Source organism: Hyperolius riggenbachi, chromosome 9 (assembly GCF_040937935.1).
Source record: "Hyperolius riggenbachi isolate aHypRig1 chromosome 9, aHypRig1.pri, whole genome shotgun sequence".
In the NCBI taxonomy this organism is placed as follows: domain Eukaryota; kingdom Metazoa; phylum Chordata; class Amphibia; order Anura; family Hyperoliidae; genus Hyperolius; species Hyperolius riggenbachi.
In genome coordinates this window covers 265680764-265752852 of record NC_090654.1, presented here as the reverse complement: position 1 = coordinate 265752852, position 72089 = coordinate 265680764, and the positions used below count along the sequence as shown (strand labels likewise).

At 47.3% G+C, this 72089-nt stretch overlaps 2 protein-coding genes across 2 annotated transcripts; one reads left to right on the top strand and one right to left on the bottom strand.

Annotated features, from left to right (window-relative positions):
• Positions 1-11578: 11578 nt before the first annotated feature.
• FOS (Fos proto-oncogene, AP-1 transcription factor subunit) lies at positions 11579-14716 on the bottom strand. Its single transcript, XM_068254510.1, has 4 exons — positions 14526-14716; positions 13349-13573; positions 13127-13234; positions 11579-13016 (listed from the first exon to the last, which is right to left on the bottom strand). The coding sequence occupies exons 1-4, from the start codon at positions 14655-14657 to the stop codon at positions 12387-12389; spliced, it is 1095 nt and encodes a 364-aa protein (XP_068110611.1). The 5' UTR covers positions 14658-14716; the 3' UTR covers positions 11579-12386.
• A 44994-nt stretch (positions 14717-59710) lies between these two features.
• Positions 59711-71377, top strand: TMED10 (transmembrane p24 trafficking protein 10). The gene is made up of 5 exons (XM_068254509.1): positions 59711-59929; positions 67352-67472; positions 67542-67615; positions 70183-70309; positions 70994-71377. Exons 1-5 carry the CDS (start codon positions 59747-59749, stop codon positions 71113-71115), a joined length of 627 nt encoding a protein of 208 aa, XP_068110610.1. The 5' UTR covers positions 59711-59746; the 3' UTR covers positions 71116-71377.
• Positions 71378-72089: the final 712 nt, after the last annotated feature.

The window sequence follows — 72089 nt, the reverse complement described above, 5'->3', positions numbered from 1 at the left end:
GAGCCCCCGCCCCCCGTATAAAAGGCAGGCAGCGTCAGCCATTTCACTCACTCGTGTGGCTGCAGTAATTAGAGAAGGGAGAGCTTGCTGCAGAGAGACATAGGGAAAGCTTAGGCTCTTGTTAGGCTTGTTAGCTTGCTCCTTGCTTATACTTATTGCTAAAAAGCACCCCTCAACAGCTCTTTTGAGAGCTAATGTTGTTCTTGTGATCTATTTGTGTGTGTGTGTGTGTGTGTGTGTGTGTGTGTGTGTGTGTGTGTGTGTGTGTGTGTGTGTGTGTGTGTGTGTGTGTGTGTGTGTGTGTGTGTGTGTGTGTGTGTGTGTGTGTGTGTGTGTGACACTTGCATATACAGCCCTGTCACTCAGTCGCAGCTGGCCCTTGGCCCCTTGGTAATTCCTACTGTGCCACTGCCAGGCCCAGCACTTACAGTGACTACCTGTTCATGGCACCTGTGTGTGTGACAGCTGCACATTTGTAATACCAATCCCTGCATACCTGATCAGTGCACCTACCTACGTGAGCACACGCAGTGTTATAGTATATACCAGTCACTGCACCTGTTCACGGTACCTGTGTGTGTGACAGCTGCACATTTGTAATACCAGTCACTGCATACCTGTTCACTGCACTGTGTGACCGCACGCTGTTTTATATACCAGTCCGTGCATACCTGTTAACTGCACCTGTGTAACCGCACATTGTTGTACCAGCAGTCACTGCAACCTGTTCACTGCACCTGTGTAACCACACATTGTATTAGTCAAGTCACTGCATACCTTTTACTTCATCCCCCCAATATGGACAAAACAAGAGGCAGGCCACCTGGCAGGTCTGTACGAGGTCGCGCTGTTGTGATTTTGTGCTGCCCTCGACCAAAGTACAGTGTTCAGAAGAAGGCAAGTGCCATCAACCCCCAATATTGTCAGGACGTAGTTGGCTATTTAACACAGCACACCTGATCTTCCTCAGCTTCCGCACGGAAGCGTGACATATCTTCCTCCTCCTGCTCTGATTCTGACACCCCACTTAACACTCCGTCGGCAGCCATGACCAAAGTACAATCATCCCAGGGATCAACAGTGTGGATATTTTTGTGTCTGCCTCAGATGAGAGCAATGCCATCTGTACTCTCTGCCACCGAAAATTGAGCCGTGGAAAGACCAAGACCCGCGTAGGGACAACTACCTTATGAAGGCACATAATGACAAAGCACAAACTGCACTGGGATGACCACCTAAGAAAAAGCAGCACACAAAAGCAAAGCCACACACCGCAGTGGAAGATACTAGGCTGCAATTATTTCTCAAAAAAGGCGATACCCAAACTGTACCGTGATGTTGAAAGGCAAGTGGTGACATCTCTGGCACACAGCGTTGGGTCAAGGGTCCATCTGACCACGGATGCCTGGTCTGCAAAGCACGGTCAGGCCTGCCCGAAGACTAAGTCAGTTCCCACACACAGCATCTCCGCCTGCACGCCGTGTGACTGCCTGCTCCAAGACAAAGTCAGTCCCCACACACAGCATCTCTGCCTGCACGCCGTGTGACTGCCTGCCCGAAGACTAAGTCAGTCCCCACACACAGCATCTCTGCCTGCACGCCGTGTGACTGCCTACCCCAAGACTAAGTCAGTCCCCACACACAGCATCTCTGCCTGCACGCCGTGTGACTGCCTACCCCAAGACTAAGTCAGTCCCCACACACAGCATCTCTGCCTGCACGCCGTGTGACTGCCTACCCCAAGACTAAGTCAGTCCCCACACACAGCATCTCTGCCTACACGCCGTGTGACTGCCTGCCCCAAGACTAAGTCAGTCCCCACACACAGCATCTCTGCCTGCACGCCGTGTGACTGCCTACCCCAAGACTAAGTCAGTCCCCACACACAGCATCTCTGCCTGCAGGCCGCTTGACTGCCTTCTCCGCCACCAACAACAGGGTCAAGGACTCCAGGTGGATTCCTGAATTTTTAAGTTTTAAGTGCTGGCGATTTTTAAAATTGCCATAAAAGCGCTTGTGCAATGTTGCTCTATGTGATGTGAGTGTTTTCCTATGAGCAATGAGCTTTAATTCCGAGCGCAAATGCGGGCCCTGCACCACTTCCTGAACGTTTGCGCTTAAATGCAAGGTATAGAGAAATCGCAATCTCAAATCGCCCGACAAAAGCGCTTAAAGGGGACCTCCATACTAAGCATATAAAAAGTCTTTATTGGAAAAATATTAAAATGTATACAAAATATACAACAGCTACAGTTGCTAAGAGAGAGAGGGGAACAAGCATGTGCAAGAAAGTCGACAGCTGTTTCGCACTCCTCAAACGAGCGCTTCCTCAGGACAAATGAGCCCCCCATAAATCACCCCTTAAATACCTTATTTGCGGGTGGACCAGCAGAGGAAGCAGGACGCCAGATGGAGCGCACGCACCACCGCCGCAAACAGCACATCCGGGACGCCAGCTGCGTTCCACAAACCGGAAGGCGCGGACCGGAAGTGATCATCAGATCTCATGGGCGAGCGCCACCGGCGTTACATTCTCAAAGACGTAGCAGGCAGGCTAACCAATAGAGCCCACCCCTGGAAGGCATGTAGCCACACCCAACACCCTAACGAGTGCAGGGATGCGGCTATGAACAGGGACACGCCTCCCTGTATTCAAAACAAAGGAAAGAATTAGCGTCCCTGACAACCTATAGAACAGCTACAAAAGCTGACAGCATTATCTGTCTCTTACTACAATGAACAGGACAGCAAAACCAGGGGTCCAATGTACCACCCTTCCAGAAGAAAAATATCCATATATATGGGGGGCACCCAAACGGACAAAAATTATTGTCCAAATGATAGGGGAGTCCCTTACACACTACCTGGCCCAGAGAGACGATCCAACTTGCAGGTGGAACTACAAACGATCTCCTCCTCCTCAGCATCACCCCTGAAAGATATAAAAGAGGACAAAATAGAGAGAAAATACATTTTAAATATTAAAAAACATCAAAAAGTTTAAATAGAAAAAACAACAACATGGTCTACAAAAACACAGATAAATCTGTGTTCATTGAGTCCCAAAGGACCCACCGCCTCAAAGAAAGAGATCCAAAAGCTTTACCTCTGTTGTAATTTCTTCAACCAGTCCCCACCTCTAGAATCCTTTTGAACTACTTCCAGCCCAAAAAATCTTAACTTTGATGAATCACCTAAATGGACAGTATTCATATGTTTCATGACCCTTGGACTCCCCTTAGCTCGCGGGTTGCCCAGAGATCTGCAATGTTCCTGATATCTGTCCTGCATCATGCGTGTTGATAATCCAACATAAATGAATTGGCAAGGGCAGATAAGTGCATACACAATTCCTTTTGTTTTACAATTAATGAACTGTCTAAACTTTACTGTTTTACCAAACCTATGGAATTCTTTGCCAGTAATCAAAAAATTACAACAAGAATTACACCTACAATTGCCAGGGGGTCTATTTCTACCTAACCAATTTAGAGTGTTGTGGCTAGTAAATTCACTATGGGACAATTGATTCTTGAGGTTCGGAACCTCTTTGTAGGAAATGCATGGGGGTTGATTTATCTGACAGGAGTTTATCCTCCTGCAAAATCCACCAGTTATTTTCAATTTTGTCAAACATGGGAGAATAGGTGAAATGCATAAAAAAATCTATCCTGTTGTTTTTTCACCTTAGGAGTCAATAAAGACTCCTTATTTTTGTTAGCGGCTTTCTGAAAAGCCTTCATAATCACCTCATCTCTATAACCTCTAGCAAGTAACCTACCTCTAAGTTGTTCAGCCTGATCTACAAAATCTTCCATAGTAGTTGCATTCCTCCTGAGACAGAGGAACTGGCTAAAAGGGAGCGATCTAATTGTTGAAGGGCGATGATAGCTGGATGAGTGTAGGATCAAATTAACCGCCTATAGGTTTCCTAAAGGTTTTGGTAATTAAAGACCCCCTACTAACATCAATGTTTAAATCCAAAAATTCTACCATCTCTTCTCCCCAAGTATAGGTAAAAGCCATGTTGACATCATTATCATTAATTTTAGCTACAAATTCTTCAAAGGACACCTGATCTCCATCCCACACCACCAAAATATCGTCTATAAAGCGGATCCAGAGTTTGATCCTTCCCAGGAACGCGTTCCCCATCGCAAAGATGTAGTTGGCCTCCCAGTTGCCCATGAAGAGGCTGGCATAGGTGGGGGCCACCGGGCTCCCCATTGCCGTGCCGACCTCCTGACGGTACCACTGGCGGTCAAACAGGATCGCATTCCTGGTCAGGACAAACTCCAGACCCGCCAACAAGAACCTCTGTTCCTCATCTGGATACTGTAAAGCTGGCAGAAATTTAGCTACAGCTCGTAATTCATCATCATGACAGATTCTGCTGTACAAAGACACAACATCTATGGTGGCCAGATGAAAAGACTGCCACTCAAAAGCATTAAGAATATTTAATACTTTAACTGTATCACCCACATATGCTGGCAAATATCTCAAAAGGGGTCTAAATTTAAAGTCCAAAAATTGAGAAAGGGACTCCATTAAGGAGCCAATAGCCGAAACTATTGGCATCCCAGGGGGCTTTTTTGCAGATTTGTGGATTTTTGGAATGATATACCAAACCGGACTCCTCGGGTACTGTTTTTGGGCTTGGAGCACTCCGGAGAGGCCCAGTGAAGTAGCCCTGTGCACCTGTTCTTCTATATATATCCGGGACCTCCATACTAAATACAAAAATTCCGGCAGCCTGCAAGAAAAAGAAAGTTATATTTACCTGAGAAGCCTTGTCCCATAATGCCGTCCCGAAGTCCCCACATCACTCGACTTCCGGCGCCTGGCCCCACCTCCTCTCTCTCCCCGGAGAAAACCGTCAAGCTATGAAAGTTATATTTATATTTACACGTTATATTTACCCGTGAAACCTATTTTTTTCCGGGGAGTATGAGGAGGCAGGCAGCCGGGTTTTTGTATTTAGAATGGACGTCCTCTTTAACAAATCGCTCTGAAAGTGCAGGGAAAATTGCTCACAAAAGCGCTTAGTGATTGCACTGGGGATTTACAATGTGAACAAGGCCTGACTCAGATCAGATCTCATGTTCCCATCCTTTATCTATGGGGGTACCTAAAGGCTCTGTCCTTGTCCCCTCCTCTTTTCCACCTACATGCACTGTCTTGGCAATTTAATCAACTCATTTGGGTTTCAATACCACTTATATGCAGACGATATACAACTGTACCCAGACCTTAAAGAGAACCAGAGACGAAGCACCCTCATTTATTTTACCATATATATCAAGTGGGAAAATGACAGTAAACACCTACTCTGCTCTGTTTTATTTTTCACTGCTCAGTCTTCTTGTTATCAGCTCTGATAAAATCTCAGACTGAGCATTCAGTCTAGCTTTGCCCTGTAATGATTATAGCTGAGTCAGTCTTCCGAGATGTCTTTTCAAGCCCAAGCCTGCCCCCTTGTGGCTCTGATTTCCTGCTATGTGTCCTTGTAGCAGGAAAGCAGAGCCACGAGGGGGCAGGCTTGGGCTTGAAAAGACATCATAGAAGACTGAATCAGCTATAATCTTTATGGGGCAAAGCTAGGCTGAATGCTCAGTCAGGGATTCTTATCAGAGCTGATAACAGGCAGACTGAGCAATGAAGAATGAAACAAAGAGCAGAGTAGGTGTTTACTGTCATGTTCCCACTGATATACTGTATATGGTAAAATACATGAGGGTGCTTTGTCTGGTTCTCTGGTTCTCTTTAAGTCAGTTCCTCTTTTGACCTCTGGCCAAGTTGTACTCCTACTAAATAACCTAAACCACTCTGATCCCCCCTCCCCATTTTCTTAAGATTGTAACCTCGCAAGGGCAGGGCTCTCTCACCCTTTTGTGTCTTGCAATTTGTTACACATTTTTCCATATTAATTTTGTCACTGTAATTATCAATTCTGTATTTTGTACCACCTCTGTATTTTGTATATTGGTGAATACCATTGTCTGCACAATTTTGTACCCAGTGTTTGTTTTTTACTTTGTACACCACCACAGAATATGTTGGCGCTTCATAAATCATTAATAATAATTCAAACACTGCAGCAGCTAAATAGATCAGCAGGGCTGCCAGGCAACTGGTATTGTTTATAAGTAAATAAATATGGCAGTCTTCATATTCTTCTCACTTCAGTTGTCCTTTAAACATACCCTTCTGAAATGCTGGGAACAATAGCTCTGAAAGGAGACAATATTGGAATAGATCCATCTCAAGAGTGGTTCTTGCTTATACCGCCACAAAGCACGATGTGGCACAGAAACACTAGCAGCCCAATAAAGTGTAATATTGTCAATCCCCGTCTGCTAATTATGCTATATATATATATAGATAGATAGATGGATGGATGGATGGATGGATGGATGGATGGATAGATATACTGTATCTCATCGTATTCCAAATAACAGTGGTTCCAGTAGCTGGACTGACCAGCAGAGGGCACTGTCTTCCAAGTTTTGTGGAGCTATACCAGCCTTTCTCAACCTTTTTACACTGAAGGAACCCTGCAAATAACTTTTGGATCTCAAGGAACCCCTGCAAACAATTTTTTGATCTCGAGGAACCCCTGCATTTATTTTGCAGGAGGAATGGTCTTTAAAAGTACGTGAGGCTGTTTATTTCACTACCCCCTTTACACTGCTACTCATTATACTGTCTCCTGAGCCTCCAATTTAGTGCTTTTTGTTACAGTACCACTTATTATAGTGTGCTCTATTATAGTTCCCCCACGATGGGGGGAAATGCCAAAGAACCCCAGCAGAGTACTCAAGGAATCCTGGGGTTCCAGGGAACTCTGGTTGAGAAAGCCTGAGCTATACAGAGAAGTAGAAACCAGATTTTTATTTTCACGGTATATATTATATATTAGCAGGGCAGTTTCTAGGCTAAATTGCACTCAGGGCGAGGGTGTAAGAATCGCGTATAGGTGCCCACAGTATAGGTTAGCCAGGTCTTATTGCCCCCAGTATAGTTAGCAAGCTATAAGTCCCTCCCCCAGTATAGTCAGCCAGGCATAGTTGCCTCCCAGTATAGGTTAGGTAGGTGCCTCCAGTATAGGGTGGCCCGTATAGTTACCACCAGTATAGGTTAGTTAGGTAGGCTCCCCCAGTATAAGTTAGATAAGTAGGTTCCCCCAGTATAGGTTAGATAGGTAGGTGCCTCCGATATAACCAGTATAGTTGCCCCCAGTATAGGTTAGATAGGTAGGTGCCCCCAGTGGTTATATAGGTAGGTGCCCCCAGTATAGGTTAGATAGGCTTATGCCTATGACGGCCGATCGCTGTCATTGGCTAGCGGGGGGGAGGGGTGGGTGGATAATTATAAAATAAGTTAAACAAATTTATTGTAAAAAAATAAACACGCCGGCAGGGATCAGACCCCACCAACAGAAAGCTCTGGTGATGGACAGAAAAGGGGAGGATCACTTGTGTGCTAGGTGTCCTAGGTTCTCAACGTGTGGTACACATACCCCAGGGGGTACTTCTAATGGTTCCAGGGGTACTCAGGCTTGATATACTTAAGCAAACACAACAAATTTAGAGTTTTAGAAAAAGATAAATCTTGTTTAAACAACACCAAATTAGTGTTTTAGCTAATTAAAAGCATTAGTAAATGCCTGTAAATTGTTTAGAACCAATTATGTATTAGGATGATATACATATTTGTCAAAGGGTACTTGTAATAATGTTTAGTAAGTTAGGTGGTACTTGGTGAGTACAGGGTTTAAAAAGGGGTACATACCAAAAAAAGGTTAAGGAACACCGGCTGCAGAGGTCTTAAAGCTGCAGTGGCCTAATTAGTAAAAAATGACCTGGTCACTAGGGGGGTTTAAGCCCGTGGTTCTTAAGTGGTTAAAATATGCAGAACATTTCCTGATTTTTTTTTCCCTCTCAGTTTTCGCATTCCCTGAGGACTGGATACTGAATGTGCATACATGGTTGGTGCTCGGTGGTGTTACACATGGCCACCAGGGGGAGTACTGGCACCATTCATTCATCTTTACTATAATAATGTAATGCGCTTTCTGCTGAATGACAGTCTAGGAAAGGGCTTACTTTTTACACTGCCTGAAAACCACAAGCTGTCTTTTTAAACCATAAAGGTATAGCAGTATAGCCCCCTCCACTGTAAGAATACGAGAATAATGTCGGCTGGCACCCATCTGTTTATTATGTGCAAGGTCGCTTCTACACACAGTGGGGCCCTTCCAACCTGCAACCAGCTGGAAGCGGCATTAGGTTGCCCCTTCGTTCCTGAATCCCTGCCTCCAGATGGTATTGGGTGCTCTCCTAGACACTCCTCAGGTCTCTATTCATAGTAGTCCCCAGGGCCCCTGCAGAGTACTTACCTGTCCAGCCAGCGCTCTGCTCCACAGGTTTGTGTGCTCCCGTCTATATCCTTGTGGGCACTTCCTCTCTATGACGCAGCGACATGCTGTGTAAATATGTACTGTACATGCTGTCAGGTCATGGGGCCCACTATTGACTTTGGGGGATGAGACCAGGGAAGGGGCAATTGCCCAGTAAACTTATGGTAGCGCGGGCCCTAACTACATATTTTACGAAAGTCAGACTTTGTTTTGATTCAAAATAATTTTTCAAATAATAAAAATACATGAAAAGGGCACGGTGAAAAATTGTGGGACTAATCTTGTGGCATGGGTTTATTCCTGCTCAATTAGACTTCCTGAGGTAGAAATAGATGTAGTTACTTAAATTGGCCCTTGAGAGGGAACGGTAAGATGGGCAGTAAGCCATGCAATCTGCTGGACGAGGATGTAAGTGGGCAGGAGGCCACATGAGCTGGACAAGGATGTAAGTGTGCAGGGAGCCACATCACCTCTGGACGAGGATGTAAGTGTGCAGGGAGCCACGTCACCTGTGGAGGAGGAGGATACAAGTGTGCAGGGAGCCACGTCACCTGTGGACGAGAATGTAAGTGGGCAGGGAGCCACGTCACCTGTGGACAAGGATGTAAATGGGCAGGGGGCCACATGACGTGCTGGGAAAGGATGTAAGTGGGTAGGGAGCCCCGTGATCTGCTGGACGAGGATGTAATTTGACAGGGAGCCGTGTGATCTGCTGGACAAGGCTGTTAGTGGTCAGGGAGCCTTGTGGTCTGCTGGGCAGGATGGAGACAGACATGGAACACAGCAAGATTATCCACAAGGCAACTCAGGCATGTGCCTGGGGCCTATTCGGTGTCAAGAGGCCCAGCTGCCACTATATTTTCCTCACTCCCATCTCAACTTACCAAAGATACTATCGGGATGCCAAAGCTACTACCTTGGCTAGGGCATCATTTTAACATCATCCTTCTTTGGCACAGAGCCATGCACCTGCTGTGTGGGGATGGAGGTGAGTATAGAGCAACATCACCTATTAGGTGGGGATGGAGCCCCATCATTTCCATGTTGGGGATGGAGCCTTGGCATCTGGGAGAGGGTTAAATTGCTGGAAACACCCGTCTGGGTCCTTCAATGCTAATCCATACCATCAAGGATTTGCAAGCCCAATTGGACATGGGCTTTTATCTTTGGACTGTTACCCACAGAACTTTCTTTTTGTATTTACAATTCCCAAAGCACATGGTAATTTCATAGACGGCTCAGACAATATCCAGTTATCATTAACACTTTTCTTCCCGTTATTGTACTATATAAATCGATTTAATGTCATACATTTTATTTATGTGTGATCTTTTATGCATTTATTTTATCATAGTTACATAGTTATTTTGGTTGAAAAAAAAAAGACATACGTCCATCGAGTTCAACCAGTATCATAAAATAAGCAAATAAAAAACGTTTGTCCAAGTGCTTGTTCTGAATTTCCTCTGCAAAGAATCCTGCCTTTCAGAGAGAGAATGTTACTTTAACTGTTTCTATCATCCGAACATTTGTATAGCGCTTTTTTCCTATCGGACTCAAAGTGCTCAAGAGCTGCAGCTACTGAGACGCACTCAAAAGACCAACCTGCAGTGTTAGGGAGCCTTGCCTTGAACTCCTTGCTGAATAGGTACAGACCCTAGCCAGGATACGAACCCTGGTCTCCAGAACTAGCTAGAGTTAGAATTGCGTATTCGCAAGGTAATGCGAATTGGTGGCAGCTTACCTGATCTCAACCTGAGATAAAAGATTGTATAAATTGTGCATACTATCAAAATTGTGTGTGGACTTACCTCCTCCTATGACACTACAGCCTGATTTGAGCCTTGGCTTCCCTTCAGTTTCCTTCCCCATCCATCTCCATATTGATTTCCAAGGCTTTTCTGAAGGTTTTTTTAAACATTATATTTTTACGGGAACAAGTCGTTAGCCTATTGCCCAACCCCCAGACATGGAGGATATACTATTTAGTCTGGAACATCCCCTTTGACCTGTCCGGCTAGGGAGACCTTACCAGTAGCTAGGCTACTGCCGGTACAGCTCTCAGGGTCACTTGTTCACGCAAGCCCAACCACTGCAACAAAGTAAGGATACATTCGGTGGGGGTGTGGACTCACCAACCAATCCAAAAGGTTACTTTGCCTGCAGTGTTGAATGCCATCAGAACTGCCTCAGTGTCTTAGGGCTGAGTTTGGTTAATTGCCCTGCTGTGTTTGGGTAATTACACTGGCAGTACTGTAACATTTTCTAGGCAAGTTCTTTCCTTCCACATTTTTGGTTTTGATACAGCCAATTACACCTACCCACAACCCACCTGTTTCAACATCCATTTATCCAGGTAGCCTTAATACATAATTCTCATTTTCTAAAGCCCCCATCATCTTAGGGGGCATTCTTAAAGTAAGACCCTGAAGACATTGCACACTTAAAATAGACCTGAACCCTTGCACAGGACAGAAAGAAAACAGAGAAATGCACCCTGTATTTATCAATTCCCCCTCCATGTGTGTCTAATCAAAAGTTGTAATTTGATCCCTCCTCTGTCACCTGACTGCCATGGCAGATAAGCTCATTTGAAAGCACAGGATGTTAACAATATATCTGCTTCCATGAATCAGGAAGTAGAAACACTAGAGTTTCTTAGGATTTGTATCAGCTGTAACAAAGCAATGTTTTTTTCCTTCGAGGTTATTATGCTGTTGCATATCTTTTAGAGCAGAGAGGATGTTCTGAGTTCATGTCTACTTTATTAAAGCTGTAATTCATCCTCCCAAATGTTCCCTGGTTAGTAATCATGAATGGAGACTAGACCATTATACCTACAGCGTCATTGCTGATTAAGCTATGTACTCTGTACAGAGCTGTATATAAGATAGATCATAGACTGTGGACCCTCTGAGGGACAGATAGTGGTGTAACTGGCACTATGTACAGCACTGTATAATGTGTAATATAGAATATAGAGCCTAGACTGTGGTAGGACATTAGATGTGACTCCCCTGAGAGACAGTTAGTGGTGCGACTGGCTCTACTGTATGTACTCTGTACAGAGATGTGTAATAGAATAGACACCATAGACTGTGGTAGGATAGTTAGATTTCATGCTATATTGAACAATCAGGACACAGACACTCAGTGTTGCATTCAATGCAAATACAATTTATTCTCCATGTCTCGGACAAGAAGCGAAAACAAAAAAAATTCTACACGTTATTTCAGGTCCTTTGTCCACAAAAATCAAAGTAGAAAATAAAAATATAAATATTCTCAAAATAAATTAACAAAACCATCTACAAGAAATAAACCGTTTTCATGGAAAACTTGAAAAGACAGTGAGACTGAATTACAATCAACGGAAGTACTGCACGTTCACCATGTGTCTGGCTTCAAGGGGTTTAATATATATATCATATATACTCTAGATTAGAAAACAAAATCTTGACTGCCATAGTGCTGCTCCAGCCTAAATACCCGAGCAGCGCAGCAGCAGCCAGCACCGTAAGCAGCTGCTCATTCATTGGGGAGCAGAGTCCAAACCAGGAGATGAGACACAAGACAGGTTAAACAGCATCACTGGTGCAGTAGTGACCATACAACATGCTACATATTACAGGAGCCACAAAAGTCCATGCCAGTGCTACATGTCAGGAAGAGGTATTGGCCTTCTGAGGCAGCTGGAAGAATTGGCAAACATCTGCCAGCCAAAGCCAGGGGGGAGTGGCAGCTGTGGGCACTGGGGAAGGTTTGTCGTTGGCAACCTTTGCACTAGCAGTGACAGTGTGCTCAGTCTGCTCTTTTCACAAATACAACTTTGGCCAGAGATGGATGGACAACACATGCACAGTGTACACTCATAGCAGCAAGGAGGCAGTCTTGACAAAGATGAGGAGGTCACCACATCCCTTATTGCCTGGTCATGTGTGGAGATGGTCCCCCCATTCAGCCATTACAAAGCCAGAAGGGTTGGAGAGTTGAGAGAGTCTGAGGATTGCTCATTGCTGTTGCTTCCCCTCCGATGTGCGGCACCACAGTTGGGGAAGGGCTCAGACTCTGGGTATGTGAAGACAAAAGAGGTGGTGTAGGTGGTGCATGTTGGGGTACAGGTGACCACAGGGGTGCACAGAGGCTCCATGTCCACAGACAACGTGTTGTAGAGAGGTTCCCAGTCAGCTGTATACAGTGTGCTGGAAAGGTCCACATCGGGAACGGAGCGAGCTGCGTCAGAAGAACCAGCCGCAGGAGAGCTGAACAGAAAATCATCCAAAGGTTCGGATTTCAGTTCCAAAGGGATCTGTAGCTGGGAGATTTCCTTCTCGGGGATGGAAGACTGTGGTAAGACTGCAGAGAAGAGAGGCTCCATAGTAATCTCTTGAGAGCTGGAAGAGTTGGTAACCTCAGCAATCAAACCCAAGTCCAAGGAAGAGGTCAGATCCTGAAATGTTCCTTCTAAGTCATGTGGAATCTTGCAGGCTGGTTTATGAGCAGCGAGGATAAACTCCAGTTTCTCTTTCTCTTTCAAGAGGGCAGCAATTTCAGCCTGCAGGACAGATTTCTCATCCTCCAAATCATCGGTCTCCTGAAAAAGAAAGCAAAGTTTGATTAGGAGATGTCGGAATGAAGTGACAGCTCTACACGTGAAAGACAAGTTTGTGCAGCAAAATAAAAGACACGGGAGAGGATACTTACTGCTTGGAGGGTGTCTGTCAATTCGCGACGACGATTACGGCATTTGGCCGCAGCCATCTTGTTTCTCTCACGTCTAACTCTCCTTTTCTCTTCTTCCTCAGGAGATAGCTGTAGAAAATAAGGACAGACAGTCAGAATAGTCTCGCCTAAGGGGGGGTGGGACATTAGAAGCAATGCTCCAAAGTCAGTACACAAGAAGAGAGCAAGTCGTAAGCCAATTACCTGTTCAATTCTTCCTCTCCTGCCCTGGCTTGGTCCTCGTCCAGAGGAGCTTTTCACCACCCCAGTGCGGCTGTAGGTTGGAGCTGCCCCGTATGGATGAACTCTGGACTGGGAGGGAGCCACAGATGAGATAAGGGTAGGTTGTACAAGCCACTGCAGGTCAGGGGACGTGGAGATGGCTGTCACAGTAGGGACAAAACTGCTGCTAGAGTCAGTGCTGAACTCCTAAAATAAAAAAAGATTAAGATATGGTTAGCAGAGAATAACGCAGATTCCATCATAACCCCCCAACCCCCTCCACACGGTGAATGACGCCTGCCCCCTCCCAGCACACACACTGAATGGGCAGATCCATAGGGAGCAGCATTTCCAATCTCAGCACAGCAGACAGAGGAGGATAAAAATAGCCCCGACGTCACTGAGTGACGCAGGAGCAGCTCTGGAGTCTCCTGAATGAACTCTGCAACTGTTTTATCAATGAATCCGCTTTACACATACAGAGAGGATGGGGAGGGGGCTACTCAGCCCAGCCCCTGCACTATGCAGCAAGCCTACAACTAGACAGCCAGATGCACAGTGCACCCCAATACAGACACACCATGTACCCCAATTCTAACACTGGACTGGGGTGAACTGATTTGGGGTTGCACAGAAACATTGCTCTGTCCATTCATATTAGATCTTGTACCCCAATCCTGACACAGCAACCCCAGTCAACACCTTGCCCCCCTATCCAGACAGCCTGTGCAGCACAATCCAACAGTGTTCTGACCACCCCATCGGGAGACCTTGCACCCCAATCCTGACACTTAGCAACCCCAGTCCCAGACTAAGCTCTGTGCACCTTAAAAACCAGACACACTGGGCTGATCTAGAGTGATCTGTCCTAACCGATCTATAGACATCGCACCCCAATTCAGATGGAGAGCTATGTACATCAATCCAAACACCTTGTCCTCTGCACCCCAATCAATAGACATTGCCCCACCACCACCATCTATAGACATTGCAACACAATCAGACCTCTGCACCCCAATCTGCAGACATTGATCTGTGCACCCAAATACAAGCACATCCCAATTTAGATAAATCTCTGCACCCCTAATCAACATTACTCCCCAATACAGACACATTGCCCTGTGCTCCCCCATATACAGATATAGCGGCAGCCACATACCTGTGGGGTGAGTGGGGATCCCATGCTGGAGAAGGAGGCAGCAGGGGACGGGTAGTAAGTCAGGCTGTCCCCGGCAGGAGAGGCGCTGCTGCAGCGGGAAGAGGCCGCCTCGTAGTCGGTAAAGCTGTACATGTCTCTCGTATCTGAAGATCTCTCTATATCGGTGGAGATTGGAGCTGTCACTGCTCAGAGCTCGGCTTCCCTGCCTTATATACCCCAGCCCGGCTATGCCTACCACTACGTAACAGGGGGCGTACCATGTGTGCACGGGGGGGAGCAGACATTCCCTGTCGCCCATCCGCCTTTTCCCCCTCGCTGGGCTGTGCACCCCCCTCACTCACAACTCCCCCACACCGCAATCCACCCCTCACCTGTCTCCCCAGACACCCCCATACCTACCCCCCACACCCGCCGCTCCCCCCGCAACACACCGCACATGGTATCGCCTCGCGGGAATCCAATGACGCAGATATCCTTATATGGGAAACATCCTGTCCGGGGGAGGGGCTGCCGGGAAGAGCCCTGAGAGCAGCTCACTGACAGGAGAGGGGAGGGGGAGAAGCTCCATAACAACACTGCACAACACTGTACTGTACAACCTATACACAGGGTATGGGGAGCAGCTCCATAACAACACTACACAATCCATACACACTGTACACAGGGGATGGGGAGAAGCTCCATAACAACACTGTACAATCTATACACACTGTACACAGGACACGGGGAGCAGCTCCATAACAACTCTATACACAGGAGAGGAGTGGAGGAGCAGCTTCATAACAGGACTGTACAACACTATACACACACTGTGCACAGGGGAGGAAGGGGGGAGTAGCTCCATAACAACACTACACAATCTATACACACTGTACACAGGGGAGGGAGTAGCTCCATAACAACACTACACAATCCATACACACTGTACACAGGACACTGGGAGCAGCTCCATAGCAACACTACACAATCCATACACACTGTACACGGAGAGGGGGGGCTCCATAACAACACTACACAATCTATATACAGGACACGGGGAGCAGCTCCATAACTACACTACACAATCTATACACACTGTACACAGGGGAGGGAGAGGGAAGCAGCTCTGTAACACTACACAATCTATACACACTGTACACAGGGGAGGGAGGGGGAGCAGCTCCATAACAACACTATACAATCTATACACACTGTACACAGGGGAGGGAGGGGAATCAGCTCCATAACAACACTATACAATCTATACACACTAGAGATGGGAAGTTCGGATCTTTTCAATGATCCGGATGATTCGAATCGGATCATTGAAGAGATCCGGATCTTTGATCCGAATCTCGGATCATTTTACTACCGGAAGCATTTGGGGGTGAAATGACTAGCAGGACAGGTCTGTGGACAAGAGAAGGGGAGGGAGTGGACACACAGAGAAGGGGAGAAGATGGACAGAGGGCAGGGAGTGGACAGAGAAGGGAGGAGGGACGAGCAGAGAGCAGAAATGTTTGCACGTAATACCCACATGCTGAAGTCATATGCTTTACATATATTTCACCTATATGCTCATCTGTACATTCTGAAAGAAAAGGTCGCACAGTGAAAGAAAGCATTCCCAGAAGATAAGTGCAGCTGTGCCGCGTGCAGGAGGATTATATTGCCTTTCAATCACAGTGCCTGCAAAGTTACTGAGCTGTGCTGAGCCAAAAGCTTCCAATGTGTTCACTGTGCAGCACTACGGAACAGACAGCCTATAATGGGCAGCACGTTATAGCCAGTATGTGTGCTCTACACATATCTGGCAGTGGCACCCATGTCCCCTCTCTCTCATCTACCTGTGGCTGCAAGGCTGGCTCCCCTCCAACTCAGCGATCCATCCCTACTCTGCTTCCAAGACCCCGCTGCCCGCTGAGAGGGGGCGTGTCGCTCCTTGCCCCGCCCCTTTTGCGATCCGAATCGTTCATTTTGATGATTCGGATGATCGACTCATAAAATAGATTCGGATCAAAGATCCGAATCGTTCATGATCCGGACAACACTAATACACACTGTACACAGGGGAGGGAGGGGGAGCAGCTCCATAACAACACTATACAATCTATACACACTGTACACAGGGGAGGGAGGGGGAGCAGCTCCATAACAACACTACACAATCTATACACACTGTACACAGGACATGGGGAGCAGCTCCGTAACAACACTATACAATCCATACACACTGTACACAGGGGATGAGGAACAGCTCCATAACAACACTACACAATATATACACACTGTACACAGGGGATGGGGAGAAGCTCCATAACAACACTATACACAGGGGAGTGGAGGAGCAGCTCCATAACACGACTGTACAACACTATATACATTGTACACAGGGGAGGGAGGGGGAGCAGCTCCATAACAACACTACACAATCCATACACACTGTACACAGGACATGGGGAGCAGCTCCGTAACAACACTACACAATCCATACACACTGTACACAGGGTATGGGAAGCAGCTCCATAACAACATTACACAAGCTATACACACTGTACACAGGGGATGGGGAGCAGCTCCATAACACTATACAATCTTTACACACTGTACATAGGGGAGGGAGGGGGAGCAGCTTCATAACAACACTACACAGCCTGTACTCACTGTACACATGGTGGGGGGGGGAGATGTATAATATGCACAGTGACTTATCTAGGCACTCTGTACCTTGGGAGCATATGGTGACTATACACACTCAGCTATGTAATGTGCAGTGATATACATACACCATTATGAGCATATACAATAAATTGCACAAAACAAAGATTCTGCTGACATAACAGCCCAAGCACCTCTATTTCAATAAACTGAATTGCAGCATAGATTGGTTGTTACACTCCTGTCCTCTCCAGGGAGACAGAGCGGGGAATGCATGGAAGTCAGGCGAGGATTCTGGCCAGCCCACACTTTGTTTTGGTTTGTTATTCTCTTCCAGGACATTGTGAGGCCACAGCCGGGATTCCTAGTCTGGGCTTGTAGCAGGGATTCCCTCCGCCTGTCTGACATCACCACTGTGCTCAGACAAGGCGTGTGCACCCTGCCCTAGTGTCTTCTGAGTTCTCACATATCTGCCTGTGTCTCCCAAACAACAACTGACACCTGACAAACCATACACACCGTACAGCTACAGCCACTGACACCAATGCCTGACACTGACAGTCTGACACCTGACAAACACTATCACTGTACAGTACATCAACTAATAATAACACCTGACAAAGCCTATCACCGTACACTACAGTCACTAACACCTGACAAAGCGTAACATCTGTAAGAGTCGCCCTTTCCTGACCTCTGCCACCACCAAACTCCTCATTCATGCCCTCATAATTTCCCGCCTTGACAACTGTAACGCCCTTCTGTCTGGTCTCCCTATGACCCGAATTGCCCCGCTGCAGTCCATCATGAATGCTGCAGCCAGAATTATCCACTCCTCCCATCGCTCCATCACGGCGGCTCCCCTCCACTGGCTTCCTATCCAGTCCAGAATCAGATTCAAGATACCCTATCTTGCCTCCAATCTGTCCACAAAATCTGTCCAACCTACACTTCCAGTCTTACCCAGGAGGTACACACCTTTACCCAGAGGTACACACCTAGCCGCTCACTCCGCTCCTCCAATGAATTTCGCCTGACTGCCCCCCGCATAACCTAATCCCATGCACGATTCCAGGACTTCTCAAGAGCTGCACCAACACTATGGAACTCACTACCTCCCCCATTAGGGTTACCCACTCCTTCAACATCTTCAAAAAGGTCCTCAAAACTCACCTTTTCACTCTGGCCTACCAACCCCCCCCCCCCCCCCCCCCCCCCATATATAGACATTGCAACACAATCAAACATTTTCCTCTGCACCCCAATCTGCAGACAATGATCTGTGCACCCAAATACAGGCACACCCCAATTTAGGTAAATCTCTGCACCCCCAATCAATCAACATTACTCCAATACAGACACATTGCCCATTTTATACGTCAGGAAGGCGAGTGCCCGTCCTCTTCTTCCCCTCAAACCACCGCTGCCAATAGTTATCGCGTGATCAGGAGCCAATCGCAATGGCTGCTGATTACTGAGGGGAGATGTCAGCTGTCATATGACAGCTTAATCTCCCCTCTCGGATGCGCACGATCACGTTGGGAGCGGAAATGTCAGGTGGCGTAAATCCTACACCGCATCAGGCTCAGGCAGCCACAAGTGCGGCATAGGATTTACTTGCGCCAGTCCTCAGAAGGTTAATATCAAAGTGACCATGGTAATGTTTAACAATCATCCCTCGGCCCCTCAATTTCTATAAACTGAATTTTACATTCCGTTCCTCCACAGGGAATGCACACTTTGCTTTGGATTGTTATTCTCTTCCTGGACGTTGTGAGGCCACAGCAGGGATTCCTAGTCTGTGCTTGTAGCAGGGATTCCCTCCGCCTGTCTGACATCACCAGTGTGCTCAACAACAAGGCGTGTGCACCCTGCCCTGGTGTATTCTGAGTTCTCACGCTTTTGCCTGTACTACAAGTGTCTCCCATAAAACCACTGACACCTGACAACCTAACACTGTACACTACAGCAACTGACAACACCTGTCACTGATACCAGACAAAGCCTAACACTGTACAATACAGCCACTGAAACTAACACCTGACAAAGCCTATCACTGTGCACTACAGCCACTGATACCAACACCTGACAAAGTCTATCACCGACACCAAATGACAAGGCATAACACCATACACAACAGCCAGCCACCAACACCTGACGAAGCCTAACACCATACATTGCACCAACTGACACCAGCACCTGACAAAGCCTTACACCATATACTACAGCCACCAACACCTGACAATTCCACTCACCGTGCACTACATCCACTGATACCAACACCTGACAAAGCCTATCACTGTACACTACAGCCACTGATACCAACACCTGACAAAGCCTAACACCATACACTACAGCCACCAACACCTGACAAAGCCTAACACCATACACTACAGCCACCAATACCTGACAAAGCCTAACACCATACACTACAGCCACCAATACCTGACAAAGCCTAACACTGTACACCACAGCCATCAACACCAGACAAAGCCTATCACCATACATTACAGCAACTAACACTAACACCTGACAAAGCCTATCACTGTGCACTACAGCAAGTGACACCAACACTTGACAAAGCCTATCACTGTGCACTGCAGCAACTAATACCTGACAAAGCCTAACACTGTACACCACAGCCACCAACACCAGACAAAGCCTATCACCATACATTACAGCAACTAACACTAACACCTGACAAAGCCTATCACTGTGCACTACAGCAAGTGACACCAACACCTTACAAAGCCCATCCCTCCCAACTTTTTGAGATGAGAAAAAGGGACACTTAAGCCACACCCCTGCCACACCCCTGTCAAAACCCTAGTCACGCATACCATAAAGATTTCATAAGAAAATAGGTTGTTTTATAATTCAAACCACACTGGTCCTTTCTATGGTGGTTAATTGTCCTTCATAGTAACATTTTAAAATTAGTAATATATCAATTTAAAGGATGGGAATAAAGTTTAGAGTAATTCAAACACATTTTTAGTATAGAAATATATATATTTATATAGAAAGAGGGACAAAGTCCTGAAAGAGGGACAAATGAGGGTGAAAGAGGGACAGGGCTCCCAAAGAGAGACTGTCCCTCCGAAAAAGGGACAGTTGGGAGCTATGAAAGCCTAACACTAGACTACAGCCACCAACACCTCCGCTCCTAGTCGGTGGCCCGGGGGTCCCCTCCAGTGCGGATGCCAACCTCGCCAGGTCAGCATCTACTGCTCGAAAGCCACTCGTCAGCACGACCGTGAGAGGCTCTCGCTCAGGCACAGTAGATGCCGACCTGACGAGGTCGGCATCTGCACCGGAGGGGATCCCCGGGCCACCGACTGGGAGCAGAGCTGCAACAAGGGCACAGGACGGCTGCCAGGGGCTGGAGGAAGCCCCGGGTAAGTATATTTTTGTTTTTAACTACCTAGGACATTCCCTTAAAAAAACAAAAACAAAAAAAAACACTCTTATTCTAAGTACTATTATGTAATTATATAGAACTGGCATTTTCTGCATTACAAAGTACACAGATTGCGATCTCCTCTGAGTACAGTGGGTGATATGACTTCGTACTTTAAAATGTGCTGCAAAAGATATTAGTGCTTTTAAATTACATAAAAATAATATGGTAGGACATTAAACTATGCCTATGGTAGGATTAGATTGTGATCAGAGGACAGCAACATGACTAAATCTACCATAGTCATACTCTAATGTCCTACCATATTATTATTATTATTATTATAATATATAGCACTGACATTTTCTGCAGCACATTACAAAGTAACAAACAAACAACAAACAAACACAGAACATTTATATCGCGCATTTCTCCTGGAGGACTCAAAGCGCCAGAGCTGCAGCCACTAGGACGCGCTCTATAGGCAGTAGCAGTGTTAGGGAGACTGGCCCAAGGTCTCCTACTGAATAGGTGCTGGCTTACTGAACAGGCAGAGCCGAGATTCGAACCCTGGTCTCCCGTGTCAGAGGCAGAGCCCTTAACCATTACTCCATTCAGCCACCCACTCCATTCAGCCACAGTCATGTCACTGCCCTCAGAGGAGATCACAATCTATGTACTGAGCAATGTGCTGCAGAAGAGGTCAATGATATATAATTACATAATAGTACTTAGAATGAGACAATATTGTTTTGTTTTTTTAAGGAAGGGGAGGAGGGTGGGAGAGAGAAGGTGAGACAGACAAGAAAGTAGGAGAAAGAGATAGAAAAGAGTAGGGAAAAGGTAGAGAGAGGAAAGCAAAGCATTGTGGGACACATCATATGCTCACTCCAGTCTGAATAATCACAAATACCTTCTGTTTTAAGAAGGCAAACTTTTGTTTTGCATAACATTTTAGTAAGGGGGCTTTTTGGTCCATTGAAGCCCCTTACACAATCCCAGGAGTTTTGGTTCACCATGAGCTTGCTAGGCAATCTGTAACTCTGGGTGCTTCAAGTGCTACTAAAGAGAGCCACATTAAAGAGAATCTGTATTGTTAAAATCGCACAAAGGTAAACATACCAGTGCGTTAGGGGACATCTCCTATTACCCTCTGTCACAATTTCGCTGCTCCCCACCGCATTAAAAGTGGTTAAAAACAGTTTTTAAAAGTTTGTTTATAAACAAACAAAATGGCCACCAAAACAGGAAGTAGGTTGATGTACAGTATGTCCACACATAGAAAATACATCCATACACAAGCAGGCTGTATACAGCCTTCCTTTTTAATCTCAAGAGATCATTTGTGTGTTTCTTTTCCCCTGCAGCTATCTTCCACTGAAGTGTCAGGCTGTTTCTTCCTGCAGAGTGCAGACAGCTCTGCCTGTATGTAATTCCTCAGTATGTGAAAGCCCAGCCAGCTCAGAGGAGGATTTATCCAGCTTGTAAAAGATAATAGAGCAGAGAGAAGCTGCACTAATCTAAATAACACACAGGCAGTGTGCATAGATGGGCCAGGAGGGGGAGATGCATCACAGAACCACAACACTGAAGAACTTGGCAGCCTTCCAGACACAGGCTGACAAGTCTGACAAGAGAGAGATAAGTTGATTTATTACAGAGATGGTCATAGTAGAACGTGCTGCAGTAAGCCAGAACACATTAGAATAGCTTTTGGAACTTGTAGGATGGAAAAAAACCGGATGAAATTTTTGTTACGGAGTCTCTTTAATCCATGCCATGCACTGATGAGGATCAGCAAATCCGAAGTAGTCATGTTGAATTATTGAGGCTCTAAATTCACAAGCTCGCACATCATTGCATTCCAGCATTGTGGGACAATGTAGATGCACACTGCAACCTGAATAATCACAAATGCCTTCTGCTTTTAGAAAGTAAACTTTTGTTTTAGAGGAAAGTGAAAGACAGTAAAGGGGTAGAGACATGAGTGTCAGTGTGCACTTTAGAGAGTGCATAGTCATGTCACCGACTGTCCTTAGAGGAGCTCACAATCTATTCCTGCTATAGCCAGGGTCTAAAATCCTACCATATTATTATTATGTACCATATAGCACTGACATCTTCTGCAGCAGTTTACAGAGTACATAGTCATGTCACTTACTGTGCTCAGAGCAGATTACAATCTAATCCTACCATAATCATAGTCTAATGTCCTACCATATTATTATTATATTGTGCTTGGCTGAGAGAGACCTTTCAGGAATCCTCCCCTTGAAAATCCTGGGTTTTCCCTGCTTTATACAACAGTGGCAGCAAAATGCCAGATTCCCCAGGCTGCAGTAACTTGTGCATAGCACAAGAAATGAAAGGAAGGAGATGTAAACATTTGCCTTAGCTCAGTGATATGCAAACTTGGCTCTCCAGCTGTTTAGGAACTACAAGTCCCACAATGCATTGCAGGAATCTGACAGCCACATTCATGATTCATATAGGCAAATGCATTGTGGGACTTGTAGTTCCTTAACAGCTGGAGAGCCAAGTTTGCAGATCACTGGCCTAGCTCAAGAAATGATAGTAGGCTTTCTTCCCTGAGATTAATAATTCCAACATTTGCATAACTCTTTTCTCCTGTTGGACTCAAACCTCTTGAGTGGCAGCCACTAGGGCGCGCTCAGTAGGCAGTAACAGTGTTAGGGAGTCTTGCCCAAGAACTCCTTAATGAATAGGTACTGGCTTACTAAAAAGGAAGTAATGCCTTACTGAATAGGAAGAGCAGAGATTTGAACCCAGGTCTCCTATGTCAGAGGCGATACTCTTAAAGTGAACTCAAGGTGAGAGTTATATGGAGGCTGCCATATTTATTTTCTTTTAATCAATACCAGTTGCCTGGCTGTCCTGCTGATCCTCTGCCTCTAATACTTTCAGCCATTGGCCCTGAACAAGCATGCAGCAGATCAGATTTTTCTGACAATATTGTCAGATTCGACAAGATTAGTTGCATGCTTGTCCACTTAAAGGGATACTGTAGGGGGTCGGGGGAAAATGAGTTGAACTTACCCGGGGCTTCTAACGGTCCCCCGCAGACATCCTGTGCCCACGCAGCCACTCACCGATGCTCCGGCCCCGCCTCCAGTTCACTTCTAGAATTTCAGACTTTAAAGTCTGAAAACCACTGTGCCTGCATTGCTGTGTTCTTGTTCCCGCTGATGTCACCAGGAGTGTACTGCGCAGACACAGACCATACTAGGCCTGCGTAGTACGCTCCTGGTGACATCAGCGGGATCGAGGACACGGCAACGCAGGCGCAGTGGTTTTCAGACTTTAAAGTCTGAAATTCCAGAAGTGAACGGGAGGCGGGGCCGGAGCATTGGGGAGTGGCTGCGCAGGCACAGGATGTCTGTGGGGGACCATTAGAAGCCCCAGGTAAGTTCAACTAATTTTCCCCCGACCCCCCTACAGTATCCCTTTAAGGACCAGGGGATTTTGGAATGATCGGTGCTGCGTGGACTCTCCAGCCCGCAGCACCGATCAGGTAAAAGGCAGGGCGATCAGACTTCCCCCCTTTTTTCCCCACTAGGGGGATGTCCTGCAGGGGGGGTCTGATCGCCGCCGGCTACTATTGATTTGCGGGTGGGCTCCTCAAAGCCCCCCTCCGCAGCACTTTCCGGGCTCCCCTGCTTTCCCTCCCTCTCCCTTCTCCTGTGTGCGGCGCAGGACGGATATCCATCCTGCGCCCGATAGAATAGGCTTCTGCCTATCAGATGCCGGCGATCCCCGGCCAATCAGAGGCCGGGGATCGCCGATCTACGTCACGACGCTGCTGCGCAGCGGCGCCGTGTGATGTAAACAGCGGGGATTCCTTCCCCGCATGTTTACATTATGCGTGCGAGCCGCGATTGGCGGCTCGCACACTGTTCACGGAGGCAGTCTCCGTGAACTGGCATGGAAAGGCCGCTCGATCGAGCGGCCGTTTCCATGCTATACTACTAACGACCCGCTGACGCCTATGGGCGTTAGGCGGTCGTTAAGTGGTTAAGGTTTGATTCAGACACTACTGCAGCCAAATATATCAACAGTGCTGCCAGGCAACTGGTATTGTTTGAAAAGAAAAAAAAAGCGAGCATATACAATAAATTGCACAAAACAAAGATTCTGCTGACATAACAGCCCAAGCACCTCTATTTCAATAAACTGAATTGAAGCATAGATTGGTTGTTACACTCCTGTCCTCTCCAGGGAGACAGAGCGGGGAATGCATGGAAGTCAGGCGAGGATTCTGGCCAGCCCACACTTTGTTTTGGTTTGTTATTCTCTTCCAGGACATTGTGAGGCCACAGCCGGTGTTGTGTCTGATTACACTGCCTGTGGATTTGTGCTGCCCCGCATGCGCAGTAGGAGACAGTGCGCCCACAGTTCCTATTGAATGATGCTGCTGGAGGTAAAATACTAAATATCTCCGCTCCCACACCTCTAACACTCCCCAAATTTTCAGGGTAGGGAGGGGACCCCTAGAACTACCTCTATGCCGAATTGCAGCCCCCGAGACCCGCTGGTTCCCGAGATGGATTACAGAAACCTATCTCGGGAACCAGCGGGTCTCGGGGGCTGCAATTCGGCATAGAGGTAGTTCTGGGGGTCCCCTCCCTACCCTGAAAATTTGAGGAGTGTAAGAGGTGTGAGAGCGGAGATATTTAGTATTTTACCTCCAGCAGCATCATTAACTTCACACTGGGCATGCGCGCTACTCAGTGTGGAAGGGAGCTTCCGGGCAGCGCAATCAGACATTACACCGGTGTTGTGTCTGATTACGCTGCCTGTGGATTTGCTCTGCCCCGCATGCGCAGTAGGAGACTATGCGGCCACATTTCCTATAGAATGATGCTGCTGGAGATAAAATACGAAATATCTCCGTTCCCACACCTCTTACACTCCCCAAATTTTCAGGGTAGGGAGGGGACCCCCCAAACGACCTCTATGCCAAATTGCAGCCCCCGAGTCCCGCTGGTTCAGGAGATAGATTAGAGTCACCTATCTCGGGAACCAGTGGGTCTTGGGGGCTGCAATTTGGCATAGAGGTTGTTCGGGGGGTCCCCTCCCTACCCTGAAAATTTGGGGAGTGTAAGAGGTGTGGGAACGGAGATATTTCGTATTTTATCTCCAGCAGCATCATTAACTTCACACTGAGCATGCGTGCTACTCAGTGTGGAAGGGAGCTTCCGGGCAGCGCAATCAGACATTACACCGGGATTCCTAGTCTCGGCTTGTCTGGGCTTGTAGCAGGGATTCCCTCCGCCTGTCTGACATCACCACTGTGCTCAGACAACAAGGCGTGTGCACCCTGCCCTAGTGTCTTCTGAGTTCTCACATATCTGCCTGTGTCTCCCAAACAACCACTGACACCTGACAAACCATACACACCGTACAGCTACAGCCACTGACACCAATGCCTGACACTGACAGTCTGACACCTGACAAACACTATCACTGTACAGTACATCAACTAATAATAACACCTGACAAAGCCTATCACCGTACACTACAGTCACTAACACCTGACAAAGCGTAACATCTGTAAGAGTCGCCCTTTCCTGACCTCTGCCACCACCAAACTCCTCATTCATGCCCTCATAATTTCCCGCCTTGACAACTGTAACGCCCTTCTGTCTGGTCTCCCTATGACCCGAATTGCCCCGCTGCAGTCCATCATGAATGCTGCAGCCAGAATTATCCACTCCTCCCATCGCTCCATCACGGTGGCTCCCCTCCACTGGCTTCCTATCCAGTCCAGAATCAGATTCAAGATACCCTATCTTGCCTCCAATCTGTCCACAAAATCTGCAGACAATGATCTGTGCACCCAAATACAGGCACACCCCAATTTAGATAAAACTCTGCACCCCCAATCAATCAACATTACTCCCCAATACAGACACATTACCCATTTTATACGTCAGGAAGGCGAGTGCCCGTCCTCTTCTACCCCTCAAACCACCGCTGCCAATAGTCATCGCGTGATCAGGAGCCAATCGCAATGGCTGCTGATTACTGAGGGGAGATGTCAGCTGTCATGACAGCTTAATCTCCCCTCTCAGATGTGCACGGAGGGGAGATGTCAGCTGTCATATGACAGCTTAATCTCCCCTCTCAGATGTGCACGATCACGTTGGGAGCAGAAATGTCAGGTGGCGTAAATCCTACACCGCATCAGGCTCAGGCAGCCACAAGTGCGGCATAGGATTTACTTGCGCCAGTCCTCAGAAGGTTAATATCAAAGTGACCATGGTAATGTTTAACAATCATCCCCCCTCCCCCCAGCCCCTCAATTTCTATAAACTGAATTTTACATTCCTGTCCTCTCCAGGGAATGCACACTTTGTTTTAGATTGTTATTCTTTTCCTGGACGTTGTGAGGCCACAGCAGGGATTCCCAGTCTGTGCAAATATATCAACAGTGCTGCCAGGCAAGTGGTATTGTTTGAAAAGAAAAAACAATATGGCAGACTCCATATCACTCTCACCTTGGGTTCACTTTAACACTATCCAGCCACTGCTGGATTACATACATGGCCCAAAATAGAGATACCATGGGCATCCCATGTGAGAAAGCCTTGATGTTATATTGTTAGAGAGAACTCTGGGTTGCCCCTCAGAGTCATATTTAAACATTTGGCCCCAACATTGTCCTAATTTCCTGGCATGTCAGGGATTTTATTGTATCCCTCAGAATGTTATGATGATGCACACAGGTAGATTTTTATATCTTGTGTCCAAGGCTCTGCCACTGCTGCTTCATTAGATAAGACACAAGAACCATCAATCCAGTCTTTAATGTATCTGGTAAGACAAGCCAGCTTGTATAGTCTGAAATTAGATAAGACGAGACAGATAACATTTAAAAATCGCTCTTTTCTCCTGGTGGATTCAAAGCGCCAGTCCGGGACGTTGTTAGCCTCAAAGATCAGTTGCACGTGCCCCGGATCTATTCTGGGGTGCCCAGGATGTCCACCAGGCAGAGTCAGCTGTGGTGCCTCTATGTGGACATACTGGGTGCTGTGGTGCCATGCTGGGCGCTGTGATGCCTTTATGGGGGTATGCAGGGAGCTGTGGTTCTTCTATGGGGCATGCTGGAAGTTGTGGTGCCTCAATGGGAGGTCCATGGGAGGGAGTCCACTAGAAGATCAGGGAATGATATGGAGGAACTGCCAGACAACCTGACCCAGACAACCTGACAGTAGGCCAAATCACCCAGCAGAAAGACAGACCAGCCAGCACAGAAGCCAGGTAACTGCCTAGTTATGTTTAAGTGACGCTGCCTATTTACAGTGGTTTGCAAAAGCATTCGGCCCCCTTGAAGTTTTCCACATTTTGTCATATTACTGCTACAAACATGAATCAATTTTATTGGAATTCCACGTGAAAGACCAATGCAAAGTGGTGTACACGTGAGAAGTGGAACGAAAATCATACATGATTCCAAACATTTTAATAAAATTTTTTAAAAAGAAATTGCAAAGTGGGGTGTGCATAATTGTTTAGCCCCCTGAGTCAATACTTTGTAGAACCACCTTTTGCTGCAATTACAGCTGCCAGTGTTTTAGGGTATGTCTCTACCAGCTTTGCACATCTAGAGACTGAAATACTTGCCCATTCTTCTTTGCAAAACAGCTCCAGCTCATCCAGATTAGAAGGACAGTGTTTGTGAACAGCAGTTTTCAGATCTTGCCACAGATTCTCGATTGGATTTATATTTGGACTTTGACTGGGCCATTCTAACACTTGGATATGTTTTGTTTTAAACCATTCCATTGTTGCCCTGGCTTTATGTTTAGGGTCGTTGTCCTGCTGGAAGATGAACCTCCGCCCCAGTCTCAAGTCTTTTGCAGACTCCAAGAGGTTTTCTTCCAAGATTGCCCTGTATTTGGCTCCATCCATCTTCCCATCAACTCTGACCAGCTTTCCTGTCCCTACTGAAGAGAAGCACCCCCCGAGCATGATGCTGCCACCACCATATTTGACAGTGGGGATGGTGTGTTCAGAGTGATGTGTAGTTAAGTTTTCCGCCAAAAAGTTTTCTGCCAAAAAGTTCCATTTTGGTCTCATCTGACCAGACCATCTTCTTCCACATGTTTGCTGTGTCCCCCACATGGCTTGTGGCAAACTGCAACGGGACTTCTTATTCTTTTCTGTTAACATGGCTTTCTTCTTGCCACTCTTATATGAAGGCCAACTTTGTGCAGTGCATAACTAATAGTTGTCCTATGGACAGATTCCCCCACCTGAGCTGTAGATCTCTGCAGCTCGTCCAGTGTCACCATGGGCCTCTTGACTGCATTTCTGATCAGCGCTCTCCTTGTTCGGCCTGTGAGTTTACGGCAGGTGGATAGCCTTGTCTTGGTAGGTTTACAGTTGTGCCATATGCCTTCCATTTCTGAATGATCGCTTAAACAGTGCTCCGTGGGAAGTTCAAGGCTTTGGAAATCTTTTTGTAGCCTAAGCCTGCTTTAAATTTGTCAATAACTTTATACCCGACATGTCTGGTGTGTTCTTTGTGGTGGTGTTGCTCCCAATATTCTCTTAGACAACCTCCGAGGCCGCCACAGAGCAGCAGTATTTCTACTGGCATTAGATTACACACAGGTGCACTCTATTTAGTCATTAGCACTCATGTAAGATTTTCATTCCACTTCTCACCTGTACACCACTTTGTATTGGTCTTTTTACATGGAATTCCAGTAAAATGATTTCATGTTTGTGGCAGTAAAATGACAAAATGTGGAAAACTTCAAGGGGGCCGAATACTTTTGCAAACCACTGTATGTGATGTGCTGCATTTTTTGTGTTTTTTTTTTTTGTATTAATGGAGAGCTAGCTTCATCCAACATTTTGCTGGGTAGACCTTCTTAAACTGCTGTTAAGTTCATGTAAATTTAGCTACATCCATGACCACACCCATATTATGGTACGTGGCCGCACCCATTTTCCATCTGGAGTGCTCAAACGTGCCCCGGATCTCTTAGGATCCTAGCCCCTGGAGCCATTGCTGCAGCCACTAGGAAACGCTCCGTAGGTAGTAACAGTGTTAGGGAGTCTTGCCCAAGGTCTCCTAATAGGTGCTGACTTTGAACAGCTGAGATTCAAACTCAGGTCTCCTGTGTCAGAGCCCTTAACCAGTACACTATCCAGCCAACCCAGCCATAAGGACGCGTGCCGCCCCCCGAAAATACAATATCCTGGGTAGCTGCAATTTTATTAAAGCTATCCATCCCTGCCAAAGGAAATTCGTGGCAGCCTTCTGTAGTAATTAAAAATTCATCTCATCTCCTAAAATGTCACAGAAAAGGCAGTGAGGTCACTGCTGAGCATATATGGTAGCCATGTGCACATACTGAGATCAGGCTCACATGTCCACCCCTCTAGTGACACAACACGGAGTATGCGGGCTGCTTGTCACACCACGCGTCCAGCCACTATAGCACCGTCACTTCTGAATGGAGTGTAAAAATCCGTCAATGAGAAGCGTGACGATCCTGCTGATAGAAGAGTGCCCCCCCTCCTGCTGATGGCAGGACCCCCCATTCCCCCACACACTCTCCTGCTGATGGCAGACACCCACCCACACACTCTCTACTGCAGGGAGATGCATTGATTAGCACTATTGCGGCTGATGCACATATAAGGCTGAGTTGTAGCGCCTCTATTATTCTCCCACAATGCAGTGGGTGTGCAGAGCTCTAATCACTGAATGGCTGTGTGGTGTAGGAGGGGGTTAGTGGGAATACGCTGTGACAGCTTGTCCCTGTGACACCATTATTGCCAAGTGTGCTGTGCACGGTCGTGCCGCCCAGGCTTAACCCTTCATTGTACAGGACCCCCAAGCATGTGAATGTCCATCCAGCACGAACACAACACTCCAAACACAAGCGTCCCATTCACAGCATCAGCCTCCTAATCAGACCCCTCAGGAAGCACTAAACCCATCTCAGAACAAAACGTGGCACCAGCTGTGAAGAACGCCGATTTATATTTTAAAGGACACCCGAGGCGAAAATAAACGAATGAAATAAACAATTGTATCTATCTTCCTTCTCCTAAAGATGACTTTTTAAGATATTCCACAGTTTTATTTTATGTTTAAATCTACTTAAAGAGACACTGAAGCGAAAAAAAAATGATATTATGATTTGTATGTGTAGCACAGCTAAGAAATAAAACATTAAGATCAGATAAATCAGTGTAATTGTTTCCAGTACAGGAAGAGTTGAGAAACTCCAGTTATCTCTATGCAAAAAAGCCATTAAATCGCTAAAGCAGGCCATACACTGGCCCGATTTGCGCCCGTTTCGACAGCAGATTCGATCACTGGGATCGAATCTGCTGCCAATCGTTCACGCTACACGCCGAATTTCGATCCATTTCGTCCGATCCCGTCGATCGTGCCGTGCGGAAAATAACCGTCGATCGCCCGCGGGTAAAGAGCGCATCGCTAGCGGCGTTCGAGTGCCCGACGACCGACGCAATAGAGCCCGCATACATTACCTGCTCCGCCGGCGCGACTCCAGTCCCCCAGTCACCGCTGCTCCGTCTGCGCTCTGGTCTCCAGGTCCGGCATGCCTCACTTCTTCTAGCCCGGCAGGAAGTTTAAACAGTAGAGCGCCCTCTACTGTTTAAACTTCCTGCCGGGCTAGAAGAAGTGAGGCATGCCGGACCTGGAGACCAGAGCGCAGACAGAGCAGCGGTGACCGGGAGACTGCAGTCGCGCCGGCGGAGCAGGTAATGTATGCGGGCGGGCGGGGGCAGCAGCACCACCACAACAGATTGTGAACGGTTTCAGGCTGAAATCGGTTCACAATCTGTTTGCTGTAAAGGTGGCCATACGATCCCTCTCTGATCAGATTCGATCAGAGAGGGATCTATCTGTTGGTCGAATCTGATGGCCAATCGACCAGTGTATGGCCACCTTAAGACTTTCAAAGTGTGGAGAGGGCTGTCTTCTGACTTTTATTATCTCAACTGTAAGTGAACAGTTTTCTTTTTATCTGCCAGAGGAGAGGTCATTAGTTCACAGACTGCTCTGAAAGAATCATTTTGAATGCTAAATGTTGTGTAATCTGCACATATTACAGAATGATGCAATGTTAGATAACACACTATATACCTGAAAATAAAAATATGAGAATATTTTCTTTGCTGCTAATCTTCTAGTAATTATTCATAGTACACAACCAATTCATTATATCATATTTTTTTCGCTTCAGTGTATCTAAGTTTTAACTGTTTTATTGTTTTTGCTAAAATTTATGAACTATAGCCTGTGTATCTCTTTCCTGCTCTCAGAAGCCATTTTCTGCTAGGAAAGTGTTTTATAGTTGGAATTTCTTATCAGTGAGCGTCACACTGTAGTCACTTCCTATCTGAGTCAGGACTGAGTCAGCCACTAACATACCTGATATTTAACTCTTTCAGGCAGAGAAAAAAAAAAAAAAAAAAAAAAGGAACACAGCATAGTTATTTGTGTGGTGGCAGAGGAGGCAAAGCAGACAGATACCGGCACTGCTAGAAGCTGTGTTTAATAAATATTGTTGGTGGCATACAAAAAGCGTACAAAAATGCAAGTTGCTGTAGCTGCAATACAATTACAATGCGTATAGAGAGTGGGATACCTTTTGGTGCGGTGGGTGCTGGGTGAGGTTAAGCCTGACGGCCGTTTCGCGCACGTCTGCGCATCTACGGAGGCTGCCTCCGTAGTTTTTTTTTGTTCGCTTTTTGTACGCCACCAACAATATTTATTAAACACAGCTTATAGCAGTGCCAGTATCTGTCTGCTTTGCCTCCTCTGCCACCTTGTATACGTCTGTACACCAGAGCACGCTATGCTGGAAATGGGATAAGCCTAGCATCACCGCAGAACGCCAGCTCTCACAGTAGTGCCAACCCGCTGTCTTCTCTACACCACCATAGTTATTTGTGTACTAGGCACTGTACATACCCATGCCTATCTCATCATGTCATATGTCACCTCGGGTATCCTTTAAGGGATTGATACCAGCATGTAAGCAGCTACTCAAAGCATTGGGCAGGGTTGAAAAAATATCAAGATGATGGTCCTGCCCAAGATTGCTTACAAACTACAATGCTTGCCGATAACATTGTCAGGGTCATGGCTGAAGGAATGGCACAGAATTTTCCAGGACTTTACATGTGCCAAGTCTCAGCACAGATTAGCACATAAATTGACCTCCAGGTCTTAAAAAAAATAAATAAAAAAAAAAGTAGGTGGCATGGCAGTACCTGATATTGCTCACTATTACGAAAGTATACACCCCACTAGAATAATTGAATGGCATATTAACAACCCAGGTAAGATCTGGCCTACCATAGAATTAAGTTTTTTGAACCCCTGTCACAGGAGCCCTGGTGGTCAGACCGCAAATGGCCTTCCAAACGGTGTCAGCGCACGGATCGTGCAAAATCTGGTCGCAGTCAATGCGCAGGAACCGTTGGGAATTAGCCGCAGACAAACCAGAAGGGAGCCTGTGAGATACGGGTAATTACAACTCACACACGATTCAGGGTATAACTGCCACCACCACGGGTAGGGGCCCGTGGACCTGACTGCCTGACTGATCCTGCGAATAAAAATGGTTAAAACACGCTGTATTCTGTCTAGCCAAAAACAACCAATAGTAACGTCTCTTCAGAGGTCTGGTTCAGTTGTGTGCGTGCTGAATAGTAGGGTAGCTAGAACAACAACTGACGATAGCGTCGGTTTATTGAAAGCAATATAAATAATTAAAATATACAGACAATTATTAAAATCAACAATTATTAAAACAGTAATAGCCAGTATAAAAAATAAAAGGGAGAAAATACTTAGGGTTTGTGGAAATATGTCCTTTTGTGGGAAGAATCATAAAGTCCAAGCAAAACGGTTTCAAGTTCTGCAAAGTTCTTTGTTCCAGAGATAAAGTCAGAGTTCAGCAAGTTTTAAAATCCAAACAAAATGGAGGATGTCCTTTGTTTCAATTCAGACAAGATGGCCGCTAGCCATGTGCCCTTTGTTTCAGCTCCGGCAAGATGGCCACCACTTGTTCCTCACGGTGGCCGTGTTCAGGAAGATGGAAAATGGAGGAATGCCTGAGTGGTTCCTTCCAAACACTTTTGAACAATGCCCACCTTTGGGTGGAGCCTCAAGTACAGCCCAGGGGTTGGGCAGGGGCGGTGAGCCCCCTGGCTGTGTGCTCTCTGCCCACCAAATATGACATTTGTCATCTCTGCTTACGCTTTCCTCACACACATGACCATCATATATTCATATTTCTCAGACTAGGCCAGTTCATATGATACCAAACTTGGGCATGTTTGCATGCCCGGTTAAAAAACGGTGGAATTCCCAGAGTTCTGGTTATGCCAGTGGCCCAAATTTAATATCAAAATACTCACAAGATTCGGACCAGCAGAATGATATAACTTTCACATTTCTCACCTGAACGGTATTGCTTAAATATGCTCAAAATCCTAAACTCCATGCTTTCTTATTCTGCCTATATGGCTCCGGCCAGTCTAGAGCAAAGCAGGTTTTTGAATAGCCCCCTGCTGTGAGTAGCTTCCTTGGCTCTGAAAAGACTCCTGGTTTGTTAATTAACACCTGAGTGTTACCTGTCTGGCTTCATTAGCAAGTCACAGGGCACAGGCTTCATGAAAAGAACTCTGCTAACTACTCTCCTGAAGACAGCAGAGACCCCCCAGGCTGGACTGCCTGGTGTCGACAGACATGAGATTCTGATTGGGCAGCGCAACGACAACCGAGGCAGGAAGTCGATTGCGGCTGCGTTTTCTGCGCACTGACGGCTCGTCCGTCACAACCCCCAAATCCTATTTTCATGTGGGACAGTACCCAAAGTCAAACTGTCAACTTCTGACCCTCATTAACACAGCACTAAATTTTTTTATACCAGGTTATATAAATCCTGGCAAAGGACAACAGGTGTCTTGCCCTTATTTCTTTAAGAAACAACCCCAAATTTCCACCCCAGCACAATCGATCAACTGGCTTGTTTCCAGTGGCTCAAACTTATGCTGCATACACACTTGAGATAAAAGTCTTTGGAAAAGGCAAGATCACAGACCAATTTTACCCCCTTCCATGTAGTATGAGAGCCATACTCTACACAGTCTATTCTATGGAGCTGAACTCCCCATCAGATAAAATCTTTGCAAGATGCTGCACACAAAGATGCCCGTACACACTCAAAAGATCATTATCTGCAAAAGATCTCTTCCTGCAATAGATCCATTCCTGCAAAATGCATTCATAGTCTATGAGATCTGCAGATCACCATACACACCTTGTTTAACAGGCAATCATCTGCAGATCAGATCCACCAGGATGGATTTTCAGATCTGCAGATGATTGCCAGATATGCAGATGAAGTCTGTTAAACAAGGTGTGTTTCAGAAGAATACAGCATATGACAATAGTTCTGTCTGATGCTGGATTCAAACTCAAAGCTATATTAATAGCATAGCCTCAAAAGAAGGCAAGATTAGATGGGAGGTACATTTTCTAGAAAGATTAATTCTACACCCCGGTAAGCCAACCAAACTATGATCAAATACGTACAGATTCTCAGTGGAAATTACATTGTAATCTTCCAATCTCTTGCAAAAATGGGAATCTGAACTAGGTCCTTTGCCAGAGACTATTTCATGGGATGACATATTTGATGATATCTGGTTCATTCAAAGTACAAAGCGTCGCATAATGCAATACAAACTAATCACAAGATGGTCCTTCTAGCCCTCCAGAATCAAGAATGGGGCTTATTCTGATCTAAACTTGTGCTGGAGATACGAAAAGAGAGAAAGGCACCTACCTCCATATGTGGTGGGAGTGCAAGTTAATCAATCCATTCCGAAAACAGATTGAACTTTTCTGTAGAAAAGAGATTGCACCTAGGTACATAAATGGGTATCGCTGGTGTCACAACTGACGTGTGATCAGCACAGAGTTCCCCTTTACTATAGACAAATTCAGTGTGCAGAGTTTTCTTAGAGCAAGGGTGTCAAACTCAAATACACAGTGGGCTGAAACTGAAAAATGGACCAAGTCTTGGGTCAAACCTCGATCTAGTGGCCAGTGGCCACCTCCATTCCTTATGTTCACTGATGTCTAGTGGCCCCCATCCCTCCCCTGTACAGTTAACTGGTGTCTAACGCCCCATCCTCTATGGTTCCTTGGTGTCGAGTGCACCCGCCCATACAGTTCCCTGGTGTCTAGTAGGCCCCCTCTCTCCCCTATACAGCCCTCTGGTGTCTAGTGCCCCCCTTCCTATACAGTTTCCTGGTGTAGTGACCCCATCCATATACAGGTCCTTGGCATCTAGCAGTCTCTCTCCCTCCATGTGGCTTCCCTGGTGGTCTAGTGCTTCCCTCCCAAATATAGCTTCCCTCATAATCTAGTGACCTCACATAAATCATCAAGGAAGATCGCATACATGCAAAGGTGTCCAAAACTCAAGTACAGTGAAAAACACCAAGTCCTTACCCTTGGCTCAAAGTGGTCCAGAGTCCTGAATGAGGCCGTTGCTCCATGCCCCCATATAACTCACACTTTTGCGGTACCCTAATAACTGCTTCTCTAGGGATAGTGAATGGTGGTGATGGCATCCCTTAGATATGAAATGCTGGAGCTACTTCCACAATAATCTCGTGCATGGCCACGTACGTTACGTCACAAAGCCATGCGTCACAAAGTGATGCGCATGTGCCATCCTATACACTCAGTGGCACACAGAGCCCCGGCAAGCTGTGCAGTCACATCATGGGCTGGCCCTGCGGAGCTCCACCCACCTAAACTCCATCCCTCCCTCTGAGCTTCTTATTTGCTCGTGCCTCCCCTCCCTCTCTTCATTCTTCCAGAGCTTAGCCATATTGGCTTAGCGCTCAGGTGCTCGTGGGCCAAATAATGCAAAGTGGGAAAATCATTTGCAGGACATATCTGAAGGAACGGCAGGCCAGATGTGCTCTTCATACTGAAATGGATCAATCAGTATCGAGAGGTCTCCTATCCTCGGGTTGGAGTCACATCTCCCTAATGGTCTGATGCTCTATAAATACTATTTGTCAAGGCCAGAGTTGCCTTCTGACTGTAGCATCATAAGAAGTGGATGCTGGATGGAGAGTCTCAAAAAAGTTAAAGAGAAACCGTGACCAAGAATTGAACTTCATCCCAATCAGTAGCTGATACCCCCTTTCCCATGAGAAATCTTTCCATTTTCTCAATCGGACTATCAGGAGGCTCTGTATGGCTAATATTGTGGTGAAACCCCTCCCCCAGCGTGGTGTCATAGATCATGATTTTACTACAACGCAGTTGGTACGACTGGGTCACGGGAAATGACGTGCGTTTATGATTGTGTCTAAAACTTGTTTCTCTATGCTGAGGGCCGGCAGGTCTCCAATAGGGCTGTCGACTCCTCCTACATGGCCCGAGTCTATAAGAACATTTTCCCCAGGCTTGTACAGGGCCTTATAATATAACATCATTACCAAGTGAATATGCCAGAGTCACACAGGAACATCTTACCACCGGACTCTTATTTCCCAAAACACGCAGACCTGCAAAATCCAAAAAGATTGAACAGACAAAGCAACTTTAAGTATTTCTCTTCACTTTTGTATACCTTTATTTTACTGTGGACTATCTGGTTTGTTTTTCAACTATTTGACAATTTTCTATATTTAAGTGCACTATTTTTACTTCTTAATGTATACAAGAGCAAAAAAAAAGAAAGGCTTTACTTACCTGGCGCTGCTTACAGCCCCTAGAAGTCTATCTTTCCGGCGCAGAAGTCCTGCTGTGCTCCAGATTGCCGCTGTCTCAATGTAATCCTAGGTACACACCATACAAATTTTCTGTTTTAAAAGGGACACTTAAGCCAGAAAAAAAAAAATGAGTTTTACTCACCTGGGGCTTCCCTCAGCCCCCTGCAGCAGTCCTGTGCCCTCGCAGCCACTCGCTAATCCTCTGGTCCCCCTGCTGCCAGCTAGTTTCGTTTTTGCCGACAGGCCCGTCAGGACTGGCCACGCGTAGATTTTTCCGCATTCCCGACTGTAAGTAGCACTATTGCAGGTCGCAACGCGTACAAAAATACGTGTTGCCGCATTATGAACGCATAGATATGCGGCAACGGGTATTTTTGTACGCGTTGCGGCACGCAATAGCGCTAATTACAGTCGGGGATGCGGAGGAAGCTACGCGTGGCCAGTCCTGACGGGCCTGTCGGCAAAAACGAAACTAGCTGGCAGCGGGGGACCAGAGGATTAGCGAGTGGCTGCGAGGGCACAGGACTGCTGCAGGGGGCTGGTAGAAGCCCCAGGTGAGTAAAACTTTTTTTCTCACTTAAGATTCACTTTAAAGCCCAATCTACACGATACGATTCTTTGTGCGATTCGATTACGATTCTATTTACGATCCGATTAAGTCAGGCAAGTCCGATCGGGATTTGATTAAATTCAATTCGATTTGCCATTGCAAAACAATGGCAAATCAAATTGAATCGAATCCCGATCGGACATGTCGGATTTAATCGAATCGTAAATAGAATCGTTATCGAATCGCACAAAGAATCGTATCGTGCAGATGGGGCTTTAGATTTACCTGCCAGATAGATAATTTCCAACATGTTGGAAATTATCTAACCATCTATCTGCCTAGCAATTAGGCATTGTTCTACTCAGCAGGAGATAACCAGAAGACAATGCACCAGAGATAATGACCAGTCTCTACAAAAAATTGTATGGTGTGTACTAGACATAATATCACTAAACCCCAGCTCGGTCACGACCTTCTGGGCACATGCGGGCCCTGTGACCATGGGCATTCTGTGCCTGCGAAGTTCAGTCTCCCCTACTCATGCACAGAAGAGTGACCCAGCCCGGCGTCTGCGATCATGTGGAGCAGGCTCGCTCAACCAGGGTTCATTCCCCCCCCCCCCATCCAAGGGGGAAGTATAAAAGAACATAATAGGGGATACAGTAAAAAGAAGCACTAAATGGGGGGTCAGAAGAATAATAAGCACATTAATAAAAAGTACTAGAATAAGGAAATAGTATAAAGATGGGCAGTGTAATAGGGGGCAGTGAAATAAACATCCCTACCTACTTTTAAAAACCATGCCTCCTGCAAAAAAAATACAGGGGTTCCGCCAAAGCAAAGAAATGTTTGCAGGGGTTCATCGAGATCTAAAGGTTCCTCCAAGGTAAAAGATGCACAATGGGGGGAGGGGGGGGGGTTAAGAGGCACCCAGGTTGAATAAAAGCTTCTGAAAACAGTTTAAAAACGAAAAGGGAAACGAGGTAGCTTACCTCAATGATTAAATCTTTACAAAATTTTTCTTTAGCACAGGCAACGCGTTTCGTGGGTCTGAGCCCACTTTCTCAGGCCAATAACAGTGCCAAATGATATGAATCAATATAGCAAAGGGAGCCTCCTTTTGTCTCCTGTGCCTTTTCCTACAGGGTGCTGAGACACCCGTACTACATTTCCAGGGTAAAAAGGTTGAGAAAGGCTGATGTGGAGGGACAACAGTAGCCTGGAGCACAGAGGAATTTCAGTGCTAGACAGATAGACTACTACGGGCTGAAAGAAACCCTTAAAGGGGAACTGAAGTAAGAGGTATATGGAGGCTGCCATGTTTATTTCCTTTTAATCAATACCAGTTGCCTGGCAGCCCTGCTGATCCTCTGCCTCTAATACTTGTAGCCACAGCCCCTGAACAAGCATGCAGCAGATCAGGTATTTCAGACTTTAAAGTCAGATCTGACAAGACTAGCTGCCTGCTTGTTTCTGGTGTTATTCAGATACTACTGCAGAGAAATAGACCAGCAGGGCTGCCAGGCAACTGGTATTGATTAAAAGGAAATAAATATGGCAGCCTCCGTATAACTCTTACTTCAGTTTCCCTTTAAGTAAAGATTTTCTTTATCTTGTTAAATTGCTTGCCGCAGGCTGGTACATAGATTGCGGTCCAAAATGCTGGAAAATCTATGTGCAGCTGTGATAGGAGTGACGGGCGGATGAGGGACGGTGTGACAGCACCTTCATGGCAATGAACTACAGCAGCATATATCCTCTCAGATCAGGAGCACCTCAAGCAGAAATGAATAATTGATACAATATAAACTGAACTACAGGTATGTGCGATACGGAGAGGGTTTGGCATGTGATGTAGATTTCCTGTATAGTAATCTATAGAACGCAAAAGGAAGGCCCGTCCTACAAACATTGCACAATCCAGTTTGAACAGGCACAACCTGCATGACTGCGCTCCAGGGAAAGTCTGTACAATGGGAGTGTCAGGTACCTTGCTGATGTCACAGGTAGTGGGGCAAGGGTCAGACAAGTTCCTGTGTTCTGTCATCTTACATTCCAAGAACCAAGGTCAGCCAGCTGTCATAGGAAGTAAACACAGCTCCTTCCTTGGTGTCTCAACACATCTATAGAGTTTTATGTGCCACTTCACCCCCTTTCACATTTGGTCAACAAACACTGGATTGTTTAGGCAGAGCAAGAGCCCTTCTCTCTATTGGGCATGCAGGGACCGTACTCGCACATGCCCAGTGCTGATGCATGGCTGCACTTACAGTCAAAAAGAGAGGGTCCCAGCGATGGATCGGTGGGCTTGACAAGGATCCGGGAATCCAGAGGCTCCCCATTATCAAGGAATTTATCTTTTTAACTCGCTTCAAGATTGCTTTAAAATGGTGCTGAGTAGTAGTGTTGTTAACGACATGTCAACCTTTTTACACATGGTGAGGTTCCTGCCTGGTAAATAAAAATGCCACATGTCATGTCTAGCGGGTGTAGGATGTACATCAGGCATGTCCAAAGTCCAGCCCAGGGGCCAAATGCGGCCTGCCGAGCCTTTTCTAGTGGCCCCCAAGCTCCCTACAATTGTAAATTACATGCGGCCTGCAGGCCGGAGCTGTGCTGCCACATGCAGGGGCCACCTTGTTTTGTGACTCTGCCTCCCCCTTTGCTCGCCTGTAGGTTATCAGCCACAATTGTAGCAGTCACTGATTAGCAGTCACCACTGTGCCGGCAGCAGTAACAGCCACTGATTAGCAGTCACCACTGTGCCGGCAGCAGTAACAGCCACTGATTAGCAGTCACCACTGTGCCAGCAGCAGTAACAGCCACTGATTAGCAGATGCCACTATGCCAACAGCAGTAACAGCCACTGATTAGCAGCTACCACTGTGCCAGCAGCAGTAATAACCACTGATTAGCAGCCACCACTGTGCCAGCAGCAGTAACATCCACTGATCAGCAGCTACCACTGTGCCAGCAGCAGTAACAACCACTGATTAGCAGCTACCACTGTGCCAGCAGCAGTAATAACCACTGATTATCAGCTGCCACTGTGCCAGCAGCAGTAACATCCACTGATCAGCAGCTGCCACTGTGCCAGCAGCAGTAACAGCCACCGATTAGCAGCTGCCACTGTGCTAACTGCACAGTATATACGTTATTTCCCATGGAAATGTTTTATTTGTCAAAATGTCACAGGCATAGTGTACGTAAGGGCAATCAGCAAAAATTGTGTTTAACCCCCTTGCCGGTCCAATTCCTGCGGCAAGGAGGCAGCGCAGCACTTTTTTTTTTTAAATCATGTAGCGAGCCCAGGGCTCGCTACATGATAGTCGCTGAGCAGCGGCATCCCCCACCCACTCCGATCGCCTTCGGCTATCAGAGTAAGCAGGAAATCCCGTTCAGAAAGGGATTTCCTGCTGGGCTTCCCCGGTCACCATGGCGACGGGGCGGGATGACGTCACCGACGTCAGAGGGAATCCCGATACACCCCTCAGCGCTGCCTGGCACTGATTGGCCAGGCTGCGCAAGGGGTCTGGAGGAAGGGGGGGGGGGCGGTGCGGCGATCGGAATATGCACGCAGCTAGCAAAGTGCTAGCTGCATGCAATAAAAAAAAAAATTATGCAAATCGGTCTAGCGTGGGCCTGAGAAATCCTCCTGCGCAGGTTACCCCGAGCTGAGCTCAGGATACCCGGCAAGGAGGTTAATTTCGATAGTTCAGTCCCCTAGCACTATCAAGGATGGCAATACGAACCTTGGCTTAAAGGGAACATCTGGCAAAAGGAACAAAATGAGCTTTACTTGCCCACAGCTTCCTCCAGCCCGACAGCAGACATGTCCCACGGCACAGCTCCGGTGTCCCAGGATCCCCTGCGTTGCGGATGCCGACCTCGTCAGGTTGGCATCCACTGCGCCTGCGCCGCTGTCAATCACGTCCACGTTGTTTGGAGCATCATGCGCAGGCACAGTAGTTCTGCACCTGCGCAGAATGCTCCAGACCACGCAAGCCTGACTGACAGCAGCGCTCTCGCAGTAGCAGTGGATGATGACCTGGCGAGGTCAGCATCCGCAACGGAGGGGACCGGGAGCCACCAAGGCTGCGGCGAGGGACACATCGGCTGCCAGGGGCTGGAGGAAGCCCCAGGTAAGTAAAGCTCATTTTGTTCCTTTTGCCTAATGTTTCCTTTAAAAAGCTTGGACACTCCAGATGTACATGGATGGAACAACCGTCCCCGCTGGCAGCTCAGCAGTACTGGCAGGAAGTAAACTACCACTGTCAGAACCATGGGTTTAACGGATCTCTGCAAAGTCATTTCAAATGATTACAAAGGAAGAACACTGATAGGACAGCACAGTCTATCAGGGGATTTATCCTTCGACAGACATGTCTGGGTGACACTGTACAGGGAGTGGCGATGTCAGCGGTTTAACCACACAAGATATTCCGGCAAGTTCGAGGAACTGACAAGCAGCCGCTGCAAACCATTCAGCTCTATTATTCTTTCTCCAGAGGGCAAGACACTCTGTAAGCTGCAGAAACAGAGTCCTGTGAGAACATGTTACATAGTTTGCATAACCTGCATAATACACACACAACACGCGCACATTGCCTGTCTAACCCTTTGTCGGTGGCAATGCTGTCTAACACACGTTACATAACATGCACGCGTACAACCCAAGTTACACAAACTACGCAAGTCATGTTACACAGCTTGCTGCACATACATTTTAACAATCTTTAGTGAATACAGCCCATAGCCTGAAGTCCCCAGTATAGTCAGTATAATTCTATACTCTGCATATCTTCGGTAACATTTACCTGCACTGTTTGCGCAGGTAAATTTTTGCGACTTTTTGTCGCTGTGTGCTTGATGGCAGCTGCAAGAGAGAATGAAGTGGGGTCCAGAACACAATCTGAGGGGTGTGCAATTTACTCCTGGATCTCATGAGACAGATCATTTTGGTATAAATTATACACACATATCTATATCGCAGCACCAGGGACCCTCATTCCAGTATGAAGAGCTCACAGCGTTGGGGCCATAGCGTCGGGCTCCAGCGCTCACAGAGCCAGGGCCCTTGTGCTGGTCCCCAAGGCTCACAAAGTCGGGGGCCTCAAATCTGTCCCCAGGAAACATAGCGCTGGGTCCTAGTGTTAGTCCCAGGGCTAGCAGCGCTAGGGTCCTCACGTCACTGCCTGAGGCTCTTAGTCCTGGGTTCTCGAGGCACTCCCCAAGGCTTGCAGCACTGGGGTCCTCCCGACAGCTCCCAGCGCTGGGGTCCTTGTGTCGGTCCCAGAGCACGTAGCCCCGGGTCTTAGCATCAGTCTCCAGGTCTTGCAGTGCTGGGGTCCTCGCATCACTCACCAGGGCTTGCAGCACCAGTGCCCTCATATGGGGTCCCCAGGGCTCGCAGCATCAGGTCCTTGCGTCGGTCCCCAGGGCTAAGAGGGCTGCGGTCCTCGCATGACTCCCCACAGCTTGCAGCGCTGCGGTCTTTGCGTTGGTCCTAGAGCTCACAGCCCCGGGTCCTTGCAACCAGTCCCCAGGGCTCGCTGCACAGGGGTCCTCACACCAGTCCCCAGGGCTCACTGCGCAGGATTCTCGCACCAGTCCCCAGGGCTCGCTTCGCAGGGGTCCTCGCACCAGTCCCCAGGGCTCGCTGCGCAGGGGTCCTCGCACCAGTCCCCAGGGCTCGCTGCGCAGGGGTCCTCGCACCAGTCCCCAGGGCTCGCTGCGCAGGGGTCCTCGCACCAGTCCCCAGGGCTCGCTGCGCAGGGGTCCTCGCACCAGTCCCCAGGGCTCGCTGCGCAGGGGTCCTCGCACCAGTCCCCAGGGCTCGCTGCGCAGGGGTCCTCGCACCAGTCCCCAGGGCTCGCTGCGCAGGGGTCCTCGCACCAGTCCCCAGGGCTCGCTGCGCAGGGGTCCTCGCACCAGTCCCCAGGGCTCGCTGCACAGGGGTCCTCGCACCAGTCCCCAGGGCTCGCTGCACAGGGGTCCTCGCACCAGATACCAGAACTCGCTGCACAGGGGTCCTCGCAACAAGTCCCTACGACTCGCTGCACAGGGGTCCTCACACCAGCCCCAAGGATTTGCTGCGCAGGGGATCTTGCACCATTCCCCAGGACTCGCTGCGCAGGGGATCTTGCAACAGTCCCCGCGGCGCAGGGGATCTTGCTACAGTCCCCGCGGCGCAGGGGATCTTGCTACAGTCCCCGCGGCGCAGGGGATCTTGCTACAGTCCCCGCGGCGCAGGGGATCTTGCAACAGTCCCCGCGGCGCAGGGGATCTTGCAACAGTCCCCGCGGCGCAGGGGATCTTGCAACAGTCCCCGCGGCGCAGGGGATCTTGCAACAGTCCCCGCGGCGCAGGGGATCTTGCAACAGTCCCCGCGGCGCAGGGGATCTTGCAACAGTCCCCGCGGCGCAGGGGATCTTGCAACAGTCCCCGCGGCGCAGGGGATCTTGCAACAGTCCCCGCTGCGCAGGGGATCTTGCAACAGTCCCCGCTGCGCAGGGGATCTGCGCAGAGGTCCTCGCACCAGTCCCCAGGACTTGCTGCACAGGGGATCTCGCACCAGTCCCCAGGGCTTGCTGTACAGGGGTCCTCGCCCCAGTCCCCACTGCGCAGGGGTCCTCGCACCAGTTCCCATGACTCGCTGCACAAGGGTCCTCACCCCTGACCCCAGAGCTCGCTGCACAGGGGTCCTCACACCAGTATCCAGGACTCGCTGCACAGGGGTCCACACACCAGTCCACAGGACTCGCTGCACAGGGGTCCACACACCAGTCCACAGGACTCGCTGCACAGGGGTCCACACACCAGTCCACAGGACTCGCTGCACAGGGGTCCTCACACCAGTCCACAGGACTCGCTGCACAGGGGTCCTCCAGCCAGTCCACAGGGGGTTTGGAAGAACCCAAAGAAATAAGCCTTGTCACTCACACACACAATGATACTCTCGTATTACAAGCAACAAGTGACGACACACGCGTACTAGGCAGGTGACGTCACGTCAGGCACCCCTTCCCCAATCCCCTCACACATTAGGGATCCCGCCAGAGACGACGGCTCCCGGCAGACGCTGCTTGTGTGGAAAGAGGCGGGAAGGCGCCAAGGCGGCAGCCAATCACAGCACTGTTACCAGGCCAGAGTGAGCGCGCTCCTGCTGCCATGGCGACGGTGAAATATTTGGCTCGTGAATGCGGGCGGGGTGGCTACGTCACGGCGTAATTCCATGGCAACAAGCACAGAGTACGTCACCCACTAAACACTGCTCACGTGACCTGATTCCCGCCCAGGGGGTAAGGCGTCACCATGGACACGGGGAGTCTGTAGTCTTGTTTTTGTTTGTGTGCGCGAGAGGATACACTCGGATGTGGGAGAGCTGGAGATCCTCTGATATCCGGGAAACCCCGTCCCTTGGTGACCATCGACCCCATAAGAGCAAATCCTCCAACCCTGGGGGCCCATATCATCACTAAGAGCAAACTCTCCAAGCTCCAACCCTGGGGACCCCTCAACTTCACTGAGAGCTAACCCTCCAACCCTAGGGACTCCTCAACTTCACTGAGAGCAAACCCTCCAACCCTGGGGACCCATCAACTTCACTGAGAGCAAACTCTCCAGCCCTGGGGACTACTATCATCACTGAGAGCAAACTCTCCAACCCTGGGGACCCCTCGTCATCACTGAAAGCAAACTCTCCAACCCTGGAGACCCCTATCATCACTGAGAGCAGACCCTGCAACCCTGGGGACCCCTCATCATCACTGAGAGCAGACCCTGCAAGCCTGGGGAACCCTCAGCATCACTGAGCGCAGACCTTGGTGACCCCTCATCATCACTGAGAGCAAACCCTGCAACCTTGGTGATCCCTCAGCATCACTGAGAGCAGACGCTGCAACCTTGGTGACCCCTCATCATCATGAGAGCAGACTCTGCAACCTTGGTGATTCCTCAGCATGACTGAGAGCAGACCCTCCAACCCTGGGGACCCCTCATCATTACTGAGAGCAGACCCTCCAACCTTGGGGTCCCCTCGTCATTACTGAGAGCAAACTCTCCAACCCTGGGGACCCCACATCATCACTGAGAGCAGACCCTGCAACTCTGGGGACCTCTTATCACCAGCCTTATCATCAAACTCTCCAGCCCTGTATAACTCCATTATTGCCATCCCCCCTCCCCCATTACTGAGAGTAAACCGTCCAACCCTGAGGACCCCCTATCATTACTGAGAACAGACCCTCGATCCCTGGAACCCTCACCCCATCATTTATTTTTGTTTATGTATAAGCATCGACATATTACGCAGCGCTGTACAGAGTAGATTATTTTGTAACTAACTGTCCCTCAGAGGTACCCACAATCTAATCCCTACCATAGTCTTATGTCTATGTATGTATCATGTTGTGCATGTATCAGTCTAGGGCCAATTTTGGGGGGAAGCCAATTAACTTTGTTTGTGTTTTTTTTGGGGGGGGGGGGGGGAACCGGAGTGCTTGGAGGAAACCCACGCAGACACGGGAATAACATGCTAACTCCTTGCAGATGTTGACCTGGCTGGGATTTCGAAATGGGGACCCAGCGCTGCAAGGCGAGTGTTCTAACCACTACACCACTGTGTTGCCCTAATCATCATTTAGAGCAGACCCTCCAACCCTGGGGAGACCCCATCATTACTAAGAGCGGACCCTGAGCCTGTACTGTCTGAGCGCCCACAGCCTAGAGACATGGTGGCAAAGAAAGATATGGAACCACCGGGAGGAGAGACTGCGCAGGCAGTGTGACCTGAGGGCCCCGGAGGATGAGGCCCACTTCCTGCTACACTGTAGCAAATACGCATCTGTGAGGACTGCCCACTTCCAGAGACTCCACCCACATCCCAGATTTCACCTCCATAGACGAGGCAACTCTACAGCCTACTGGTGGAAGAGAAAACGGTGTAAATAGCCGCCCAATATCTTATGACCTGCCACCAACTGAGAGGAACCTAATACCCCATGGACTGTATACCCCTTACACTGCCCCTATACCCTTTTCACCTGTATGGACTATTTACCCCAGCCCCCTAGACTGCCCCTTTATATCCTCCACGTCCTTATGGAGTGCATAACCCAACCTCCAAGATGTAGGAGAAAGGAGGGGGGGAGGGGTGTCAGCAGGGTGTAGGAGAAACAGGGGATGTGGGTACAGCAGGATGAGGGAGAGTATGGGGGGGGGGGGGGGGGGGTTACAGCAGAATGAGGGAGAGGATGGGGTGTGGTTCGTCAGGATGAGAGAGAGGATGGAAGGTACAGCAGGATGAGGGAGAGTGTGGGGGGTACAGCAGAATGAGAGAGGATGAAAGGTACAGCAGGATGAGAGAGGGGGGGGGGGGGGGGTAGGATAGCAGGGGGGGGGGGGGGTACAATAGATTTGAGGACTGGAGGGTCTTCTACGTTCCAGCGGGATAGAAAATAGCAGAATTCAGGTCATAGCTTTTAATAATCTCTGAGAGTAGAGATCCTGAAATAGCCTCTCCATCAGATGCTGCCAAATATAGATCAGTTAGTGACGACAAACGACGTCTTCTTAAATAAGCGCGCACTGCCCTCTATTGTCCAAACTACACATTAGGCACTGCACACTTCCCTCTATCCTCCGTACGTACACATAAAAAGGTGCACACTGCCCTCTTCTGTCCAAACTGCACATTACGCTATGCACACTTTCCTCTAACCTCCGCACTCTACCCAAATCCAAAAAAGCTTTATTGGCAGGACCAATTACATTTAGCATTGCTAAAGCAAAACAAAACATTAAAATGGGGGGGGGGGGGGGATTGTGGGAATAAGGGAAGGATATAGGTATAGGATGTAATGGATGGTATGGGGGGATTGGATATATAGTCCATAGGGGGAGGGGGGTATAGTATACAGTCCATAGGGGAGGGGAGGTATGGGGTTATACAGTCCATGTGGTATCCTGTTCCTCTCAGTTGGTGGCAGAGCTTTTTCCTCTTCCCCCAGTAGGATATCCTCTCCTCATCTGTGGAGGTGAAATCTGGGATGTGGGCGGATAGTCTCTGGAAGTGGGCGAAGTCAAATAAAAAAAATGAGTTTTACTCACCTGGGGCTTCCCTCAGCCCCCTGCAGCTGATCGGTGCCCCCGTAGAGTCGGTTCGATCCTCCTGGACCCACCGGCGGCCACGTCCGGTTTCGCCGTCAGCCGCAGACAGGCTGGGAACGCGAGTGATTCTTCGCGTTCCTAGCCACAATAGCAGCCCCTATACTGCTATTGCGGCAAGGAAGGCCGCAATAGCAGTATAGGGGGTGCTATTGTGGCTGGGAACGCGAAGAATCACTCGCGTTCCCAGCCTGTCGGTGGGTAATGGCGAAACTGGAAGTGGCCGCCGGCGGGTCCAGGAGGATCGGAGCGACTCTACGGGGGCACCGATCAGCTGCAGGGGGCTGAGGGAAGCCCAGGTGAGTAAAACTTTTTTTTATTTGACTTAAGTGCCACTTTAAAAACCAGAGCAATTTTCACCTTTCAGCTCTGCATCCATTTATCTGCCAATAACTTTATCAGTACTTATTGCTCTGGAATGATCTTTGCTTTTTTTCGTGGTACATTTTGCTAAGAATTATTTTATTCTAACTGCATTGTAATGAGAATAATAAGAAAGAAATGGAAAAAATCATTATCAGTTTTCTGCCATTATAGTTTTAAAATAAAACATTCTACTGTGGATAAAATCAACACATTTTATTTGCCCATTTGTCCCGGTTATTACAACGTTTAAAATATTTCCCTAGTACAATGTATGGTGCCAATATTTTATTTTAAAATAAAGGTGCATTTTTAAGTTTTGCGTCCATCACTAATAACAAGCCCATAATTTTAAAAGTAACAATAATATACCCTCTTGATATAGTTCTTAAAAAATTTCAGTCCTTAAGGTAACTATTTATGTATTTTTTTTATACATACGTTTTATTGGGGTAACTATGGGAGAGTGTGGGAGGTAAGGGGTTCAATTTAAACATATGAATAGCTCTTTTTATTAAATAAATGTGTGTAGGTGTAATTTTACTATTTGGCCACAACATGTCCTTTTGCATTACTGTCGTATGTTATTTTAGTAGGCAAACAGGAAGTAATGCGTGGACGTGTTACGTTCGTTTTTTGTGAATGACCTCTCGTTGATGCCGGTGATCATTGACACAGGGACTTAATTCAATGAATGGGGACTGCCATTTGACAGGCAGCCTATTGAGTCAATCAAAGTGCGGGGATCACATCCTAGAAAGCCACTGGACACAACGGAGCTCAGGGCAGAATTAACCCTTTCCCTGCCAAGCATGTACACGTGTTGGCTGGGAAAGGCTTTGGCTGCCAACAACGAACGCCGTACGTTGTTGGCAAATTGACTCCCCCAGGAAGCAGCGGGGAGGGGGCCGACATCATTCCTCCCTCTCTCCACATGCGCTCCCCTTCTATGGCCCCTCTGTATGGCTGTAGCAGTGGTTGGGTTGTAGTTACTCACCTGATCCCTTTGCTGCATGCCTGATGTCCCCAGCTGCAGCTGCCTCCTCTCTCCCCACTACATCCTGTATGAAGTGTGATTACATACGCGTCATACAGGATCGGTAGAGCAGAGATTTGCCTGCAGCTGTCGGACACGCTGCATGGAGCAAGCGATCGGGTGAGTAATTACAACCCGACCGCTGCTCCAGCCATAGAAGAGGGGTCCATGTGGAGGGAAGGAGAATGATGTCCGCCCCCTCCTCACATTGGCCCCCTATAACTGCTACCTATACTCGGGGCTCCTAAAGCTATGCTGGGGCAACTATACCTGCTACCTATACTGGGAGCAAACACTGCTATTCCAGCGCAGGAGACTTGGGCGCAGCCGGCGCCACCATATGCTGCAATAGGAATTATGGCTATAGTGGGGCACAGGGAGTAACTTCGGCACCGTCAGAAGACGGAGCTCAAGTTACTTTTAAAACGCTATAATTCGGCCTCCTGCAATTGCTGGAAGTCGAATTATTTCATTCCCCACTATCCATGGCGGCCTGGAGGGGGAATAGTATTTAACACGGCCGGGAACTCGTTCAGCAGCAGGATCAGCCATATACCGGCTGTGTCCTGCCCCCAAGTCTTCCATGCCGATTCCTCTCGTATGCTACTGGGAGTACCTATACCTGCTACCTATACTGGGTCACCTATACCTGTTACCTATACTGGGGCACCTATACCTGTTACCTATACTGGGACACCTATTCCTGGCTATCTGTACTAGCTGCGCCTATATCTGGCTACCTGTACTGATGGCATCTATAGTTGGCTACTTATACTGGCCACCTGTATTGGTGGCACCTATACATAACTACCTATAGTGGCTACACCTATACCTTGCTACCTGTACTGGGGGCATCTATTCCTGACTACCTATACTTGCTGCACCTATATCTGGCTACCAGTACTGGCGCAGCTATTCCAGAACAGGAAAAGTGGGATATCAGTACATTTCTGGTATCGTTGGATTCAACAGAATCAGACCTTCCACAAACATTAACATTTTTGCCAGTAAATGTAATTTGTCTTTGAAAAAAAAAACAGAAAAATATTTTATTTTTTATTTAACTTTTTTTTTATATTTCACTCAAAAATGTTGTTATATTTCCAGAAAAAAGTGCAAAGTTTTCTTGTTCAATGTTCAAACCCAATTCATTATGGAAAAAAAACAATATATAATATGTCCTATTTCATGTAGGTTTTCTTGTAAAAAAAAATCCTAAGTAAACCTGAGTGCAAAACATCTAAAAATTGCTTGGCAGTAGATGTTCTCATTTAGTACAAATCGTCCGGCAGCAAAAGGGTTAAAGGAGCAGCCATTTTTAAAAAGAGTGTGCGTAAGTTACCAGAGCACGCTACGCAGCACTACCGCGCATAGCGCGCGAGTTGAGATTTTAAGTCAGGCTGCTCAAGCAGTGCAACTTAAAGTGTACCAGAGACAAATAAAGTTAATAGTTTTATACATATCTGGGGCTTCCTCCAGCCCCATCCGCACGGATCGCTCCCACGCCGCCCTCCTCAGTCTTCTCCCTCTTTGGTACCGGGTCCCGTTACTTCGGCCAGTCAGACTGAGGACGACGGCGTGGGAGCGATCTGTGCGGATGGGGCTGGTTCTCTGGTTTTGGTTTCTTTTAATGCATCAACCCCAAAGTGTCTGAATTTCCTTATGGTGCAAAACAGCATTGTTTGTAGGAGACCGTTGACTAGGAGGGACATATGCACGTGATACTTGGAATGGGGGCCACTGCTGCACATGGGGGACTGCAGTGCACAAAAGAGTAGGAGAGTAGGCCTGATAATTGCAGAACGGGCTGCCTATAGAAGGCGGCTGAGCATTGGCCTACTGCAGGAAAAAATAATATAATCCATCCCTACCCACAACAAATGTAACAAGGCATAATTACAAAGTATTTATATAGCGCCAACATCTTCCGCAGTTTGTAAAGCACTCTTACTTTTGTAAATAAATGATAAAAGCAGTTCCAGCCACTCCCTATCCAACAATTAGGATACCCCCCCCCTCCCCCCCCCCCCCCCCCCCCCAAAAAAAAAAAAAACTAAACAAGAAACAAAAACAAAAAAACTGAATCACCAGAGCAGGGCATAGCTAGTTGAAAGGGGGCATGACCTGTGGGCGGGCCCTGAGGTGACCAGACCTGGAATCCATAGGTCGATGAGGGTGCAATAATAAGCAGGAGGAAGAAACCTCGTTTCGGACACAAGCAGAGCAGGATCACCCACCTTCCCTTATCGTTGCTTGTCGAGATGTGGCATGGAACACATGGATGTTGGGGCACACACGGGGCCGGTTCTAGACTTTTTGCTGCCTGAGGAAAATCTGTGAGGATGCACCCCCCCCCCCGCCCCTCAAATTGGAATGATCACACAGCACCCGACAGTTTGCACTGCAGATTATAGCTGCGATGAGACCAAAAAAAACCACAACACCCTCAGTATAGTAGGTAGGTAGCCAGTTATAGGTGCCCCTCGTATTGGTAGCCAGGTACCGTTGCCCCCAGTATAGGTTAGCCAAGCACTCTCTTCACTTCCTGTTTCTGCCTGGTGCTGTCCCCAGACTTCTGCCGCCTGAGGAAGTTGCCTCACTTGGCATCATGGGCGGACCAGACCTGGGCACACAAACAAATGTTTTAACATATTTGCGTCTCATTTCTCCACAGTTCATCACAGCAGGGAGGCGGGTCCTTGCCAATGCCGTTCCTTATAATTTAGGACTGGTCTGAGTATACTCAGGAAAACCCTTCTGAACACGTTACCGTATAGACATCAATTGTTGCATAGAAACTAAGGTGTTTTTTTTTATAACTTCCATTGCAGGATTTAGCATGATCGTTAGCAGCAGGGCCGGGCCGAGGCATAGGCAGGAGAGGCTCCAGCCTCAGGGCGCAGTGTAGGAGGGGGGCGCACAATTCATTCAGCTGTCATTCCTAATTGTGTTTGAAGCAGAAATAAATAAAAAAAGAGGATACATAGCAGTGACTGCAAGCCAGATAACTAGATATTAAGGTGTAGGGGACGTTGTGGGTCCTGTGGCCCTCTTAGTCTAATAGCAATCAGTGTGTGACAGCTGGGGTGGGAGGGATGGAGGGGCGCACTTTGGTGTCTCAGCCTTGGGAGCTGGAGGACCTTGTCCCAGCTCTGGTTAGCAGTTCATCTCACTGACTTAAGATGTGGTGGCAGTTTACCGTTTTTATGTTACCAACAACAACAACAACAACAAATAACATTTGTAAAGCGCTTTTCTCCCGTGGGACTCAAAGCGCATCTGCACAAGACACCCATCCGCTTCTTTAATCAATCCCAGTGGGCTGGTGCGCATATTCGGTCTTGTTACATAGTTATTTGGGTTGAAAAAAGACATACGTCCATCGAGTTCAACCAGAGAACAAAGTACAACACCAGCCTGCTCCCTCACATATCCCTGTTGATCCAGAGGAAGGCGAAAAACCCTTAGGTCCATTCACACTTGCAAAACGCTAGTGTTTTTGCTAGCGTTTTGCTCAGGCGATTTTTAGCGTTTAACGCGAAAAAAAATCGCCATTCACACTTGTCGATTTTTTTCGAGATAGCATTCAGTGTTTCTATAGCACTAAACGCGAATGCCGGAAAATCGCCTGAAAATGGTGCAGGCCACAAGTCTTTGCGTTAATCGCCGGCAATTAACGCAAATCACCCACGTGAGAATGAGCCCATAGGGTATTATTGCGCTTGAGCATTTTGCAGAAATCGCCGGCAAGACGCTCAAGTGTGAATGAATGGGGCCTTACAAGGCATGGCCCAATTAGCCCCAAAAGGGAAAAAATGTAAGATGTGAGCCTCTGACCAGGGTTCCAATCCCAGCTCAGTACATAAAACAGTAAGGAGGCTTTGGGCAAGGCTCCCTAATGATTCTGGTTGCCTGTGGAGCGCTGAAGAGCTATGAGAAAAAGTGCAATATAATTTGTCTTGTCTTGATACCTGTGGCGGGAAGTTGGTAGTTAGGTTTTAAGGGTATCTGAAATCTTTTGGGGGAGGGGAGTTAGGGCTGGTTCACATTGGACACCTGCCCGCCACTTCCTTGGGATTGTGTTTGAGTCCGCGATTCGGCGGCAAAATCTCGCAATTCCAGCGCGATATGCACTTGTGACTTCCATCAATAAAACGAGAATCACAGCGCAATCACCCCAAAAACATTTGCGATTGACCGAATTCGCAAACGCCGTGTGAATGTAGATTCGGGATACATTAGTAGCAGCGCTTTGCTGATTCCCGGCGATCAGCAAAGCGCTGAAAAAGTGCCAAGTGTGAACTCCTCAGAATTATATGGTATTTGATATCTGTGTGTGTGAGTGGTGGGGGGCTGGGATGGTGGGTTTGACAATCTCTGTGGAGGGTGGAGCCGAAAGGAGCAGTGTCACACTTGGCCCTCCCTTCACAGTACCCACTAAGGGTCCCTTTCCACTATGCCGATGTGCATCTTGTGATACGCATCTGAATCCCTGTGGCTGTGCCATGCAAGGCTATAGGGATTCGGATGCGTTCTGCGGTAAACTGCACCATTCTGTCTGAATTGTAACGGCATGCAATTTGGATGACAATATGACACAATATGCAGCGTTTTCCCGCTAGAAATTGCTTGCAGGGGAAGCTGCAGATTCCACAGCAGTAGAAAAAGGCCCAGATAGGGAAAGTCAATGAGATGCAAATTCATGCAGGATTATGCGAATTTTGAATGCAAATTTATGCAGCCCTCCTCATACTCTTGAACTCCTTTGTCTCCTTTCCTAATGTCTCTAACCCACTACTTTATAGATTGTAATGCTGGGTACACACGTTGCGATTTCCCGCGGGATCTATCCCGGTCGGTCAATTATTTCTGACATGTTCGATTGGGTTTTCGATGGATACAGCCGTCGATTTTGCATACTTAACATGAGTAAATCGACGGCTGTATCGATCAAGGCCCGATCGAACATGTCAGAAATAATCGATCGACCGGCATCGAGCTCGGGATTGAGCGGGAAATCACAACATGTGTACCCAGCATAAGCTCGCAAGGACAGGCACCTCCTCCTAGTGTTTCTTAATCTGATGTAATTTATCATATGATAAATGCAGAGTGAAGCCAGTCAGCCATTTTAAAGACACCGCAATGTGTCCAGATCGGCAGTACCAAATGTAGCATGAAAATGCAGCTCACGTGTCACATATAAGTGGTTGTTGGGGGCCTGGCTACCCCTGCTGCCACATTACTATGTGAAACTGAGGGTCTCCTTGTAGCGTATATATTAAAGTGCCTTTAAAGTGTACCTGAGATGGAGCCAAAGAAAAAATGTATACATACCTGGGGCTTCCTCCAGCACCCTCCAATCTGATCACTCCCTCGTCGTCCTTAGTCACCGCCTGGTTTGTACGCAACTGGCCCCCGTAAGTTGTCCAGTCGGTGCCCCGACCAGTCTGGCAGTGCATGTTCCGCTGTTGCGCTCCCGTAGCCGGGAGTGTTCTGCACCTTGGCAGTACGGCACAGACGCAAAACGCTCCTGGCCATGGGAGAGTAATTGGGGTGCGCATATGCAGTATGCCTGGCCTGGAGGAGTTTCCGGGGCAATTTGCAGAGGATCCAGGCAGCACTTGAGGATGACAAGGGAGCAATCAGGCTGGAGGGGGGTGGAGGAAGCCCCAGGTATGTATACATTTTTTCTTTAGCCCCATCTAAGGTTTACTTCAATAAACTAATGAAATAAACGATTGTAGCTATCTTCCTTCTCCTAAAAATGACAGTTTTATTTTATGCTTAAATCTACTTTTTAAGTTTTAACTGTTTTATTGTTTTTGCTCAATGACACATTCACTGCAGTATGTCAGAGCTAAAATCTATAAACTATTGGCCCTTTTTATCTCTTTCCTGCTCTCAGAAGCCATTTTCTGCTAGGAAAGTGTCTTATAGTTGGAATTTCTTATCGGTGAGGGTCACACTGTAGTCACTTCCTGTCTGAGTCAGGATTGAGTCAGCCACTTACATAACTGATATTTAACTCTTTCAGGCAGAGAAAGAAAAAAAGGAAAACCACATAGTTATTTGTGTGCTAGGCACTGTACATACCCATGTCTATCTCATCATGTCACATATCCTCTCGTGTATCCTTTAAACTGGCTGACTGGCTTCGTTCTGCACAGAGGCGTAGCATGAAGAGGGCAAGTGGGGACATATGTCCCCGAGCGCAGCGCCGTCAGGGCGTGCATAAGAGGCGGCTGCATAAAGGGTCCCCGCTTCTCTCTCTCCCTTCAACAGCAGATTTACCAGCTCCAATGTTCCAGCTACAGACGACTTCATCTCTCCTCTGCAGCGTGGCCAGCATCCTCTCCTTGGCAACAGTGGCGTCTCTTCTCACATGATAACTACACCCATATTCCGCTATATGGCCAAACCTATTTTATGTGCAGCGTGCAAAGCAACTACCCAAAAGGAGCACAAAACTCTGTCCTCAGGCACCGAAAACTCAGCTGCGCCTCTGATTCTGCAGACCAGATAACAAGCATACCTCCCAACTTTTTTACATAAGAAAGAGGGACACTTAAGCCATGCCCCTACCACACACTTATCCACACCCCTAGTCACGTATACCATAAAGAAAGATGAAAAAGTAACTATAACAAGTAACTTGTCTATATATCTTATCTAAAGTTTAGATAGTTTACACAGCAAATCTAGCAGCTTTTATATGATCATTTATTGCTGTGATACAATGAGAGCGGCCATGTTCTGTTTGTAAACATTGTCACAAGCGAGCTGATAGCATCTGCAGCCCTCAGCTCAATCCCCTCTCCTCCTCCCTCCTCCCCTCTGCCTCTGAAATCTCTGGCTAGTAACCTCCTCCTCCTCCTGCCCAGACTGAGCTCCCATGAGCCCTTGCTACAGTGCCAAGGCTCTCTGAAAAGCTGTGGGCGAGGCTCGTTTAGTTTATAGGGAGAGTATTAAAACAAAACAAAAAAGTATTTGGCTTGAGGAATGCCCTATAAACTATATGAAAGGAACACAATTATGCAATGTGTAAAAGTTTATCTCGGCGCCACTTTAAGAAAAATAGTTTGTTTTATCATTCAAACCACACTGGTCCTTTCTATCCTGGTTCATTTTCCTTCATATTAACATTTGACAATAAGAAATATATCAATTTTAAAGATGGAAATAAAGTGTAGAGTCAGTTAAACACATTTTTCAGTAGAGAAAATACATATATTTATATATATCTGCACCAGTCCTGAAAACAGGGACAAATGAGGGAGAGAGAGGGACAGGGCTCCCAAAGAGGGACTGTACCGCCTAACGAGGGACTGTTGGGAGCTATGAAATAGGTGCTGCTTGTTGAGTAAGTATTGCCTTTCCATGTGAAAGTCTACATTGGCATGTTTTGATTGGTTCATTTTCAAGCTGCCACAATTTGCATATTTCTGCATCAGCTCAGTATTATTTGCATAACATTAGCCATTCCCAACCCCATACCTCCCAACTTTTTGAGATGGGAAAGAGGGACACAAAGAGAAACTCTGACCAAGAACTGAACTTTATACCAATCAGTAGCTGATACTCCCTTTCACATGAGAAATCTATTCCTTTTCACAAACAGAGCATCAGGGGGCGCTGTGTGACTGATATTGTGGTGAAACCCCTTCCACAAGAAAAGTACGTACTCTTGGCAGTTTCCTGTCTGTGAGCCTTGCTGCATTGTGGGAAATAGCTGTTTACAGCTGTTTCCAACTGCCAAAAAAACATGCAGCAGCTACATCACCTGCCAACAGTAAAAATGTTCACTGGAGTTCCTCTTTAAGCCACCCACCCTTCCACACCCCTGACCACGCCCGTCACAACCCTATTCACACATACCATAAAGATTTCATAAGAAAGATATGTTGTTTTATAATTCAAACCACACTGGTCCTTTCTGTCCTGGTTCATTTTCCTTCATATTAACATTTTAAAATTAGTAATATATCAATTTAAAGAGAACCTGTACTGAGTACAATTATTTAAAATAAACACACGAGGTAACTTCAAATGAACATTACATAGTTACCTTGCCATCAGTTCCTCTCAGAAGCTCACCATTTTCTTCTGACAATAATCCCTTCCAGTTCTGACAACATTTTGTCAGAACTGAAATATATCAGTTGCTGTCAGTTATATATCAGTTGCTGTCAGTTACATATCGGTTGCTGTCAGTTACAGCTGAGAGGAGAGCTGATGTGTCCATGTTTCCCTATGGTTCAAGTGGGCGATGTTACAGTTTAACTGTGTGCTGACCAGAAAGCTGTTATGGTGTAATGGCCATTTTCAAAATGGAGGACAGAGAATTCCCTTGATCACAGTGGACAAACAGGACGCAGGAGAGGAAAAAGAGATTGAGGAGTAGACTATATGGGAGGTACGTATGACCTGTGTATGTTGATTTTCACTTTTAATTTTCAGTACAGGTTTTCTTTAAAGAATGGGAATAAAGTTTAGAGTCAAACACATTTTTAGTAGAGAAATATATATATTTACATAGAAAGAGGGACAAAGTCCTGAAAGAGGGACAAATGAGGAGGAAAATGGGACAGAAGGACAGTTGGGAGCTAGTGTTGTCCGGATCATGAACTATTCGGATCTTTGATCCGAATCTCTTTTGTGAGTCGAATTATCCGGATCATCAAAATGAACGATTTGGTTCACAAAGGGGGTGGAGCCAGGAGCAGCACGCCCCCCTCTCTCTCAGCGGGCAGGGGGGTCCTGGAAGCAGAGCAGAGATGGATCGCTCAGTTGGAGGGGAGCCAGCCTTGCAGGGACAGGTAGATGAGAGAGGGGACATGGGTGCCACTGCCAGATACTGTATGTGTAGAGCACAGTACTACCTGTAGCGTGCTGCTCATTTTAGGCTGTCTGTTCCATAGTTGTGCATAGTGAACAAATGGGAAAGTTTTGGCTCAGAAGCACAGCTCAGTAACTTTGCAGACAGCGTGCTGGGCTAGAATGACAGGGCAGGCACTGTGATTGCTGTGCAATATGATCCTCCTGCACTCTGCTCTAAACAGCTGCACTTATCTTCTCCCTAAATTTATGATGAGTGTTGGAGGTGAGAAAAGGACACATTTTGGAATGCTTTCTTTCACTGTGAGTAGTTTGCATTCAAAGTATACAGATGAACATATAGGTGAAATATATTTAAAGGGAAGGTTCAGGGACTCCTTGAAAAAAATAAAAATCCATATCCACTTACCTGGGGCTTCCTCCAGCCCGTGGCAGGCAGGAGGTGCCCTCGCCGCCGCTCCAGAGGCTCCCGGTCGTCTTCGGTGGCCGACCCGACCTGGCCAGGCCGGCTGCCAGGTCGGGCTCTTCTGTGCTCCAAGGACGGGCTCTTCTGCGTCCCACGCGGGCGCGCTGACATCATCGGACGTCCACCGGGCTGTACTGCGCAGGCGCAGAACTACTGCGCCTGCGCAGTACAGCCCGGAGGACGTCCGATGACGTCAGCGCGCCCGCGTGGGACGCAGAAGAGCCCATCCTTGGAGCGCAGAAGAGCCCGACCTGGCAGCCGGCCTGGTCGGGTCGGCCACCGAAGACGATCGGGAGCCTCTGGAGTGGCGGCGAGGGCACCTCCTGCCTGCCACGGGCTGGAGGAAGCCCCAGGTAAGTGGATATGGATTTTTATTTTTTTCAAGGCGTCCCTGAACCTTCCCTTTAAAGCATATGATTGCAGCATGGGGGTATTGTGTGCAAAAAAACATTTCTGCTCTCTGTTCTTCGTCCAAGTGCTCCCTTCTCTGTCCGCTCCCTGCCCTTCTCTGTCCATATTCTCCCCTTCTCTGTCTGTCCACCCCCCTTCCCTTCTCTGTCCACTGCAGGGAAAGTCCTGTCCTGCTGGTCATTTCACCCCAGACTGCTTCCCTAGTAAAATTATTTGAGATTCGGATCAAAGATCCGGATCTTTTCAATGATCTGATTCGAATCATCCGAATCATTGAAAAGATCCGGACTTCCCATCTCTATTGAGAGCTATGCCCAGCCCCTCAGATTGCAGCAATGCGGACAGGAATATTATTTCAGGAAGCGAGGCCACGCCCCCTGGACACTTGACAGGCTGGTAGAGAGAGAGACACTGTGCAGAGGGGGCGGAGCCGCTCAGGCACTGACAGGTGTAGCTGGCAGCCAATGCGGGAGCTCCAGCTCAGGAAGCAGATGTCCCCGCCCTTTCCGGTGAGGAGTTTCCGGTCGCCATGGCTCGGCTACTCCAGGCTGTAGCGCTCCTCTGGGCTCTGTGTGAAGCGGCTCTGGCCATCTCCTTCCAGCTTCCCGCTAACAGCCGCAAGTGTCTCCGCGAGGAGATCCACAAGGACGTGCTCGTGACCGGCGAGTATGACGTGTCCGAGCCCGCGGGGCAGGGCCAGGTGCTCCTGAAGGTGAGACCATTCCCAGCTGCCGGGGGGGGGAGAGGGAGATACCATTATTATATAAATGTATTAGGAGCTACAGTTATTATATGTCTGTAATATAGGGGACGTACCATTATTATATGTGAGTGTATTATAGGGGAGGTACCATTATGTGTGGGTGTGTATTATAGGGGAGGTACCATTATTATATAATGTATTATTATATAGGGGAGGTACCATTATTATATAAATGTATTAGCAACAGGAGCTACTATAATTATGTCTGTAATATAGGGGACGTACCATTATTGTGTGTGTGTGTGTGTGTATTGTAGGGGGAGGTACCATTATTATGTGTGTGTATTAAAGGGGAGGTACCATTATGATGTGTGTGTATTATAGGGGTTGGGACCATTACTATAAATGTTGGGATTGTGAGGGGTAGGGGAAATATGTTATGCAGGATGTGCTGTGGGTGTCTCCTCCCCTATATCAGATTTTTGAGATCTGCTGTAGCTTGTTCAGCCATTATACTGGGTGGATTTGTCGCTGCAGAAGACTCACGTCGCACAATAAATGGTAGAGTTCTGAGTATATCATTATAGGTTGAATCTCTGGATCTGAGGCCAGAGATTGTTGCTTATAAAGCCACAATACTCTCACACTGTGGCTGAGCCCTGTGATACATAGTATACATTGCTACATCATGACAGCCACAAAACTCAATTCCAGAAAGCACGAAGACCACAATACACAGTCAGAATGTAAATATAAACACTATGATCTGATATGATCCAGGCTGCCTTATAATTGCAAATGCTGCAAGTGTAATCAGACATTAGTGCATGCACATCTCGCTACCTCAGTGGGGTTGCAGGGTTTATTGAGTGATTGGCATTACAGTGCTAGTAGTGTGAGGTCATTATAGGACTATGTTGAGTGGTAGAACAGGTAAACAATCAGGTAGCGATAGTTTTCTAATTTAGCATTAACTGAATAGCGAGTAGCCACCTCAAAGGATCTTGAAAAATTGTAAATTTTTAAAATCTATATTAATATGTAACATGGGTACTTTTCCATTAGCCGGGCACATCCACTAGGTAGCGATAAAACTCCACCAGAATTACATCTTTTCCTACTATCCATGGCGGCGGCCTGGAGGGGGAATAGCAATTAACGCCACCTAGCACATGCGCCCGGCTAACGGAAAAGTACCACAAAATGCACTATGTATTTCTTTTTCCCCATATTTCTGTCTCTTACAATACATAGTAAAAAACAGGCTTGTTTTGGACTAGTCCATCTTGTGGGGCATTCTCAGTATTTCCCAAGCACCCCCTAGAAATGATACAGAGATGCTGGCCTCCCTACTTGTCTGTTGTTGCAGTTGTACTGAGCTGCTGCTGTAAATTTTTCAGTGTTCTTCCCAGAATTTTTTGCCAGCCGGGTGGCATGAAAAGGTAGCCGGGTGGGGTGAGATAAGAGAATGCAGAGCCAGTGCTTCTGTGCGCAACTGTGCTTACAGCATAGGAGACAGTGAGCTGATAACGGCAGGGTTCTAACCAAAACTAGCCGGGTGGAGCACCCGGCTAAAGGTGCGTACACATGTCTGAATTTATGCCTGTTCAAACCGGACGTTTAAACGACTTGTCATTCAAACAAAAAGTCGTTCAGCCTCCTTGTACACACAGACGACCAGCGTTTGAAATGCTAATTACAGCTAATTTACATGTTGTTGAATAGTCAATGGACTGGATAGCAGGGCTGTGTAGTCGGAGCAATTTTGGGTACCCGGAGTCGGTGATTTCATAAACTGAGGAGTCTGAAGATTTTTGAACTGACTCCACAGCTCTGCTGGATAGAACAATGAACTAGATCAAATGACTGATCAAACGACTTGTTGTTTTGAATGTCTTTTAGTGTCAAACTAATGGACTTTCAAACAAGTCGTTTGTACACAACTGTCGTTTGAATGACAGTTAGTCCACGGATCCTCCAAGCAGATCAGTCAAAACTGCAGCTATCAGTCTAATGGTGGCCACTAATGATCCAATCTTTTTCATCCAATCTTACCAAATCTATGTAGTATAAGGGTAAATTTAGTGAAAATACTGAATGGATACTTTAGGCAGTTACCTTATATTACATAGAAATGGTAAGATTGGATGAAAAAGATTGGATCATTAGTGGCTACCTTAACGATGGGTCGTACACACGACAAACAGTTGTTTGAATGACAAGTCGTTCAGAAATATCAGATGTGTGTATGTACCTTAAAAGAGCCTGATTTTTACTACTGTACCTACAGCCTTGTCCACGCTAGATTTAACAACTTTGATTGATAAGCTAGCATGTGTACAGTGGCCATAATACCCCTGCCTGACTGACTCAGCTGAGCGCTGACCAAGGCCATGGTTCTCCCCAAGGCCTCTGACACTCCTTGCCTCCCACATAGCAACATAACCCATTGCCTGGAGGCTAGCGGCACCTCTGGACAGCTTCGGCACTGTAGTGTTGCCTAATGGATCAAGTTTGGATCCCTGCGGGCTGGACCTGACTCGAATGCGTGTATGAAGCTTAAAGAGAACCCGAGGTGTGTTTAAAGAATGTTATCTGCATACAGAGGCTGGATCTGCCTATACAGCCCAGCCTCTGTTGCTATCCCAAACCCCACTAAGGTCCCCCCGCACTCTGCAATCCTTCATAAATCACAGCAGTGCTGTGAGGCTGTGTTTACATCTGTAGTGTCAGTCTCAGCTGCTCCCCCGCCTCCTGCATAGCTCCGGTCCCTGCCCCCGTCCCTTCCCTCCAATCAGCAGGGAGGGAAGGGATGCAGGCGGGGACTGGAGTTCTGCAGGAGGCGGGGAGAGCAGCAGACTGACACTATAGAGATAAACACAGCCAGCTCTGACAAGCTGTTTGTCAGCAGCGTGGCTGTGATTTATGAGGGATTGCAGAGTGCAGGGGGACCTTAGGGGGGTTTGGGATAGCAACAGAGGCTGGGCTGTATAGGCAGATCCAGCCTCTGTATGCAGATAATATTCTTCAAACCCACCTCGGGTTCTCTTTAAAGAGAATCTGTATTGAAGAAATGTTATATAAATAAACATATCAGCCTATTTGGGGACATCTCCTAGCACCCTCTTTGACATTTTTGCCGTTCTGCGCCGCAATATTGGCGATAAAATAACAGTTTTATAAACAGTTTTGTAAACAGTAAAGATGGCTGCCGAAACTGGAAGTATACTGAAAAGAAACAGGATGTATACTGCCTTATGTTTGCATGACAAGTTTTTATTATTACACGGTGAATACAGCATTCAGATGTTATGTGCAAGTTTAGAAAAAGTTTTACCTTCTGCCTCAGCGGCTCTGTGCCACTGAAGCGTGAAAAGAATCTTTAGACTCCTTTATAAACACAGCGGTTTCAACTGAGCCAGGAGTCTGGGCTCTGCACTTGTGTCTGGGTAACAAATTGTCAGCATGTGACAGGCAGCTCCCTCCTCCCACAGCCTCACAGACACGCTGAGATTGAGAGCAGTGACCTGTCTGAGTGAGAAATAAACAAAGCACACAGGCGTGGGCCTGGAGGGGGAGTGCATAATTTGTCTCTATCACAGCAGAGGAAGCTCCTTCCTCTCTGAGTTGACAAAGAAAAGATGTATTAGAGCGACAGTGCAACTAGAAAAGGCTGTAGTAAGCCAAGCTGAAAATTTTGTTGTTTCTTTAAAGCCAAGTTCTCAGTGGTGCGGTTTAATGGCCATTTTATAACGTGGATGCACCGCCTATACAACGTTCAGTGTGGTGGAAGCATTGCAATATAAGTGGTTGCGGCATCATTACCAGTAGAGGTGAAGCATACCTTTTGACTGTATGCTTCAATGTACGCAATGCGAGCATAATGTACAACGATGCTTTCATGATCCCTTGCGTTCCTGCTGTCACGGAACGCAACGGCCACTGTGAACATGACCTTAGTGCTTAGGAAAGTAATTTATAGTGCATTTTACTCAAGGAGAAATGTACATCTTTTTCTTGATAGTAGCCGTTAATGCTAGATACACACTATGAGATGTTCTGGCAGATTTACTGTCAGATTGATTATTTCCAATATGTCCCATCTGATTTCCGATTTCTGACTGTCTTCCATTCACTTCTATCGGAAATCAGATTGGACATGCTGGAAATAATTGATCTGCCAGAAAACCTCATAGTGTGTACCTAGCTTTAGGTCTGCCGGGGTTACTAAGGTGACAGATTATGGCACGTGGCAGATTCCTGCTATGGGCAGACATTCTGGAGCCGCCACGTCAGAGGAGTGGTGGCACTGCTGGGAATTCTGTCACCTGGAGCCACACTGTAGCTCTCCAGAGGGTGTTTTGTAGTTCTGAGAGTCTAGTAGTTGAGGTACTTGCAATCATTAACCCTCTTAACAGCAAGCTAAAACTCTAAGTTGCAAATTTTGTATTTAGTTACAAAAATGGAGGCTATTAAAGGGAACCTTAACTGAGGGATATGGATGTTTCCTTTTAAACAATACCAGTTGCCTGGTTGTCCTGCTGATCTCTGTGGCTGCAGTAGTGGCTGAATCACAAACCTGAAACAAGCATGCAGCTAATCCAGTCTGACTTCAGTCAGAGCACTTGATTTGCATGCTTGTTGAGGGGTTGTGGCTAAAAGTATTAGAGACACAGGATCAGCAGGAGAGTCAGGCAACTGGTATTATTTTAAAAGGAAAAATCCATATCCTTCGCAGTTTAGGTTCCCTTTAACTTCCATCATGGATGTCAGCATTTTATACTATACCATTTCGACAGCCTTGAGATTCCATATGTACAACAATAAAAGAAGCATCAAAATGTCAACAGATCCAAATATTCATTCTATGTATGAACCTATTAAGGGAGGCAACGGTAACCTTAATGACAACGTGAGTCGGTGTCTAAAAAATAAAAATAGGGGAAACATCCATACTACCTGATGCAGCTCGTCTTCCGCAACCTGACCCACCGCTTCATGCCGTTCTCCGCCTCTCAGTTTGTCCTGAGGGTGAAAAAGAATACACAAATATTTTCTAAGAGGGCCGGGACCCGGAAGTACTTCTGGGGCCACGGCATGTCCTGAGACTATCACATGAATTGGTCTATGCTCTTGGCATGTTCAGTAGCTTCTCTCTTTTTTTTTTTTTTTTTTTTTTTTTTTTTTTTCTTTTTCTTTTTTTTTTCTGCCTGTAGCCGTCCCTGTCTACTTCTCATCTCAAAGAAGATACTGGGGAGTGAGGGAGTGGAAGAGGCGGGGGGACATGTGGGCTAGAGGAAAGGGGCGGTAAGAGGGCGTTCCTGATGCTGGACTGAGTGTAATGTGGGAGTCCCTCTCCTGCAAAGGACGCTTTTTCTGTTTTTTGAGCTGGCAATTTTGGAAGGACACAGATGTATGTAATTAAGCAATAGGCCTCTGTGTCCCAATTGCTGTGAATATTCCACCGTACACTTTGTTACATTTAAAGGAGTTATCAACCAAAAAACCCTACTTCTCATTTTATGAAACCTCCGACTTCGGCGTCTAATACTTACCAGGGCTGTGGATTTGGTACAAAAATCATCTGACTCCTCAGTTTATGAAACCACCGACTCCAACTCCAGGTACCCAAAATTGCTCCGACTCCACAGGCCTGATCTCATCTGCCGGACAATGTATGATAATGTCAATAAGAGAGATAGTAGAACAGGCGCCACAGCCCATGGCTCCAGCTTACTGCACATGCGCAGGCGGGCTCAGTCGGCTATTGCACGGTTATGATCCAAGATTAGTGACAATGGCCTCAATTTACTAAGTTTACTACTAATACTACTTCTACTTACACAACAGATGTATTGTGCTATCCACGTAATGATTCCTGTGAATTTTATAAAGGAAAAGCAGAAAATCCTATTGCAGGCAGTGGCCATTTTGCCAAGCTAATGCTGACATTATATCCTCCCTGACTCTTGTTTTCCCCCCTCCCTTCTCTTGCTCATTGTGTATTCATTAGCTGCCCTACTCCGAGTCTTTTTTTCATTTACACATCCAATCACTGAGTCACCTCAGCCTTGCTTGTAAACACAAGTGATCAGCTAGGCAGGGAAATAAATGGAAGAGGAGGAATATATTATAGATAAAAAGAACTCCCAGCATTCAACTTTTTGGCACTAGGGCCAGTGCTCCTAAAGTATGTGATAACTCGAAACCATAACAGTAGAAGCAGTTTTGAATGCAGAATTAGCATCTTTATCACTTAATACACTCAGACCAGTTGCTGTTGAAATCTGATTTTTATGGTGACAATACCGCTTTAAGGTAAGCATTTGATTTTGTACCCTAGCTTCGGCTCGGGAACACTTTAAGGGGGAGGTTCATTTTTAACCCCTCGTCCTCCAGGATGACTGGGTACTGGAGAGGAAAGCTGCTCCACCCCCCAAAGGAAACGCATCACAGTTAAATCAGTTGGCCCCTATATATTCTTCCCCACAATCATCCTCCTCAGTTTAGTTGAGTTTTCCACCTGAAAGAAGTAAGACATCACGAGGCAGGGAATACTTGTGGGTGCCTGTCTCCATTAGACACTTGTCTTCTCTCCGTGATTTGGCTGGTGGGACTCGGTGGTAGAGCTCCCCCGCTCATGGAGGATTGCGGGGCGGTCTCCTTTATCTGGGATAGCCACTTTGGCGGTGACACTAGCAAAATCTCCTGCTCCATCGGTGTCTTTAGTGCGCAGTCGCGGCCTTCCGTTAGGGGCAGGATGGGAGGCAGCAGAGAAGGCGGATTTCCAGTTACATTTAAAAACGGAAGTGTAATGGAAGTCTCGTGCCGTTGTTGTTTCTGGCTGCCAGAACGCTTTAGTGGGGCTGCATGGAGCAGTCAGAGGTCTCCCCCACTGAGCCCAGCAGACCCGCTGCAGTCCCACCAGAAACTTGAGGTCAGGTGAGCCTAGTGGATGGATAGTCTGAGCAAATAGCCCATGTCTTTTATGCTATGTGTATAACTATGACTTAAAGGGCTAATGCAGACATTTTGTTTGTGTTACAGGCTCCTCCGCTTGCAAAACCTGACCAGCCTGTAAAGTTTGTTCAGTTACAGCTGCTCAGTTACCTTAAAAACCCATGCCCCAGCAGGATTAGCAGGGCCACACTGCTTGTGTATAAGTAGAGAGAAATCCTTCATGGTGGGGGTAGATATGAAAACTCGTAATGGAAAACATTTTTATTTTAGCACATAGATTGCTCAATTTTATAGCAACTTTAGCTGATTGGCTAAAATGTTCCTGGTGAGGCTGACTACGAGTTTCTCTGTGCGTTCTGTCTGCTTTTTGCTGCAGTGACCTCCACTTCTTCGTTCTGCTTTCTCAGACTTTATGAAAGTGCTCTGAGGTCACTGTCCTCACACTGACTCTGTACTGTCATTGAATTTCAGATCACAGATTCGGCCAATCACATCCTTTACTCAAAGGAGGATGCCTCGAAGGGGAAGTTTGCCTTCACAACAGAGGAGTATGACATGTTTGAGGTTTGCTTCGAGAGTAAAAATCCTGCAGGTGAGCTTTCACCATGGTGAGCTGTGCTTATCTTGTGGCTTCAGAGGTTGACATTTCTTCTCCTGCCAGGTTCTGGACGTGTTCCAGACCAGATGGTGGTGCTGGGCATGAAGCATGGAGTAGAGGCCACTAACTACGAGGAGGTGAGCAATTTTTAGACAGGCTAAACTCTAAATACATACAGGGTGCAAATCTCTTAAGTTGTTTTTTTTTTTTCTTTTTGTCCTGTGCAAGAGTTCAGGTCCACTTTAAAGTAAACCAGGGATCTTGTAAACATTTGATACTTACCTGGGGCTTCCTTCCGCCCCGTAAACACGTCTGCGTCCCACACCGTCCTCCCGTGGTCTGCCGTTCAGCTGCAATCAGCGGTAATCCCAACCTCTGCTCGGGGGTAGCTGCTGGAGGCTGTGTGCAGAGTATACCTTCCAGGGGATTTCGATGTTGGCCGCCATTCTTCTGCCTCTCCTCCGGGGCTCTGCTTCCTGCTGGTGAGATTTCTGGCTGTCGCTATGACAGCCGGCAATTTCACTTTAGAGTTGCAGCGCCACCCGGAGGATGGAGGCATAACTGCAGCGCTGGAGCCAGGGAGGTAAGTGATTGAAAAACTGCTGCAGATCTCCCTGGCAGCATGACTTTTTTTTTTTTTTTTTTTCCCCAGGTTTTAGGGGCTGAAAGGGTGCAAAAAAATTACACCGCTTTTAGACCCTAAAATCTGGAAAGAATCAACGCCAAGGGGGTTAAAGAACCAAGAAGGTCAGAAGTTACTGTGACGACTTCCTGGTTTGACACATGATCATGACCATCAAATCAGAACCTTACAAATAGATCAGCTGATCAAATGCTTCTCCATAAGTTCTCCTAAGCAGTGCCATGGGTAATGTTATCTAAACCACGGTCTGCCGTTCAGCACAATCCTCCCACTCCTGGAAAATGACATGCTACTAGACATGCATAATTTATATAGTAAAGTCCCAGAGGCAAGGTTCAATTTCTTATTCATGATGCTTAGAACATGTCAAAAGGCCCAAGCTATTTTAAATCCTTTGCAGAAAAAAATAAGTTCTAATTCTGTCAAAATAAGCTACTCTATAAAATAAAAAGGAATGAGCCAAGAATAGTAGTTAGAGTTCTTTAGAGTAGCGGTGGCTGTATAGTGTAGTGGTTAAGGGCTCTGCCTCTGACATGGGAGACCAGGGTTCGAATCTCGGCTCTGCCTGTTCAGTAAGCCAGCACCTATTCAGCAGGAGACCTTAGGCAAGTCTCCGTAACACTGCTACTGCCTATAGAGCGCGTCCTAGTGGCTGCAGCTCTGGCGCTTTGAGTCCGCCAGGAGAAAAGCGCTATATAAGTGTTTGTCTTTTGATTCCGGCCTTAAAATCCAGATCGCTGTTGCAACAGATTCTGGCTGTAGTTGGAGCTCCCTGGCTTCTGTTTCAGGGGTGTCATTTCAAGAGCTGGTGTGCGATTCTGTCTGTAAGAGGAAATGTACTCCAGAGGCAGCACCCCATTGTCCCTTCTTCTAATCAAATAAATAGTGGCATTTAATCTTTAAAAGATGTCCTAGCATGTTTGTAGTGGCGCCCGATCTTTCCCGATGCATCAGAGTGCAATCAGCCTGGTGGATCAGGGCATTGTTCTTCCCACTTACCCTGCCCACTGCATGACGTCACTTCCGGGCAACTCTGCTTGCCCTCCTTTCCCCTTCATGGCATTAAAATGTGTTCCTAGCCTAAAGGCTAGCAACATGTCTGTACAGCTTTGGAAAAGTTGCACATATATGCAACTTTTAAAATAAGATTATATATATATATATATATATATATATATATATATATATATATATATATATATATATATATATATATATAATATACTAAAATAATATTATACTAAAATAAAATTAGATGCTATAGCAAAAGATGTGATACTTACCCAGGGCTTCCTCCAGCCCCATAAGCATGTCCGGGTCCCTTGCTGTCCTCCCACGGTCTGCCGTTCAGCTGCAATCAGCCCCTGTAACTGGCTCAGTCACGTCAGCCAGGGTCTTCTACGTATGTGCGGGAGGTCTACACATGCGAAGACTCCGACTGGCGCCACTGAGCCAGTTACTGGGGCTGATTGCTGCTGAACGGAGGACAGCGAGGGACTCAGGCGTGCTTATGGGGCTGGAGGAAGGTAAGTATCAAATCTTTAGCTATAGCAGTCTCTGGTACACTTTAACTTGAGTATAAGCAATATCCAGCAGCTGCCTGATACATCCAGATGCCCACATAGGTGACAAGGGCTTGTCTATGTTCTCATGGCCATGCTCTCCACTGTGTATGGGCATGGCTGTACTGTGCCTGCGCACTAAGCTGAAGCCACTTGTTCATGAAAGGCTCCATGCTACTACGCAGGCCCAGCTGTACTCGCGCAGTACGGCCAAGCTCTAATGGAAGCAGTGTGGCTGAGAATCCTCTGCTTAGGGCTTAAGTATGTTTTTTGTTTTCAGTACAGGTTTACTTTATCTTTGTCTGATAATTATCCATATAAACGTATACACTTTCGTTGGAATTATGGGAAATGTGCTGTTTACAGTTCATGCCCTGGACTGAATTCTATTACTGCTGCCTGAATATCCAGATAGGACAATGGCACCTCCTGGAGGTCAGAACTCTGCAGTTCTATCATGGCTGCCAAGTGTGATTGGGTGTGTTTAATCTACCTGCAGATTGCTAAGGTGGAGAAACTGAAGCCACTTGAAGTAGAGCTGCGACGTCTGGAAGATCTCTCTGAGTCCATTGTGAATGACTTTGCCTACATGAAGAAGAGAGAAGAGGAGATGCGGGACACCAATGGTGAGACTCCTCCCTTTTCTGGTTGTATTTCAGCATCTCCTGTAGTAGTTCTCTCCCACTTCTTCCAGCTCTGACCCTTCCTTCTATGTCCTCTCCAGCCCTGACCCTTGCTTTTCTGTTCTCCCCAGCTCCAAATCCAACCCTCTCCAGCTCCAACCTATCCTTCACTGTCCTCTCCAGCTCCAACCCCGTTCTTCCTAGCTCCAACCCCATCCTTCCCTGTCCTCTCCAGCTCCAACCTATCCTTCCCCGTCCTCTCCAGCTCCAACCCCGTCCTTCCCTGTCCTCTCTCTAGCTCCAAACCATCATTCCTTCCCTGTCCTCTTCAGCTCCAAACCTGTCCTTCCCTCCCCCTCCTTCCCAGTTACAAACCCATCCTTCCCTCCTCTCCAGCTCCAAACCTGTCCTTCCCTCCCCTTCCTCTCCAGCTCCAAACTTGACCTTCCCTCCCCCTTCTCTCCAGCTCCAACCATGTCATTTATATTCCACTTCTCCAGCTCTGCCCTTCCCTTGCGTTCTCTCCATCTTGGCTCATTCACTCATTGTTTTTGTCTGTCTGTATGGGCTCCATTCCTCTCTCTTCCTTCCCACCTTGCCACTGCACTTGGCTGCCTATTCTCCTGCATCCCCCTCTCCCACTCAGTTAATGCTCACTTCACATTTTCTATCCCTGTTGTCTTTCAGAGTCTACAAACGTGCGTGTTCTATACTTCAGCATCTTCTCCATGTGTTGTTTGATGGGACTGGCGACGTGGCAAGTCTTCTACCTGCGCCGCTTCTTCAAGGCAAAGAAGCTGATTGAGTGATGGCCGATCCGCGTCTGTTTTTGTATAGCCCCGCCTCCTCCCCGGGTCTGTCAGTGAGGACTGTCCAGCTGCTACGCAGGTGCTGCAGACTTGGGAAATATTTAAGTCTCTAGAACTTCCCTGGTGATGAACTCCTTTCTCCCACCCCCTGCGCCAGCAGACTTTACAGCAGGGTGACTTCCTGCTTGGTTCCCGGCCTGTGCTCAATCGCTGTATATTTTGGATACGTGTTTTTCACATTAAAGAGGAAAAGTGGGTAAAACCTTTACTTGTCATGTGTCTGATTGGAAGAGAATAGGATGAAGTCACACTGCTGATTGGAGAAGAGGATGGGGTCACAATTCTGATTGGAGCAGAAGGGAGTGAGGGCGCACAGCTGATTGGAGGAGAAGATGGTGAGGTCACATAGCTGATAGGAGTCTAAGGGGATGAGGTCGCACAGCTGATTGGAGGAGAAGGGATGGAGTGTCAGGTGGAAAAGGGAGAGAGGTCATGCAGCTGATTGGAGAAGAGGGTGGAGTCACATGGCTGGATGAAGTGGAGGAGGCTGCTAAGTGTGAGGACAAAGGAGTAGGCTATAAGCTCGTACATATGATTGGAGGAAGAGGAGGATAAGGGTGTGAGGTTACACAGGTGGCTAGAAGAAGATATCACATGGGTGGAGAAGATGGTGGGAGCCACATGAATTAAGATAAAGGAGATAACGAGTCACATGGGTGGAAGACAGGACATGAGGTTTTGGCCACATGGATTGATGAAGGGAGGGATGGTAGTGTAAGACACATGGGTGTATGAAGAGAGAGGAGGTGATGTAGGCCACATGGTTAGATGAAAGGAGAGGAGGTGATGTAGGCCACATATGTGGATGAAGAGAGAGGAGGTGGTGTGGGCCACATGGGTAGATAAAGGGAGAGGCAGTGTAAGCCACATGAGTGGATTGATGGAGTGGAAGTTGTGTGAGCCACATGGCCAGT

Excerpts from the sequence above, each read along its gene's own strand:
- FOS (XM_068254510.1), bottom strand. The coding sequence starts at position 14,657 with ATGTACAGCTTTACCGACTACGAGGCGGCCTCTTCCCGCTGCAGCAGC. Across the intron at positions 13,574-14,525 it reads GATCCCCACTCACCCCACAG|GAGTTCAGCACTGACTCTAG; the intron begins GTATGTGGCTGC and ends TTTTTATTTTAG. Across the intron at positions 13,235-13,348 it reads GGAGAGGAAGAATTGAACAG|CTATCTCCTGAGGAAGAAGA; the intron begins GTAATTGGCTTA and ends TATTTTCTACAG.
- TMED10 (XM_068254509.1), top strand. The coding sequence starts at position 59,747 with ATGGCTCGGCTACTCCAGGCTGTAGCGCTCCTCTGGGCTCTGTGTGAA. Across the intron at positions 67,473-67,541 it reads CGAGAGTAAAAATCCTGCAG|GTTCTGGACGTGTTCCAGAC; the intron begins GTGAGCTTTCAC and ends TTCTCCTGCCAG. Across the intron at positions 70,310-70,993 it reads GGAGATGCGGGACACCAATG|AGTCTACAAACGTGCGTGTT; the intron begins GTGAGACTCCTC and ends GTTGTCTTTCAG.